General features: G+C 36.3%; 1 long non-coding RNA gene across 2 annotated transcripts; it reads left to right on the forward strand.

Moving 5' to 3' along the window:
• The first annotated feature begins 17,515 nt into the window (after positions 1–17,515).
• Positions 17,516–47,927, forward strand: LOC121035149 (uncharacterized). Of its 2 annotated transcripts, XR_005792773.1 has the most exons (4): positions 17,516–17,586; positions 29,010–29,237; positions 40,203–40,448; positions 47,676–47,927. It is a non-coding gene; the product is annotated as an uncharacterized LOC121035149 (long non-coding RNA). The 2 variants fall into 2 exon arrangements; XR_005792772.1 differs by lacking the exon at positions 47,676–47,927 and having other exon boundaries at positions 40,203–40,701.
• Positions 47,928–72,089: the final 24,162 nt, after the last annotated feature.

The raw sequence follows: 72,089 nt of genomic DNA on the forward strand, positions 1-72,089 counted from the left end.
ATTTTAATATGGTAGATACACACATATTATAGACATGTATACATACATACTACAGAGGTACTGCATTATCATGGTGCCCCTGAAAAGAGGCGTTTATGTGTATGAACCATTTTTAACAAAATGAAATAAAAAGCACCAAAAGAATAAATGTTGAAAATAATTCCATCTTGAAAAGAAACCTTCTACCTCAGTGATCCAGCTTAAAAGAGTTCTGATAATCTGTAACCATTAGTTACAAAACAATTGTGCTAGTTGACTGTGGCTCTGGGGACTTCTCACTGAAACACCAGTACAAGCTTGTCTTTGATCAGAATGCTGGGTCACACCAAGGGGCGCCTGGGTGGCTCAGTCAGTTGAGGGTCAGGCTTCACATTAGGTCATGATCTCAAGGTTTGTGAGTTCCAGCCCCGCATCGGGCTCTGTGCTGACAGCTCAGAGCCTGAAGCCAGTTTCAGATTCTGTGTCTCCCTCTCTTTCTGCTCCTCCCCTGCTTGTGCTCTGTCTCTCTCTCTCTCTCTCAAAAATAAATAAACATTAAAAAAAATTTTTTTTTAAGAATGCTGGGTTACTCCAAAAAGTAAGGTAATATCCAGGGGTGCCTGGGTGGCTCAGTCGGTTAAGCATCCAACTTCAGCTCAGGTCATGATCTCTTTGAGCCCTGCATTAGGCTCTGTGCTGACAGCTGGGAGTCTGGAGATTGCTTCAGAATCTCTCTCCCTCTCTCTCTGTTCCTCCCCTGCTCATGCTCTTTCTTTCTCTGTCTCTCAAAAATAAATAAGCGTTAAAAAAAAATTTAAGTAAGGTAATAATCATTTTTATGTAACTGGTTTATTTCCTTTGCCATAATATTTTTGTTAAACCCTTGGGGCGCCTGGGTGGCGCAGTCGGTTAAGCATCCGACTTCAGCCAGGTCACGATCTCGCGGTCAGTCTGTGAGTTCGAGCCCCGCGTCAGGCTCTGGGCTGATGGCTCAGAGCCTGGAGCCTGTTTCCGATTCTGTGTCTTCCTCTCTCTCTGCCCCTCCCCCGTTCATGCTCTGTCTCTCTCTGTCCCAAAAATAAATAAACGTTGAAAAAAAAAATTAAAAAAAAAAAATATTTTTGTTAAACCCTGAACTCAATGTTCACCTTTCAGAAATCACTACCTCATCCAACCATTCTTTCAGCAAGCCTATAATGAGCTCTTTCTATGTGTAGGGCATAGTCTTGTGTGCTAGTGAAAAACAATGCAAAATTTTTCTGACCTCAGGAGTCCTAGTTTGGAAGGTTCACACACAAGAAGGAAATTACAATAGAAAGTGATGACTATTAAAAAGATCAGGTGTAAGTACCATAGGCACATCAAGGACATTGCACTTAACTAGGCTAAGAATGCTTCTGAAATAAATGGCAATTTCCATTCACATATCACCCTATCTACTATGATTTTCTAAACCATATATAATTGGAATTTCTTTACTAGGATATATTTATTCTCTCAAGTTGTTCAGAATCACACTGGTTTGTTTTGCTTTGTTTTTTGAGGGTTTTTTTCAACTTTATTCACTAGGTTCATTTTATATTGTATCGACTTATCAAAGCTGAAACCATCTTTCCCAGAATTTCTTTCACTGTATGGTTGGCTACAGGAGAAATTTGTATGAGACTCAAGTGGAGAGGAAACAACAGGCATTGTCCTCTGAAAGGTCAGTGTAGGGTACCAGGGGTTGCTGTAGCTCCCACACCTTGTTGCTGATCTGCTGGCCCATCTTGCAGGTGTGAGGCAATAGCCAAGCCTGCAACCAAATCCAGATAATATTGAATTTTACCTGCACCCTCCACTCCCCAAAACAGAGATGGTTACTAAATCTCCTCCCCCTAAAAATCGCTTGTGTTCCAGAGAAATAAGCTTACTGCAAAGAACTGTCCTTACCCTATGACCTAGGTGAGACTTCTAGCTGTTTCCCTTGTCTACCTATCACAAGGCCAGACACAGAACCTTGTTCATAAATGATTAGCTAAACTGCTTGTTTCCACTGATCATTGGGAACAAAATGCTTGCTAACCAAACTTTGATTAAACCTCTCTCCTTCCTCAGGTCCCTCAGCTGTGTTCAACATACAAATGTGCGTTAACAGCCACTTCTGAGAATAAGCTGGCCTCAGAGTGAAACAGTGTATGATCTACTATCTGCCACACTTTCATCCCACCTCCCCACATCCTTTTCTTTCTAGCCCTGTTTACTCTTCTGTATAAAAGAAAAACCTTTCTGCCTAACCTTTGAGATACCTGAGGTCTTACAGTCACAGCTTTCTCCCTAGTGCAGTTGTCCCTTCCCTCCTCCTTCCCTTCCCCCTTGCAATAATTCTTTTGTCAAATAAAAACCACACCAGACAAAGTTAAATAGGCAAGGAAGAATTTATCCAAGATATTGCAATAGGGGAAAGAGACTGAATCCAACTCTGCTAAAACAAAAGGCAGAAGAGTTTTCAGGTGCTGGAGTGAGCTAGTAGAAAAGTACTGTAGGCCATTGACAGGGAGGTTGATCAATGGAATGTGTCCAGCACATTGAGTTATTCTTGAGTTTGCTTTTTTTTTCTTTTTCTTTCTGTGTCTATGCCATCAGGGTACACTAATTGGTGCCCACTGAAGTCAGGATCCTACCCTCCCATAAAGACTGGGACAGAGAAGTGCTATCTCCTTCAATGTTTACATGTCAGAGAGATGGTCCTCCATCTTTGAGAAGGTCATTTCCAGGGTGACAAAACTGGCAAGAGATTGGGAGAAGAATAACATATATTTCTGAGAAGTAGAAAAAGAGTTTATAATTCCAAGTTTTTGAAAGTGAGGGTTTTAAGAAAAAGAGGTCGGGGACCTATCATCAGGAAGAAAACTGTCTCAAATTTAGTCCAGCTGATGGAAATGTTAAGGTCTTTTTGGTTACTTTCAAATAAAGTCTCTCCTTACTAAATCTAAACTAAATCTGTTTTTTTATTCGACCCTCCTTCCACTTCTGAGGGACCTACTCCTTCGGCTTCTGTGAATCCTGATTCAGCCAGGTGAGTAGTGCTGTGGTGAAAAGCTCCAGCGTCTCCTGAAGGTCACTCAAGGCTGGAAGCAATGAGGGTCAAATGTGGGTTCTAGCTTGTTTTCATGGATTCTGGTCTGCCCTCTTTCTCCCCATTCACAGTCAGCCTGTTGACCAACATGTAATTTCGGGCCCTCCTCCAAGAACAGAGACAACAGCCTTCCAGAGATTTTTCACCAGCTCCCACAACAGGAGAAGTCTTAATAATACAATTTATCCTTCTTATTCATTTTATTCATAGTGGTTCTGACTCTGTGACCGAATCCTCCCTGATATACTACCTCAGCAAATAAGAATGCAATGAGGTACAACTTCTAATTTCCACCTAAAATTATGTTTTTAAAACCATTAATATCCCCGATATGACAGCAACAGCTTTTTTTGCACTATAAATATATGCAAAATAAAGGAAAAATATATTAGCTCCTTATAATTAGATAATCTTTTTCTATTTCCAACTGTTTTTGCAATTCTTTTCTATAAATTCCTCAGCCAGATTAACAAGTGTTCTATTTAGAAGAAAATAAAACTCAACCTTTCATAAATATTCTTCCCCATTAGTAAATATTCCACCCCACTGCCACCCACCCCCTATTCCTCTTGAAAAGAAATCCTCTACTTCAGTCATCTGCCTTAAAAAATTCTGATAATCTGTAACTCTTGGTTACAAAATAATTGTACTTGTTGACTGTGCTTCTGGTGCCTTCTCACTGATGTACTTAAAGTGTCAGTGTTACCTAGTCTTTTGATCTGAATATTGATTTCCATCCACCACACACCCCCTAACTTGGGGTTAAGACTTCAACATATCTTTTTGGGAGGACATTATTCAACACGTAACATCAGACAAGCAGAGATGAAGAAGAGAGTATTCCATATAGAGGAAAAAGCAGGTATAAAGCACCTGATTTTGAGAATCTTATTTAAGATTATTTGAGAATCTTATTTAAAACCAGCAAACATTTTCTCATGTGACTTCAGGAGAAGAGAGATGGAGAAGGGCCTGCAAGATTGATCAGAGCAGAGCATGTAGGTCAATGAAAGCCAAAGTAAGGTGTAAGAAGGAAAGTGACATGATCTAACTTCTATTTTTAAAATATCAGAATGGATTAGAATGGATTACAAGGAGCAGGATATATAAAAACTTAAAAAAAACTGTAAAATAAAAGGTACTAGAAAGAACCAAAGGAAGATGAAGCAAATTAAGTTAAAACTCAAACAGAAGAGTAGAGGAAAATATTTATAGCATATACAGTAGACCCAGTTACTATGCTGATATACATAAAAGTCATAAAAAAGATGAATAATCTAATGGAAATAAGTAAAAAATATGAACTGACAATTCACAGATGAAATATGAACATGGTCAATTATGTGTGAAAATGGGTTTGACGCTACTAGTATTTGGAAAAAATACAAGCAAGGAGTTTGAAATTCTCATCCATCAAATTAAAATAAAAAGGTTGATAAAATTAAATATTACTGAGGGTGAAATGAAATAGTTACTATCATATACTACTATTGGGAATGTGGCTATATATAAATGCTTTAAAATTAAAAATTCACTTGCTTTGCATCTACTCTACAGAATATATTCTCAAAGAGGAATGTACACTGGTGTTTAGTATAGTGTTATTATTTATACATATTGCATATATATTTATATATAAAAGTTATATATGAAAACAAACCTATATTAAAGAATACTCAAACAATAGTATGTTGTCTCTATGGGTACACATTCATAGTAGAAACACATAGAAAAAGGTCTAAAGGTCTAAAAAAACCAAACCAAACTGGTTATAATAGCTATCTCTGCATGAACTGCAAAATTGGTGAATCAAAGAAAAATAACCTTATCTTATTGTTTCAATTTTTAAATCAGTAAATTCATTCTTCACAGGCACAATGTAACAGAATAGTTACAAGTACAGGCTCTGGAGCCAGAATGCCTGGTTTTATTTATTTATTTATTTTGAAGTTTACTTATTTATTTTGAGAGAGAAAGAGCCAGTAGAGGAGCAGCAGAGAGAGAGGGAGAGAGAAAATCCCAAGCAGGCTCCACGCTATCGGCTCAGAGCCCGATGTGGGGCTTGATCTCACAAACACAAGATCACGACTTGAGCAGAGATCAAGAGTAGGACATTCAACCAACTGAGCCACCCACGTGCCCACAGAATGCCTGGTTTTATTTTTTATTTATTTATTTATTTTTAATTTTTTTTTTCAACGTTTATTTATTTTTGGGACAGAGAGAGACAGAGCATGAACGGGGGAGGGGCAGAGAGAGAGGGAGACACAGAATCGGAAACAGGCTCCAGGCTCTGAGCCATCAGCCCAGAGCCCGACGCGGGGCTCGAACTCACAGACTGCGAGATCGTGACCTGGCTGAAGTCGGACGCTTAACCGACTGTGCCACCCAGGCGCCCCAGAATGCCTGGTTTTAAATTCCAACTTTGCCATTTACATATGTATGACCTTGGGCAAGTTTCTTAACCTCTTTGCTCCTTTGCTTTTTTATTTGTAAAATAAAGGTAAAATCTACATCTACTTATACATTTTGGATATTTGATGATTAACTGAGCTAAAATGTTATACAACCCTAGTACATAATACTTGTTGATTCTTATAACTTGCATAATCTAAAATATTTTAAAAGTTCAATGTGATCCCAAGGAAAGAGATTACTAAAAATTTTGGAAAAGTTTAGAGAAATAAATACAAGCCTACATTATCTTATTGTATTATTTCAGAGGAAGTTATTTTACTTCATTTGAATGGTAAGAGAAACTTTAAAAATGGGGAACTTTAAGTCCAGATTTAGATAAGTTCATGTGAGAAAACATGCATCAGTGAAGAAAATATCCCTGGTTGGATTAAGGAGTTCAGTTAAGGATGTTGTGGGAAAGAGCATGAAGCATGAAAGGCTTTGATTCAATGCTTAAGAGTTTGAACTTTATCTCTGTAGCAAAGAAGAGTCCTTGATGCTTTTTGAGCAGAGAAATGATATGGTATGTTAGCTATTTTAGGTTGACTTTTCTATTCTTGGTATATAGGATTGTGCAGGAAAAACCAAAGCCAAGCAGGTTTGTTATGGCTATAGCAATAGTTTGTATGATGGTGAGGATGTGAACTAAAATGGTTGGGGGGGGAAGACCTGAGAATCCCTTGGTTTCCAGAAATACTATACCTTAAACCCAGTGGAAGTTGCCAGCTTTAGAAAATAAAAACATGGGAAAACCAGTTAAATTTGCATTTTGGATAAATAACAAATCATTATTTAATGTAAATATGTCCCAAATATTGCATTTATCATTTCCCTGAAATCCAAATTTAACTGGACAACTTGTATTTTATCCAGCAATCCTATCCTCACTAGCCAATTTTATCTTTAAAATCAGGATTAATCACTCTACAAAGTACTTAAACTCTTGTTTGTTCAATGATGTGAGAAGACAGAAGGGGCTACACAGCAGTGAGAACTTCTTGTTCAATTAAGACAGGGAAAGTAAAGGGACACCATGAAAAACTGCTTTTATTTTTCTCCTTTTCCTGCTTCTATTATCACTAGGACCTACACCCTTACCTTATAGAACATAGAATGTATGTCCTCCTTGTAAAGGTCAAGGAGTTAATGATTTCTTTGGAGACTTCCAACACAATAGACAACATCTATGGATTGACTGGGCAGGGTCATCATGAATGTTTTTCATGGACACTGAGTCATCAAGACCCCTGGCTTTAGGGTATAAGTGACTTATGGAGAACACCTGAAACTCCTTTTTGTTCCTGAATACCTGAGAAGACATGTGCACCAGATCACCATTCTCAATAAAAACCTCACTTTCACCTCTCAATAAAAATGCTCATTCTTCTTTCCCTTATGAGTCTCCTAAAAACTCTGTCTATATCTATACTCTCTCTATATCTTTTATATACTCTTTTCTCATTTTCTCTTGGCTCACGTTTGATTTCTATCCTGTGTGAAGCCAAGGGCATTCTTGACTGGTCCTGTGAGAACCCCTCTAGCTCCTCAGACCCAGCTAGCCTGCATCACAATGGGAATGTCATTATGTCTTCTAGTGAAAACATTCCTCTTCATATTTAACGCATCAGAGCCCAAAGCCATGAGAACAGAACACAAAATGCTTATGAACAGGTTATTAGTGAAAGGAGATGCCTCTACTCCCATAGCACACCAGTCACTGGTTCTGAGTATATAGGGCATCTTTTGGATTGTACAACAATATTGCAATTTCTTATCATCCAACTAAGACTGTTACTGTGTCTTTAATAGGCTATTCCATTCTTCCATTAAAGCATTCTTCCATTCATTAAGCCATTCTTCTATTATAATGGATGATTTGGTTCATGGTAAACCCTGTATATCCTCTGGGCTGAAGCTCATTTATCACCACTTTTCCTATAAAAATGTTACTTTGTCAGACATGGCAGTAAACACAGCATTTAGAAAGTCAACACATGGTGGTGCTGGCAGAAGCACTGTGGATAGGAAAGGCAAATCTATATTCAGACTTAGTTCAATTCCAAAGAGAACATATGATTGCTTCCCTCAAAATGGAAGAGGTCAAATGTAATCAACTGCCATCTGGAGACTGGCTGACCTCCCAGGAAATAGTGTCATATCAAGAGCTCAGCACTGGCCTCTACCATTGGCAAGCTGGGCATTCATCAGTGGCAATAACCTTAGCTGACTTGGTGAACGGACATGCACTTTGTTTATCTATAGCTGACCCCTCTTCCTGTCATCATGAACATTATGGTAATGAGATCATTGTGCAAGCACAAAGATAGCTGAGGGAAGGGGATGCTTGACATTCACAGAATGGGGTCACCTTGTTTACTTGAATATTGCAAGCCTCTATTGAGTCAATATCGTCTGGTGGGTATTTGTACCCTTTGGAACATCTTTACACTCTGAGAATTCCATCCTTATATCTCTTCACCATACTTGTTTGGCAACAATTTTCTAATTGCATTTTTCCAGGACACTGATCACTTAGCCAAATTAGCACTTGCCCATAAACAGACCTCTGGCCACTGTTCCTTCAACATGAACTGAACATATAGGTGTTCAGCTCATTAGAAGTATTTCCATTCCATTCCATTCCATTCTTCCTATCCCCCAGTCCTTCCTGGCTATCCTTGAGTAGGACTGTAATGCCTATATTTCAGATTGTTGCCAATATAACATGTGAAACCTTCTGTAAATAAGGTCCTGATGTGCTATTTTTAGTCAGCTAATCATAGATAAACCCTCCATGAGGCCAGATGTGGAACTGGAAGAGATAGGTTGCACTGTAGCTGTAGCAAGTGCCTTGGAAATTACAGTGATTTACTCACACTTATGCCAGCAGGACACATTTCCATTTGCTGATGGAGTACTACTGTATAAGTCTGACATTAGAGCTTGGTGGATCACATAATGAATTAGTTTTCTCCTGCTATATACAAATTACCACAAATTTAGTGACTTAAACTGATGTACATTGATTAGCCCATAGTTCCAGAGGTCAGAAGTCTGGCACTGCATAAATGGATTCTCTGCTCAGGGTCTCATAATACTTAAATCAAGGCAGGGCTGTGTTTCTTTCTGGATGATCTAGGTAAGAATTTGCTTCCATGAACATTCATATGTTGGCAGAATTCAGTTTCTTAAGGTTATAAAACTGCAGTCACCATTTCTTTGACATGTGACCCTTTATCTTCAACAATAATGTATCATAATCCCTTTCATGCTTCAGAATCTTGCTACCATTTGGTAATCACATCTATTTTTTACCTGGTCGAGTACTGCCACTCCCATCAAGATTAAATTCAGTCTGCCTTGCAGTTAGATATGACCATGTGACTAAATTATGGCTCACAGAATGGGACCAAATTACCTAAGCTATTTCCTGACTTGAACCCTGTTAAGTCCCATCAAGGTCCTGTTAACCCATTTCAGTGGTGGCATATAATACTAATGGCAATCCCCAGCTTACTGAATAAACTACTACAGGGAATTTAAAGGATGCTGAGATTCCCTCAGAAATATATTTCTCAGTGCTGTTATAAAGGGAGTATCTTCAGATCTCTTGTGGGATATAATGAGGTAGTAAGTGATTGCGTTGCATATGATAAATCCAGTCCAATTTTCCTTTACCACGGAGTCTTTGGATTCCTTTCTTTGTACTTTACCAAAGAAATTTGAAATCTTGACTTAATTTAATGTAGGTCATAATTTATTCCAGACTTCAGTCAACCAACCAAGAAAGCAATATGATTCACTACTCATTCCTTCATTTAAAACATGGAATCTATTAAGTCTACGAAAAATGAACCCATATAAGTAAATTCAGCCCAGTCCAATGTTATGCTCTTTTCTCTTTGGTCAAATCCTTTTATAATTGATCCTCCACATATACTTTCTGGGATTTTATTGATAGGAATGAATAAAATTTTGCAATTATTTAGATTTGAGAATCATCTTCCCCCAGATCACCCATTACACTAATACCCCTTAGGTGTTCTGGGACCCTTTGTTATACATTTGAAGGCCAGTAGGATTGGTGGAATGCCTTCAGGGGTATTAACATCCTTTTGAAAGTTGCTTCCCTTAGGTGAGTTTATAACAGGGTACTTCTGGTGTGGAGAGAGGCTCAGTGAAATTTGAGTGGTCAAGGTTATCTGAATATATACATACATTCCTGTTCTAATTCCTAAGAGGCCCACCCTTTCTCAGCCACTTCTTTAACATGAGATCCAGGTAGCCAAGTAAATTAACTATGCTGTAATTCTGCTTCCCACAGGATAAATTTGAGACAGATTATAGGCCCCATTGGCCCTATTAAGATTATAAAAGATAAGAAATTCTTTTAGGACATTCATAAAGACTTTCTGGTTCTCCTGTTAATTGTGGCTTGAGTTGAGAATCTAAGATCTTAATTTTTTTTCTTTTGCTTCTATAGGTTCTGTGGTACATTTAAAAGCTGCCATCCCTCCCTCCTTTTTATAATGATTACATATTTTTTAATGTAACTCTAGTTGCTATACTAGAAATAACCCTAATTCTCAGGGGCTTAATGTGATAAAGTCTTTTCTTTTCACATTCCAGTCCTATAAAAGTTTATAGTTACATAGCCTTCCATGCAGTCATTCAATTGACTCAGATCTTTCACTTATTTATTCCTTGAAAGGCTCTAATAATAATAATAATAATTCAAATTGGAAAAGAAAACATAAGATTTATGCAGAGTTCCATAGGTCAAGTTAGGAAATAGCTTAGGTCATTTGGGTCCCATTCTATGAGCCAGAATTTAGTCACATGGTCACATCTAACCGCAAGGCAGACTGAATTTAATCTAGTTGTGTGTTCAAGAGGAACTTGTTTTGATAAACACACAACTTACTGCTACTCTCTACCTTCTATTCTCATAAAAATATCAAGTAAATGTTCTTTTATAAATATCACTCTTATTTTCACACATCGTACTCATTCATCTTCTCCCTGAACGCTCATCCATTTGTGCATTTAAGTTCAATGTCCAAAAACTACAAGTGATGTACGTTTCTTGCCATCCGGTTCAGATGCATCTTTCTATGACCCAGCAACCTAGGTTGACATGTTATCCTCTTAACACCCTCAAAATACTCAGTAGTGGAGTAGGAAAAGAAGTCCCCAGTAAAATCTCCCGTATGGGAAAGAGGGACTGGATTACATAAAGCAGTCACTAGTCTATAGAAAGGATAAAATCCTGTTGGGCAGGCACTGCAAAGTCCCCACACCTGGGAACAGGGGAATATTCCATTCATATTGTAAATCTTTCTTCTGGAAAGAATAGTTCTTTGAGAACTCTGTTTTGGCCTTCTTTGAAGTATTTCCTTGTTGAATGTCCATTATGTAACTAAGTATGAAAAATGTCTGCCTTCCTTGGGAGCTGAACAAATTTTGCAGTCACTCTGGATCCCAGGGCTTTTCAGTTACGTTTTTTTAAAGATCACCAAATATTAACAAATTCTGTCCTTTTAAGCTGGTGGTTCTTTTCTATTTGTTGCTCATCAAATCCTTACCCCTCTGCCGCACCCCCAAAAACTACATGCAAAATTGTTTTCTAGATTACCTCTTAAAGCTTGACTATTTCATTGCTTCCTCATCCCACCTCTCTCTTTCTCACAGTATAAATGATGTTATTGAGGCTACCTGAAACAATAGGATTAGGTAAGGGAAAAAATTCTTTTTTTATTATTATTTTTTTAATCTTTATTTTTAAGAGAGAGACAGAGTGTGAATGGGAGAGGGGCACAGAGAGAGGGAGACACAGAGTCTGAAGCAGGCTCCAGGCCCTGAACTGTCAGCAAAGAGCCTGATGCAGGGCTTGAACCCACAAACTGTGAGATCATGACCTGAGCTGAAGTCAGATGCTTAACTGACTGAGCCAACCAGGCGCCCCTCTTCTCCCTTTGAACCTGGATTATATGTTCTTTAACAGTACAATATATTACAAGTGACCCCCATATAATATCCAAATCTAGATCATAAGAATCCATAACACTTATGCCCAATTCATGTGGGATAGTTACTATGAGGGAAGCCAGATGCCATGTAAAAACTCTATACCAAGAGTACTATGCTGGAGAGGCCCGTTGGCAGCTAGCATCAACTGCAAGCCATGTAAATGAGTCTTATTGGAATTCAATCTATTTGAACTTTCATGATACCTAATTGCAACCGTAAAAGAGACCCTCAAGCAAACCTTTGTAGTCAGACCTCCTTAAATTTCTGACATATAAAACTGTGGACAAAATAAAATGGTTGTTTTAAGTGCTATATTCAGGGATAATTTTTACTGAGTAATAGTAACCAGAACAGTAAGAATTATGCATTTATGAAATTTCTGGAAAAAATTTCTTCTTCCACACATGCAAAATTAACTGCCATAGACATTTCTCTTCCACCATAAAAAAAAAGAAAAAGAAAAAAGAAAAAAGAAACTTAGAAGATCAGACAAAATACATGAAGCTTTTGTTTGTAGGCATTGGAAAACAGGCAGCAAAGTACTGTGATCACTGAGAGAAGGATAACCGATGAGGTAGACTCTACGATTGACCAAGCTTACTATATGGAGGCAGTTTCCAGCCTGCAGATCACAAAGGGCAACACAAATGTAGCCCAGTGTCCTCACAGAATTGAAGAGAGAAGAGCCAGTGAACAGAGTTCAGCATGGTTAAGGCAGCTAGCATTTGTAGAACAGAATAATGTAATGAAGGGAGCTACTTAGAGAAAGAGTCCTAGAAATCTATAGTCTTTGTTGAGTACTAATCTGGATAAGCATAGGCTGAAATTCCATGTGACCAAGGAATAAAATACTGGAAACCATTTAGTAGGTAAATAATAGCTGGGGTTCACAAAAGGACTGAAGTGGTTCATAAACCAACCATATGAAGTGGTAAAATTTATAATATTCATCAACCAATAAAATCTTGTCAGGAATTAAAAGAAGCAGAAAAATATGGCCTATAACCAGTGAAACAATTAATAAAAGCAGAACAAGAAACGACAGTGATTAAAGGCTTAAAAAAAACCATAAAATCACAAACATGCACAGGGATGGAAAAGAAACATGAATGTGACGGAAAAATAAAAAGAAGCTATAAAAAAAGAGTGGGATGGAACTTATACAAATAAAAAATACAATATTTTAACTAAATAAATATCAGATTAACATCATATTAGACACTTAAGAAAAGATCAATAAATTTGAAGGTGTAGCAATAAAATTACTCAAAATAAAGCCCATAGAGAAAAAGAAGTCTGAATAGCACACCAGTGATCTCTGTCCAACAGAAAAATATTAAGCTGCTAAACATGTGTGTAACTGGAGTTTCAGAAAAAAATAAGGATGTGAATAAAAAAAATTTTTTTTAAGGAAATAACTCCCATAATATCAAAGCCAATGAAAATTCTAACCATAGAGATTGAAGAAGCTCAGCTACCCTGAGCAGAATAAATACAATAAAACATCATAATGAAACTGCTAAAAAAAATATCAGTGACATAGAGAAAACCTTTAAAGTGGCTGCAGGACAGGAAAGACACATTGCATTAAAAAAGAAAAGCTAAGAACAAGAGCTGGCTTCTTGTAATGGTCTAGGGAAGACACAAGGAAATTTACATCTGTAAACTGTTAAAAGAAAAAAAAAACTATCAATGATAAGTTTATACCCAGAGAAAATGTGTTTTAAAGTTGAAGGCAAAAACAATTCTACACACAAAATTATCTGATAGAACTCATCACTAGCAGAAACTGTACTGAAAGAAATCATAAAAAAAAGTTATTCTAACAAAAGAAAAATAATTCCAAAGATAAATCTGAATCTACACAAAAAATGATGAATGCAAGAAATTTTAACTATGTGGGTAAATACTAAAGCCATTTTTCTCAATTTTTAATATTTTAAGATGATAATGATGTATAGCAAACGTAAGAATGTTTGTCAGGATTATAACATGAGTAGAAGTAAAGCACATGACAACATTATCAAAAAAGTCAAGAGGGGTCACACTATATGTGACCTGGTTTGGTATTATTTGACTATAGACTGTGATAAGTTAAAGATATATTACAAACCTGAGAGAAACCACTAAATAAATATATCACTAACATGCCCATAGTAGAGACAAATGAAACCAAAACAAATAATTAATCTGAAAAAAGACAGAAAAGAAGAAAAAGGAGAAGTAACAGAAGATGGAAAAATAGAAAACAAATACCTAGATTTCAGATTTATACCAAAACTACATGAACTTTAAGTGATCTAAATATGTTAATTAAAAGAGAAGAGAGTGTCAGAATAAATAAAATAGCAAGATGCAACTATATCCTATTAAAAGAATTCCACATTGAGGGGTGCCTGGGTGGTTCCATCGGTTAAGTGTCCGACTTCGGCTCAGGTCATGATCTCACAGTTCGTGAGTTCGAGCTCTGCATCGGGCTCTGTGCTGACAACTTGGAGCCTGAGGCCTGCTTCAGATTGTGTGACTCCCTCTCTCTCTGCCCCTCCCCTGCTCACACTCTGTCTCAGTCTCTCTCAAAAATAAATTTAAAAACGTTAAAAAAATTTAAAAAATAAATAAATAAATAAAAGAATTCCACATTGAATACAGAGACTCAAATTTGTTACAAGTGAAAAGATGAAAAAATATATACCACACAAACACTAATCAATAGAAAGCTAGAGCAGCTGTATTAATACCAGATAAGTAGACTTCAGAACAAAAAGATACAAAGGTACATCCTATAGTGAAAAAGATATAGTTCATTAAGAAGTCATAATAATCCTAAATGTCTATGCATCTAGTAACAAAATATCAAAATACATGAAACAAAAATGATGGAAGTTGAAGAATTAAAAGAAGACACAATTAGATCTGTGGGCTTCAATATTCCTCTCTTCATTCAATAAAACAAGTAGTGCCCCTGCCACAAATAAATTGGTAAGAACATGAATTTTAATAACATGAAAGAAATTGACATAATTGGCATTCTATTCAACAATAGCTAAATACAATTTTTTTCAAGTGTTTATAAAACATATAAAACATAAGATTGATAATCTACTTTCATTTTTAAAAGTCTCTATACATTTAGAAGAATGAAAACAAGCAGAGTTTGTTTTCTAACAAAAAAAAGATATCTGGAAAATCTCCAAATATTTGAAAATGAGAAACACGCATGTAAGTAACATACAAGTAAAAGAAAAAACTTAAAAGAGAAAACAGAAATATTTTGAAATGATGGAAAATGAAATACAATATTTAAAAACTTAGAGATGCAGCTAAAGCACTGCTTACAGGAAAATTCATAGCATTAAACATCAATATTAAAAAGGAAGAAATTTTGCAAACTAAACATCTCATCTTCCACTTTAAAAAACTACAAATGAATATTAAGCCTAAAGTAGGCAGAAGGAAAAACATAAGGATAAGAATATAAACTAATGACATAAAAAACAGATAAGCAGCAGAGAAAATCAACAAAGCCAAGCAATGTTTCTTTAAAATTCAAAATAATAAATAACCATTTATCTTAGGTCAAGATTTAAAAAAAAAAAGTCACCAATATTCAGACTGAAAAAAGTGACATCACTGTAAATACTACAGCCATGCAAAATAAAATAAACAAATAAAAGAATGTTACAAATAATTTTGTCAAAAAAATTAAGAATTCAGATAAAATGGTCAAATTCAAAGATACGAATTTTCAAAGATCAATTATTATGTGTATTAGGTCTCTACACAATATATGGGTCTATATATATTATAGAAATTGAATTTGTGATTTTAAAACTTCCCAAAAAGAAAATTCCAGGCTCATCCAGATAGGAAACAAAGTAAAACTTTCTTCATTCTCAGATGACATAATTGAGTCTGTCTTCTACAGACTAAGAAATATACAAGACAACTACAAAAAGTCATTATAAATGTGTGTCGCAAGACTGTAGAACATAAGGTCAATACACTAAAATTGACTGCGTTTCTATTTTTTAGCATCCAAAAATTGACATTTTAAATCAAGAAAATAATACCACTTACAAATGGGATAATATTAAGTAATTTTATATTTGGCTTCTTTTGCCTATCATAATGTTTTAGCACTCCATATGTGTTGCTGAATTTATCAGTAATTTGTTCCCTTTTGCTACCGAATAGTACTCTGTTATGTAGCCAAAACAACATTTGTTCATTAATTTATCAGATGATGGGCATATGGGATGTTTTGAGTTTGGGGTTTTACTTTTACAAATGTAAAACTCTTTATGTAAATATATATGATTATCACTTATAGGTAAATACCTAGAAAAGAGATCTCTGGGTCATATAGTTAAGTCTACTATAAACTCTGTAATGTATTTCTAAGTGATTTTATAATTTGTTTGTGGCATTTTACATTCCCCCTAGCAATATGTAAAAGTTACAGTTGTTCCTCAATCTCACTAAAGCTTAATATTGCCAATCCTTCTCATTTTAGTTATTCTTATGGTTACCTAGTGGTATCTCAATGTACTTTTAATTTCATTTCACCAAAGATTAATTATTTTGAGCATTTCATAATATTAAATAAAATATTAAATGACCACCAAAAAGAAAATTTAAAATATGACACAGCATTGTGTATGATTATTACAAACTATGTTAAAGGAAGCAGGGTAAAATTGTGGTCCATGCTATGATAATACTCAAGTAAAACTTTGTGACAATATGAATGGACCTAAAGGATTTTGTGCTAAGAGAAATAAGTCAGATAGAAAAAGACAACTACCACATGATTTCACTTGTTTGTGATATCTAAAAAAAAAAAAAAAACAACAAATGAACAAGCAAACAATAACAAAATAGAAAAAGATTTACAAATGCAGAGAACAAACTGTTAGTTGCCAGAGAGGGTGGGGGGAATGGACAAAATAAGTAAAGAAGACCAAGAGGAAAAAATTTCCATTTATGAAGTAAATAAGTCATAGGAATAAAAAGTACAGCACAGAGATTACAGTCACCAATATCGTTAAGAACTTTGTACAGTGGCAGATGGTAACTACACTTATTGTGGTGAGCACTGTGTGTAATACATAGAATTGTCAAATCACTATGTTGTACACCTGAAATTAATTTAACATTGTATGTCAACTATACTTCAGTAAGAAATAATAATAAAATTTTTAAAAATTGCATGTGTTTCTGCATAAGATCAGGGATGAAATTAATTTCAATTAGTTGTTTTGCCAGGACTATAGTTACATAGCTTTTTACTTTTTCATATCATTTATATTTTCAAGGGTTGTAATGTGGTCATAATGTAGGTACAAGAGAGGGTGGGAAAGGGAGAATCTGATTCATGCAGGCTAACTATTCAAGGAATGTCTCAAGAATTAGGTAGCATATTTGATCAGACCTAAAAATGATGTGTTTGTTAGAGCTTGGATGTGTACCACTATGTTTTTGTGTCTCTAATCCTTCCAAAATGAAGATGAGGAAGACCCTCTTGCCAAGTAGACTGGGGACACCCCTGGGCCCTGAGGCCTTCCACCCAGCCCATCCCAAAGATGTCACAGTAGGCTCTTGTTCTCCTCCTGTGAAAGAATTCAAGGACAGACACAACACAGCGGGTGAGCCACACAAGCCGGAAAGATTATTAAAGCGAAAGTACATGTTATGCCCAGAATTCGTGATCCCCAAAGACCACCAGGGAGCCGAGTCCGATGCAAAAGCAAAAGAGCCTTTATTCGAGCTAGCTCGAGCTCAATCCCCTACCTGCACAGACACAGCGGTGAGATACCGGGGAGAGAGAGTGAGTTTCAAAAGCACAAAGGTTTTATTGGGGTCTAGGGGCAGTTGGTGAGGTAATGGCTGTGGCCTCAGCCGATTGGCTGGGGAAGGGTCGGAATCCTGTAACTCAAGGGGTGGAAGCGTGGTCTGCCGGCGTAGGTCCGCCCCTTCATTACACTCTTGATTTGTGAGAGCAGGTAAGAGAGAGAGCTGCGTGCCCTGGGGTTTGGGTTTCTGTCTTTAATGGGCAGTTGTTAAGAAAGGGGAGGAATATTCATAACTTGAGACAGGGATTTCTTGCAAGCTGTTTCTTTCCTTACTTGGTCGCTGGTTTCCTGACATGGCAACCGCCACCCTGGGCCTGTCTGGTTGATCCAACTTCTTATGGCTTTGTTTTGGAGTGCTGCCAGGATAGGCTTCTGACTCCCAATAGCTGGCTATGACTTCCTCTTTTTTGACCTCCAGGCATCTTGTTAGAACCTAACTAACTGCCTCTAGCAACATCATTTACATTATAGCTGGCCCTAAATTAGCAGAAGCCTTAGAAAAACCTGGAGGCAGTTCACGGATGAAAAGAATGGCAAGAAATGAGTAACTCAGAGGATCTTGCTCTCTGGTTTTCATTCCCACCTAAAACTCTTCTGAAGTGTTCAGGCCATAGACAGAACAAAAAGTCCAGAAAAACTTGTACAGTATTGACTAGTTTAATGAGTCTTATAAAACAAATGGATAATTGATTCCACACATCAGTTGGTGAAGTCTAAAAGGATGAGATGTTCACCTTTTTCCTTTTTAAGTTGCCTCACTGGTCAGAAGTGTTCCAGATTCAGAAGCAATCTATGTATTGCTTCTGAAATACATAGCAATACTATGAACATGTATTCATAGTATTGAAATTTGCTACATGTTTGAAATTTGCTACATTATTTTTTTTCCTTGTTTCATCTACTAGTCATCGGCCTACGTTGCACAAACTCCTATCACTTACTTGCATCTCCTGTTCATAGTTCTGTAGGCTTTTCTGTATCTCTTGGCTTTGTTTGGACTTGCTTTGAATCTATAAACATCCTCATATACAGTCCTAGGGGAAGTGTAACTTTGTTCAGTCATACGTGATGAAGCACTTGTCATTTTCTTTTTTTTTTTTTTAATTTTTTTTCAATGTTTATTTATTTTTGGGACAGAGAGAGACAGAGCATGAATGGGGGGAGGGGCAGAGAGAGAGACACACAGAATCGGAAACAGGCTCCAGGCTCTGAGCCATCAGCCCAGAGCCTGACGCAGGGCTCGAACTCACGGACCGCGAGATCGTGACCTGGCTGAAGTCGGACGCTTAACCGACTGCGCCACCCAGGCGCCCCAGCACTTGTCATTTTCTAATGTACTCTTTTTTTAATACCTACCATTAAGCCAATCACTTTACATTGTTTTGCCATCTCTTTGCCTCCTTCCGTGCATTCTAAATCCTTTCATTTATTCTCTGTTCATTCCTCCAGCTCATTTTTTTAACTTCTCAGCTCAGTAATTGAAACTATGTGGCAAATTTCCTTAATTTTTTAATATCTCCTGTAAGTTGCACAGAAGTCCACTCGATCATGCACGTTTATTACATTTCTGTCATTTATTTCTGCCTTAATCCTATTCTTTGATTTTCTGCATTATTAATGTTGTTGTTATAGTTCTTTATCACTCTTCAAAAGAAGTTCTAATATTCCTTTCTCAATTCCTTTTCTTTCTCTCTGCCAATAATTTACCGAAACACTCATCTTGGTGTGTGTGTGTTCTTTTTTTTTTTAATATTGATTTATTTTTGAGAAAGAGAGAGAGAGAGGAGAGAGAGAGCGCACATGAATGGGGGAGGGGAAGAGAGAGAGGGAAACACAGAATCTGAAGCAGGCTCCAGGCTCAGAGCTGTCAGTGCAGAGCCCAATGCGGGGCTTGAACTCACAAATTGCGAGATCATGACCTGAGCTGAAGTAGGATGTTTAAATGACTAATCCACCCAGGCACCCCTCATCTTGGTGTTTTGAAAGCCTACTTACATCAAAGATAACAAAACTTTATATTAATTAACTTTAATTTTAAAGATATGCCAAAGAAAGAAGACATCCAAATGGCTAACAGACACATGAAAAGATGCTCAACATCACTCATCATCAGAGAAATACAAATCAAAACCAAATTGAGATACAACCTGATGCCAGTAAGAATGGCTAAAATTAACAACTCAGGAAACAACAGATGTTGGCAAGGATGTGGAGTAAGGGGAATGCAATTGGTGGGAATGCAAAATGGTGCAGCCAAACTGGAAAACAGTGTGGAGGTTTCTCAAAAAATTAAAAATAGAATTACCCTATGATCCAGCAATAGCTATACTAAGAATTTATCCAAAGGATACAAGAGTGCTGATTCATAGGGGTGCATGTACCTCAATGTTTATAGCAGTGCTATCAACAATAGCCAAATTATGTAAAGAGCCCAAATGTCCATCAACAGATGAATGGATAAAGAAGATGTGATATATATGTGTATATACACATATATACCATAGAATACTATTTGGCAATGAAAAAGAATGAAATCCTGCCATTTGCAACAACGTGGATGGAACTGGAGGGTATTTTGCTAAGTGAAATAAGTCAGTCAGAGAAAGACAGATATCATATAATTTCACTCATATGTGGAATTTGAGAAGCTTAACAGAAGACCATGGGGGAAGGGAAGGAAAAAATGTTTCAAACAGAGAGGGAGGCAAACCATAAGAAACTCTTAAATATAGAGAATAAACTGAGGGTTGATGGGGGTGGGGGGTGGAGAAAATGAGTGATGGGCATTGAGGAAGGCACTTGGGATGAGCACTGAATGTTGTATGTACGTGATGAATCACAGGAATCTACTCCCGAAGCCAAGAGCACACTGTAAACACTGTATGTTAGCTAATAACAATAAATTATATATTAAAAATAAATAAATACATAAATACATACATACATACATACATAAATAAATAAATGCCAAAGAGGAATCTTAAGTAGCATAGAAGACTGGTGGATGGGAAAGACATTTCCAAAAGTTTGGAAAGATGATTTTCATAAATTTTGCTATAACTCTATAAGATTTTCACCTGAATTAATCATTTTTAATTCATATATGTACTTTTTATTTCAAGATTACTTCAGAATCCACATGCTTCCTAATCAGATCCCTCCATTAAACCTAATGATAGCTGCTTGTCACTCATTCTTATAAATACAACACATCTACTTTATCTAGAATAAGGCTTCAAAACTTAGTTCTCTCCTCTGCATCACTGTAACTTGCTCCTATAGATTTCTCCTTTTCATATAAATTTCTTTACTTTTTATTTTTTGTGATTTGGGCATGGACATAAATTCTTGTCTTCCAGTCCTTCCAGCTAGAATACCATAAGGGCACATTTCAATACATAGTTTCTTAACTCTTCAAAGTTATCCACATTAAACCCCATAAATTCTTTAAAATTTTTAAATCCTTGTGTGTGTATGTGTGTGTGCATATGCACGCACGTTTAATAGCCATAGCTTCAAATGAACCTCTTTGTGACTAGATTTTTCTATTGAGAGTAGGATAGAGGAGAGAGTTGCCTGAGGAATTGAGCCCTATGGATCATGTTATTAAAATTTACCATTCAAATGGTAGCATAATGCAGGAAAAGAGAGGATAGTGAGGAAGGTTAAATTACTCCTCATCTTTAAGTTTGAATTAAAAGTGCTACAAAGTTCAATGACAGCTTTCATGAGAAGAAACAATAAATTTCATCCTATCGAAGTAGAGACTCAAACCTGAGATATTTGACATTCAAAAGATAAATCTTGACATTCAGAAGACAATAAATCTTGGTATCTTCATAAATGTGGAAATGGGACTACAGACTCAGTTTTTTTCAAACCTCACTTCCAAGGAAAAAGCACATTTTTCCTATATGTAGATTTCAAATTAATTACCTCTTCCACGTGTACAAAATTGGTTTTTATCTACTTTTTCATGAAGTGTAAAGTGTTTGGGACCTCAAGTCATTTATTTTAGTAGTGACAATGAACAGAAGCCCAAAGAGCACCTGAGTTCCACTTGGCTAAGTGTCTATATCAGAGAGAGGCTCTAGTGTCTCAACACATGGAGTTCAAACCTGTGCTTAATCCAAATAATAAATTTTTGCATGACACAACCTTAGGGTCACTGGAGAATTGTTGAAATCTCAAATGTTAAATCCACCATTGTCAAAGGACTATTTGAAATACTGATTCAAACCTCCCTAATGTATGTGCTTTGTGCTGTAATTATGTGACAAATCAAACTGCTGGAACAGTGTTTGGAAACTAAAAACTAAACTGTTTTTCCAATTAAAGTGAAAACTGGAAAATATTAAGGAAGTATCCTCTTTCCTGGTTCTCAAAACTATCATGAATTTCCTAATATTGTACAGTATAAAACTTGAAAAACTAAGAAATGAGTATGCACACTCATCCCCCCACCCCCAACTTCCAAAGTAAATCAAACCTATCCATTCTAGATTTTTAGGAGAGAAAATTCAGTCATGAAGATATTTAGAAATTAACCCAACTTGGCAGACAAAGATGAGCCATCAGATTTTCTGATTTCTGTTCAAGAGAAGAACCATCTGTCCTCAAGCCAACTATAATATGTGATCTGCATGTAGCTTCATCCTGACTAGCTATGTCTGTAATGTCACCCTATCATGGTAAACACCACTCTAAACTGCCTTTTCTGTCATTGTTAACACTTCTATCAGACACTTTGAAGACTGCTGTAGAAAAACATTTGTTGAACTTCTAGCTCACACAAATACTGTTGGGACCTGGAAAATGGTTTCACAGTTAAATATAGCATTTCAAAAAGAAAAAAAAAAGTCATTCATAAGAAATAAAAGCACGCTCTCTCTCTCACTCTCCTATTCCACCTCCATCTCTTTGTAGACCAATTCTGTGAAGTTTGGCTAAGGTAGTCTTTGTATTCATGCATAATGGCTCTAAGTAAAGTTCTCCTACAGTTTTTTTCCCAAAACTTGGCTTCTTAAACGAAGCATTATATAATACAGGAGTAATGGAGGCTTTTGAAAGTAATTTGGGATTTAGGTTAAGAAATAGCAAAATTAAGATTTGAAAATTACATACTCATCATACCTGTTTTTAGCTCAGTTTTCTGGTCATGAATCTTTATTCTGCTTTTAAAAGAAAACCACATGTTGAGGAAAGATATGTATAAGACGCAAATTGAGTTTTATGTGGCCTCCTACTGTACTTTGAAATATAGTTTCAGTGTATAAAATATGGCACTTGTGTGCCATTATTTTAAATTCACCCCCAAGATTACTGCCTACCCTTATGTCCAATTTTATTTAAATTAAGGATGATGAAAGTTCCCAACACCTATATTTTGTTTGGAAAAAGAATGGTAAAAGTTTGAGTGACTGCTGTTTGAAATAATTCATCTTCCCAAGTTACTAATGTATTATTAAGAAGTGGCTTATTCAGGGGGCACCTGGGTGGCTCAGTCGGTTGAGCATCCAACTTCAGCTCAGGTCATGATCACGCAGTTTGTGAATTCGAGCCCCGCATCAGGCTCTGTGCTGACAGCTCAGAGCCTGGAGCCTGCTTCAGATTCTGTGTCTCCCTCTCTCTGCTCCTTCCCCACTCATGCTCTGTCTCTGTCTCTCAAAAATGAATAAACATTAAAAAATTAAAAAAAAAAAAAGAAGTGGCTTATCCAGGAAATAAAGTAATATTTGCATTGTTGTTACTGAAGATTTTGGTTGTTTCCAAACCCATGTGAAAATCTCAATCACTGGAGAATTCCTCAAAATGTAGATTTCAGGGCTTCAATTTCAGACATATGAAGAATCTCCAGAAATGGAGTGCTATCATTTGTGTTAAGATGGCCACCCAAATAATTCTGAAGTTCAGAAGGTGGGAGAACCACTTGACTACAATTTATTGGACAAAAATTTGAGGAGCTAATACTTACGGGTTTTCCATAGTAATAAGTATCAATAAGTATCAGTAATAAGTATGCATTCTACTATGAAGAAATAATTTGATATGCTTAAATGAAAACCATTTTATATCTTTTTTTCTGATTCACGCTTGCATTAAAACCTTAATAAGGTGAATTTTAAATATGTCTAATCTAGTAAATAAACTATGATCTCTAAAATGGAAGATGTAAAGCATAGGTTCAATGTTTGTAAGAACATATGCTGTGAACAATAAAAATTCCAATTAAAATTGAAAATATTACCCCAAGCTAGTATCTTTTGGCACTAATTCTTATTTTAATCAAATGCATCAATTTTTTATAGCTTAGTAGAAAAGCATATCATGTTTTATATATGTATATGTGTTTTTATAGCATTTCATGAGTCTAAATGGCCTCTAAAGTACACATTATGCTATTATCTCCTGTATAAATTTTCAGAATATTTGAGAAGAAAGAGGTGCTTCCTTTACAAATCCTAATTGTTTTTCTCTGAATTGTTTTTGAGACTTATTGTGCATAAAACTTGCAGGACTGTATCTTTGTCTTCTGGGCTCTGTGCAAGACAAACATAGTGACATATGTGTTCTCATTTGTCTGTGTATCAAGGAACACATATGGTTCCCACTCAGGAAGAGAACTTTGTGCTGAAGATTTGGTGGTAAAGAAATCAGAGACACTCCCTACCCTAAGAGAGTTTACCTCCTTATGAGGAAGATAGACATAAAACCTTGGGAAATTATGAATGAAATAAATTTCACCAAGGAGAAATGACAAGTATGAACAAGGCAGGTATTACTGCATAATGGATGTGAAAGAAGAATCCCAAAGGATGAGTAGGAGTTACCTAGTTATCTGGGCAAAGAGAGTTCAAGGCAGAAAAATAAGATGTGGTTAGAGGAGGGCCCAGCATGCTACTTTGTTGAATTGATCTTGAACAGTAGGTGATGGTAGAAATGATGGTGGGCTCTGAAGGAACACAGCTGTAGTTCTAATCCTAACTCTCCTACCACTACTGAGTCATGCCTTCATGCAGATTGACTAATTTCTAAAAAGTTCCTCATCTATTAAATGAAGTTTATAATAGGGCTGTAGTGAAGATGAAAGGATCAAATAACAGCTAAATGACTACAGAAAACAAAATTAATACTTGCTTAGGCATAGTGATATATAACCTTACCTTGTTTAATACGTAAATTCCTAATACAATTCCTAACTCAGGAACTGGGCTCCAATTCCAGGGCTCTCTACACAGCACTGCTCTGTCAGGTACTATGGGTGGGCTCCTGCAGAAAGGCTTTATAAACACATTATTGCTATTCAAGATTTGGCAGAGGAGAAAATTAGAGGAGGAAATTGAAAATATCATAGTCTTTTTTTCCATGTTCAAAAATGTTGGACAGTGTTTAATGGGGAAAAAAGTTTCCTATAAATTTTAGATGTTGGAAAAGAAAAAGCGGCTCATAGATTTTAGAAAGTAAAGATGGATTTAAGAGTAGGAAGTAGCAGGATGGCAAATGAAATTAACTTGGGTAAATGACTCAGAGGGTGGTTGGCAAAAATGATCTTAATTGTTCTTATGCACAGATTATCACTGGGAAAAATATAAAAATTAGATTTGAAAGTGATTGGATTGTTTTATGAGCTTCAAGCAATAATTTTTTAATCAAACCTCATGATGCAGGAAGTAAACTGATCATTCAGAGATCAGAATGACATTTATGGGCTTGAGAGATTTCTATCTGTCTCTGAAACTGGCTGAGTGGGCACTACCATAGGTGGAACTTAGTAAAATGATTTATTACCCAATGTAGTACGTATCTCTTATTATTGCTAATTAATCATTAGGGGCAAATAGAAGACGCTATTTTCTGATACTAATTCAAATTTCTTAAATTAATAGTTTTGAAGAGAATCAGATGTAGAATTAATGTATAAGGTGTAAGATTTAACACTCCCCAAATTTTTAAAAATAGATAAATAGGGTTTCATAGGTTTCCAGGCCATACATTGTATTAGGCATTAAGATCTATTATGGGTTGAATTGCATTCCCAAAAATTCATATGTTGAAATCCTAACCTTAGAATGTGACTTTATTTGGAAATAGGGTCATTGTAGATATAATCAGTTAAGATGAAGTCACACTGGAGTAGGGTGGGCCCAATCCAATATAAAAAAAGTATTCTTGCGGCTCCTGGGTGGCTCAGTTGGTTAAGCGTCCGACTTGGACTAAGGTCATCATCTCGTGGTTTGTGAGTTCAAGCCCCGCGTGGGACTCCGCGCTGACCGCTCTGAGCCTGGAGCCTGCTTTGGATTCTGTGTCTCCTCTACTCTCTGCCCCTCCCCTGCTCACGCTCTATCTCGCTCTGTCTCTCAATAATAAATAAACGTTAAAAAAAATTTTTTTAAAGGTATTCTTATAAAAAGGAGAAATTTGGACACACACACACACACACACACACAACACAGAGAACTTTGTGAAGATAAAGGAAGAGATTGGTGTGATGTTTCTACAAGCCAAAGAACACCAAAGAGTCCCAGCAAACCACCAGAAGCAGGGGGAGAGGCATGGAAAGGAATTCTTCCTCACAGCTCTCAAAAGGAACTGACACTGCCAACACCTTAATCTTAGATTTGTGGCCTCCAGAACTGTGAGGCAACAAGTTCCTGTTATTTAAGCTACCCAGTTTGTGCTTCTTTGTTATAGTAGCCCTAGTAAGCTAACACAGGATTGGAGCAGGGAATTCCCCACCCTCATGGTGCCTATGTTCCAGTTGTGGGCAATAAAGCAGCAAACTTTTCTGTGTCTCAACCTCAAAAGAACTTGTAGGGCTGTTTTCTAATGAACAAAATTATATATTTGTAGCTAAAAGAACAAAATGAAAGTAAGTGAATCCAAAAGAATTCATTTATTAGTCAAAAACATAAGTAGTCTGTGCTTTGTGCTGGGTTTTCTCCACTTACTCTTCCAGAACTATGCCTAACCCTTCTCTGTGTTTTGCTTGCTAAACTTTATGGTCTGCATCAGTCAAGATCTCTTCCACTCTATTTTCCAGGTGCATTCAACCAATGGGAGTCACTGAAAGAAGAGCAGGGTTCAGGAGAGAGTCCATTAACTTCTCACTATTGGTCTGCAGTGTTGTCAATGGCTAAAATCCTCTCCACCTAATCATTAGTCAGGTGCCTCCTCTCAGTGAGTTCCAGTAATGTTATTCCCTTCTTTCCCCCTTAAAACTAGCTCATGGTAACCATTTCATAATAATTGTTGCTAATTCCCAGGAGTTTTATCCTTTCTCATTGTTACCCTTAACTTCTCCCTTAGAAATAATCCCATTTTCATACTCTCTTTCATCACCTCTTTAACTATCAGTGATTTCTTGCTAACACCATGGCTGATAACAAGAAATTTTCCTGGAATATTCCCAGGAAATAGACTCTAAAATTTGGGTTTTAGGACTGATGTCTCACATATTTGATGAGCATGCAGATTATCTCTTTGCTAAGGGACAATAAGATCTCATGATTGTAGTAGCACCACAGTTACTCAAATTATCACAGGTGGCATGAGATGAGGTGCACTGGAAAAAGGCTTTGAGAGCTCAATTTTCTATGGCATTTAGTTGCTATGTTGACATTGCTAATGTAAAAATCTGGAATATACTTGTTATTTCTAACCAAGCACACACACACAAATTAACTCAAAGCCTGACATTCCTTTTCAAAGTGCAGAAAGCCTCTATGAAGCTTTTTCACACATGACTGTGGATCAGATACAAAGCCTGATTGTTAGTGCTATAGAGATGCAACACCAGTTAAACGTACAATTTCCTCAGATTTTTGATGCTAACTTCAAGGTTCCTAGTAGAACCTTGAAAATTGAGATGGGGAGTTTTGGTCAGTGTATCTGCTTGTCCACTCGCTGTGAACATCTGAAAGGAGAGATAGATGACTCAATGTAAAAATCTACATTAATTCATAGTCCATAGATAACAGGTTAGTTGTTGGTCATGGTACTGGAAAAAAAGATTGGAAAATAAGTGACAAGTATGAATCTACAAGACAGGATAGTGAATACACATTTCAGAGTATGAAAATATTCATGGGCCACATAAAATCTCTGCATTGAGGTGAAGGCACTCACCAATCAAGTGAACAGAATTACCTGTTGTGTGGATATAAGTTAGCTTTCTATCCTTGGTTGCTAAATTGCTTGTTTAATGGGCCCATTTACAAAGTGGCCACAGTGGCTGGGATGGAGGCTATGCATTGGGCTCAATAACATAGATAACATAGATTTCCCTTCACTAAGACTGAACTGCTCACAACTACTTGTTGAGTATTCAACATGCCAACAGCAGAAGTCCATGCTAGGCCACCAGTACAACCACTTCCTGGAGAGCTAGCCATTCACTGGGTGAAAGTTGACCACTTTCGAGCCCTTTTGTCACAAAGACTGTTCTCATGGGAATATACTCATATGCCAGAAACAGATTTCCTTTTGTGCTGGCAAAACTCTATCAATATTGTTGGGCAGGGACTAACAAAATGCCTTATTCGTTTTTAGGGTACTTCAGTATCCTTAAAAAAATCACTTTTGCTGAGAGGAAACATTTTACAGTGAAAGAAATATAGCAAGCAGTGTGAAATTCTCAAGGTACTCTCTGATCTTATCATATTCCCCCAAAGAGCAGCTGGTTGACAAAGTGATAAATTAGCCACCAAAGGCTCAGAAATGACACTATGTAAGTGAAGACATCCTGTGAGCTTATAGTTCTCTTCTATAGGATGCATAATAAACTTTAGGCCAGTAAACAATAAATAGCGCCATCTTCTCTATAGATAGACTGCATGAGCCTGGGAAACAAGGTGTGGATGTGGGAAAAGCTCTTCTCACTACTGAACCTAATAGTATGCTAGAAGGGACCTCAGTGTAGTTCAAAAGTCAATGCTTCCACCAGGGAACACAGTCATGATTCTATTGAAATAGAAACTGAGATTAACCTCAGGCTATCTTGGGCTCCTTATTTTAACAGGTAAAGACAGAGGTCAATGTTGTGGCTTGAATAATTAATTTGATTAACAAGGAGAAATTAGATTTCTTCCAACTAGTGGGGGCAACTTACTGTGGCACCTATTAATACAGCCATTCTTCTATCATTTGCCAGTGGGAAATTGGGGCAACACATCAAGACAAGACCATTAGAGATATGGCTTCTATAGAAGTGAAGATTTGGGTCACCCCATCAGAAAAAAACTCGTCAACTAATGATGGCAGAGAATAAAGGAAACATGAAACTGGTGATCAAAGAATGAAACTATAATTTCAACAAACCTTGTAACCTAAGCCTTATAGTCAGCTATAGAAGTGGACACTATGGTCAGCTATGTTCTCCATTAATCATTATTTTTCTCCCTTCCATCCACTATGGACATCTATACTATATATGAAGGGCACTGGTGCTCAATAATATCACAGTTAAAGCTCCTGGTGAGATTCTAGCTACACTGACATCTCCCCAAGGTGATATGATAGTTAGTAAGACTTTTTGTTTCCTTTATGTTTGGGGATTTTTTTCCTTTGTGTTTCAGATTTGTCTATCTAAAATGAAGAACTGGAATGAATGCCAACTAGAAAAAAAGGGATGGACTGTGCTGATTATTCTGCATTTACTATTACCTTTATGGATCTGTTCTTTGCACTGATCTTTACCCCAGAACTACATCATTTGGTATCTCTTGCCCTCTGACATTTTGCTGTTTTCAATCAATAAGAGGCATTACTATGGGAGAAAAGGAGTAAGAGGGCAAAGTTATCAGGTACTTATTTCTACCACACCTCAGCTCCCTCCTCCCAACCCATGATTTTGACAGTGGCCCTCCTCCTCTGTGTAAGTCCACTAATGCTGGGCAGGCCAGTTTTCACAGCAATAGTCATCACTTAGTTTTGCTCTTACCACTCTGTACCATTTCACATGAGACTTTGGAGTAGTAATGGCTCTCATTGTTGGGGGCCCTTGAATGCTTCACCAACCCTTTTTTGTTCTCTTAATTTTGCCTACATTTCCATAATTATTCTCTTTTATTAACTCATCCATTAACTTTCTAGTGTGCCTTCTGTTTTCTACTAGCACCCTAACAGACTAAACTCATGGTTGATAAATGTCTTTTGTTATTCCCTACTGTCTCTGTCCCAGGAATAGAAATTATCTTTAAAAAAAAATCAAGATTCCACCAGACACTACTGTGAAACATGTCTGACCAGCAGTGTGGACTGCACAGCCAAAAGAGAAGATATAGTCCCTGGAACAGATTCTTTAAGGGTAGTGATATATTGGGATTGTGTTCTATAATCAAGATACTAAATATTTGGAAAGTTGCTATATTTATATCAACAAATTGGATCAAAACTCTATCTGCAATATGCCAAAGTAAGAAGAATTGATGAGAATAACATAATTACAAAGGTCACAAAATCCAGCATATGAGAATGAATAACAGAGAATCTTCTCACTTATATCTTTGAAAAGCTATTAGACTTTTTAGACCAGCATAATAGCTATCAGTTACTTGGCCAATTGATATATATATATATAGATAGATAGATAGATAGATAGATAGATATTTTGGGGGGGTTTGTTCCTATGCTACTTTAGAATAATGATAATGACCTATTTTATGAAGACTGAACTATTATCTTGAGTGTTGCTCTTTAAGAACCTACAGAACTTATTCAAAATACTAACTAAAATCCTGTATATTTCTTTTCTTTTTTGGAACTGAAAGCGTGAAAAAGAAACCTTCAGAATATTACATGGAATCAATGACTACCACATATCAACTCTTATTGGCCATTGCCTTTGCCACCTACCCAATCCTTTTATTGAGAAACAGAGTTTTATGATTCACATTTAACCTCCCAGTTTTGCTCTTTAGGGGCTAAATGCAATATTGTTGAAACATACTCTTTGAATTTAATAAGAAAATGATCGATTTTAATGCTATCTCAGGAGAAAAAAGTGTAATGCTCAACACACTATAGTAAAAAGGAAGAGACAGGCTTCCGTAGCTGTTCATTGCAATTGAAAAAGCCTCCTATTTCTTCCTACATTCCAGACTAAGTCATCGCAGCAAACTTGTCGGCTTTAGCCAACTCGTGTTTTTATGTCTCAGCAGAGATGTGCTTCAAAGAAATCTCCCTTTGAAACCTGTGATAAAAAACTACTCAAAGCAAACTGAATTCATAATCAAATAACCTGTATTTTCTTTAAAAAAAAAAAAAAGGAAAACAGAGCTCTTACTTGCAATACATTTTTAATAGTATTTTGAGTAGCTTTACTATTTTTTTCCCTTGTGGGAATATATCAGATTCAGACATGCTCTGAAAGAACAATCTTCTCTCTAAATAATACATAGCTAATAACTGAATTTAAATAGAATAACATGGGAGCATTTGTCTGTATCAAGGGGTCTCTCCCCCCCAAAAAAAGAAAAGAAAAAAAGAAAAATTCTCTAAAATAAAAAATCGATAGCTATTATTTTTAAGCATTTCTAATGGCCAGGAAGGACTCATAATGCAAATTTTAGTTGCTAGTGTGGGCCACAGACCCTACCCCCCAAACTCATTCCCCACTCCTCAATCTAACCCTTTGCTACCTCTACCTATATGGTCCACATACCTCAAATTCTGGTTCAATTTGGACTAAATAAACAGCATATGCAGATACATGCCATGTGCTAGTATCTGAGTTGATATGTGGGAAATACTAGCACTAATGTTGAGAACAAAGTAGCATGTCCCTAACAGTGAATGAATGCATGAATGAATAAACAAATAATACACTACAGATTGAACTTGAATTTAAACCCTATAAAGAATAATGTTGAAAAATCAATACTTGAAACAATACAGAAAAGTCTTTTTTTATTATTCTGAATTTGTGATCATTTATAGAAAATTAAGGAGGGGGCCTGGGTGGCTCAGTCAGTTGGGTGTCCAACTTCAGCTCAGGTCATGATCTCACGGCTCCTGGGTTTTGGCCTTGCATCAGGCTCTGTGCTGACACCTTGGAGCCTGGAGCCTGCTTTCAATTCTGTGTCTCCTCTCTCTCTGCCCCTCTCCGGCTCATGCTCTGTCTCTCTCTGTCTCTCAACAATAAACATTAAAAAAAAGTTTTAAATAAAAACAAAAAAAGAAAATTAAGGAGGATTTGACAGCAAACAACTCATGTGTACTTCAGAGAAAGAACAATTTTACCACTCATTGGTTTCAAAATTATAAAGTTTTGTTTTATTTTAATGAAGAACACAAAATCACAAATACTGCAACTGATACCAAAGATGAACAAAATTATAACAAAAATAACAGAAATTTGTGTGCAAGGAAGCTAATGGAACAGAAATAGAATCCCGAAAAAGACCCAAACACATATGATCACTTGATTTATGTAGTGCATGACTGTAATTCAAACTAAAAGGGCAGTCTTTTCAATAAATTGTGCTGATCCATTAAGATATCTCTGGAGGAAAAGAAAATGAAATTGACCCTTACCTCACAACATACACAAAAGTAATTTGATACAGATCATAGTCCTAATTGTGAAAAGAAAAACAAAAGGCTTCTAGATGAAAACAGAAGACAGTATCTTTTTCATCTCAAATAGGCAAAATTTCTTAAACAGGACACAAGAGCACTAGCTATTAAAAAATTGTTGAATTAAAAAGTTCTGCCATCAGTCAAAATACATCAAAAATACAAGAGAAAAAAAATGCCAAGCTATAGACTGGGAGAAGATATTCCCAATATTTAGGTGCAGCCAAGGACTTGGAGTCAGAATCCTATAAGTCAATAAAATACTAACAACCTATTTTATAAATAAATAAAACTTGAAAGAGAACATTACCAAAAGTGATGTGCAAAAGGACAATAAGCATATGAAAAGATACTCAGTATCATTTGTCATCACAGAAATGCAAATTGAAATCACAATAAGACATTACATCCCACAGGAATGGCTAAAATTATACATTATATAAATATATATATATATGTATATATTATTCACAAAACCAACGTTTACTGTTATCAAGTGTTGGTGGATATGGAGCAATGAAACTCATATATTTTTGATGGGATTGTAAACTGGCACATACATTTTGGAAAAAGGTTACAATAACATATGCACACACATACACACACACATACGATATTACTGAAAATTTAAATAAGTTTCAAGAGGAAATGCCTGCTTTTGACCATAAAATGGCATGTATAGGACTGTTATGAATATTCATGTCAGTGTTGTTTACAAAAATCAAAAGCTGGACAAAATCCAAATGCCCAACAACTGTAGAACGAACAAATGAAAATCACCAACACGATGAAAAAAAAGTAACTGTATCTACAGACAAAACATGAATACATCTCACACACATCAAATTGAGCTAAAGAAGCCAGAAAAAAACATATATACTATATTTAATTAATACAAAGTTGGCAAAACTAATCTATGATGATAGAGATTAATACAGCAGTTATCCTTTGCAAAAATCCTCAACAAGATACTAGCAAACTGGATCCAACAATATATTAAGACAATTATTCACCACAAACAAGTGGGATTTATACCTAGGATGCAGGGCTGGTTCAATATCTACAAAACCATCAATGTGATACATCACATTAGTAAAAGAAAGGACAAGAACCACATGATCTTCTGAAAAGGTGCAGAGAAAGCATTTGACAAAATACAGCACCCTTTCTTGATAAAAAAGCCTTCAAGAAAGAAGGGATAGAAGGAACATACCTCAAGACCATAAAGGCCATATACAAAAGACCCACTGCTAATATCATCCTCAATGGGGAAAAACTGAGAGCTTTCCCCCATGGTCAGGAACATGATAGGGATGTCCATTCCCACCACTGTTATTTAACCTAGTATTGGAAGTTCTAGCCTCAGCACTCAGACAATACAAAGAAATAAAAGGCATCCAAATTGGCAAGGAGGAAGTCAAACTTTCACTCTTCACAGACAACATGACACTCTATATGGAAAACCCAAAAGATTCCACCAAAAATTTTCTAGAGCTCATCCATGAATTCAGCAAAGTCACACAATATAATATCAATGCACAGAAATTGGTTGCATTTCTATACACCAATAATGAAGCAGCAGAAAGAGAAATCAAGGAATCAATCCCATTTAAAATTGCACCAAAACCCATAAAATACTTAGGCATAAACCTAACCAAACAGATGAAAAATCTATACACTGAAAACTATAGAAAGCTTATGAAAGAAATTGAAAAAGACACACACACACAAAAATGGAAAAATATACCATGCTCCATATTGTTAAAATGTTGATACTATCCAAAGCAATCTACATATTCAATGCAATCCATATCAAAATAACACCAACATTCTTCACAGAGCTAGAACAAACAATCCTAAAATTTGTATGGAACCACAAAAGACCCCGAATAGCCAAAGCAATCCTGAAAAAGAAAACCAAGGCTGGAGGCAGCACAATTCTTGACCTCAAGATGTATGACAAAGCTGTATTCATCAGGAGAGTATGGTACTGGCACATAAAACAGACACATAGATCAATGGAACAGAGTAGAGAACCCAGAAATGGACCCACGAACATATGGCCAACTAATCTTTGACAAGGCAGGAAAGAATATCCAGTGGAATAAAGACAGTCTCTTCATCAAATGGTGTTGGGAAAACTGGACAGCAATGTGCAGTAGAATGAAACTGGATCACTTTCTTATACCATACACAAATATAAACCCAAAATGGATGAAAGACCTAAACATAAGACAGGAGGCCATCAAAATCCTACATGAGAAAACAGGCAAAAACCTCTCTGACCTCAGCAACAGCAACTTCTTACTCAACATGTCTCTGGAGGCAAAGGAAGCAAAAGCAAAAATGAACTATTGGGACCTCATCAAGATAAAAAGCTTCTTCACAGTTAAGGAAACAATCAGCAAAACTAAAACACAAATGATGCAATGGGAGAAGAAATTTGCAAATGACATATCAGATAAAGGGTTAGTATCCAAAATCTATAAAGAACTTATCAAACTCAACTCCCAAAATACAAATAATCCAGTGAAGAAATGGACAAAAGACACGAATAGACACTTCTCCAAAGAAGACATCCAGATGGCTAACAGACACATGAAAAAATGCTCAGCATCATTCATCATCAGGGAAATACAAATCAAAACCACAATGAGATACCACCTCACACGTGTCAGAATGGCTAAAATTAACCATTCAGGCAACAACAGATGTTGGTGAGGATGCAGAGAAAGAGGAACCCTTTTGCACTACTGATGGGGATGTAAACTGGTGCAGCCACTCTTGAAAACAGTGTGGAGGTTCCTCAAAAAATTAAAAATAGAACTATTCCATGGCCCAGCAATTGCACTACTAGGTGTTTATACAAAGAATACAGGTTTCGAGGGGCACATGCACCCCAATGTTTGTAACAGGAGTATCAACAATAGCCATTGTATGGAAAGAGCCCAAATGTCCATCAACAGTTGAATGGATAAAGAAGAGGTGGCATATATATATATATATATATATATATATATATATATATATATATAAAATTGAGTATTACTTGGCAATCAAAAAGAATGAAATCTTGCCATTTGCAACAAGGTGGATGGAACTATAGGGCATTATGCTAAATGAAATTAGTCAGAGAATAACAAATATCATATAACTTCACTCATATGTGGAATTTAAAATACAAAACAGATGAACAAAAGGGAAGGGAAGCAAAAAGAATATAAACACAGGGTGGGGGACAAAACATAAGAGACTCTAAAATACAGAGAACAAACTGAGGGTTGCTGGTGAGGTTGTGGGTGGGGGGTGCACTAAATAGGGAAGGGGAATTAAGGAAAACACTTGGGATGAGCAATGGGTGTTTTATGTAGGGGATGAATCACTGGATTCTACTTCTGAAATCATTATTGCACTATATTCTAACTAACCTGGATGTAAATTAAAAATAAATAACATAAAATAGAAACAAAAATAGCTGTTATCCTTGAGTGTATACGAACAGAGAGGAAGGATGAGGTAGCATGCTGGGTGTTGGAAATACTCACTTTGATGCAAGTGATTATTTACCTGTGTGTATACATGTATAGAAAAGCAAGCGTTCACTGTTTGATAATATAGCAGATTTGATTAGCAGGTGATATAGCAGAATGGACATGTATTGATTTCTAACTATGCATATGTTATTTCATTCAATTCTCCCAATCATTTTTTGAAGGATATATTATTTCTCCTCCACAGATGATGAGTTGGCTATTTAAAGAGGTTAAATAATATAGCTAAGTCACTCAACAAATTAGTGTAGTTAGCATTCAAGTCCAGATCTCTGGGATTCCTAGATCCATAGTCTTAAAAAAATGAAAAAGAAATAACAACAACAACAACCATTCTACCTTATCCATACATCTTTTTAAGGCACATTAATGATGTGTTTATGAACAGCCTAATCTTTATAGTTCCAAATGTACTTGAGAAGGGCTTAAGTGAGGCCTCTGACATATGGTAATTTGTAAACTTACTGAGACATGAATGTAAATCTCCAATCATTTAGTTATTAAATAAATATTTAGTTATTAAATAAATATTTACAATTCATTGTAAATCTTCAATTTTCCAGGCACTGTTTTAGGTCCCAAAAAATTTATGCTACACATATAACAGGCTAACAATAATAGTATTTAAGAATTTGTTGAAGTAGTCCTAGTAAATATCAAATTATCTATGAAAAGTATTTTTTCTTCCTTGTCTTTTACTATGAAATTATAGATGTGTTAAGAAAGAAAAAAATAAAGTCTCATTAGATTGTCTTTAAATAAACTTATTAAAATGTAAGCCATCACCGATATCATACTGGATGCTGTAATTCTGCTGTAGGACCCAAATCTTCTGGTATGTTCTATTTTCCTTTTTTTGTACCTTACCAGCTGTAAGAACTTACCTTTTCTATACCTTCCTTCAAATAAAAAACTTCTATCATATGTAAATAACCCCAACTCCTTTCCTAAGACCTTGAAACTCTGTTTCTTTTTGATGAAATAGCTATTAAAATGATCATACCTTATCAATTGGTGCCTTCATTTAGCTTGAAAAAATACACTGAAAATGTGTTTCTCAGTATTGCAATTCAAAATTTTACGTAAGTAAGCTGAGATTGAAGGACATGTAGATGAAGAAACTATGATGAAAATCCAAAACAGCTCTTTTTGGAGACAAATAGTGTTATTTTACAAGGTGATAAAATCATTATTTTTTCCATGTCTAAAAAAACACTCTATTTGAAAGCAATAAATAAAAATAAAAATAAAAATATACTATTTATGAAAATTAATCCAGATGTTTCAGATATAAATTTGAAATATAATAAAAAATCCTATAGTTTTGTTATTATTAAATCAGTAAAATTGTGAAATCCTTAAAAAAAATTTTTTAACTAAATTTTAAGAATAAATTTAGATAACTTATTCTGATATCTTACCATAGCTGCATCTTGACTCCATTTCTTTTTTTTTTAATTTTTTTTAATGTTTATTTTTGAGAGAGAAAGAGAGCATGAGCAGGGGAGGGGCAGAGAGAGAGGGAGACACAGAATCCAAAGCAATCTCCAGGCTCTAGCTGTCAGCACAGAGTCCAATGCAGGGTTCAAACTCATGAGCCCTGAGATCATGACCTGAGCTGAAGTCGTACGCTTAACCCACTGAACCACCCAGGTGCCCGTATTAACCCCATTTCTACTACAGGAACTGACATCCTTATATTTTAACAGTCTTCAGAATACATAATTTTATGGTAAATGCTTATAACCCCGGAAATGGATGGGCATCAGAAAAAAATATTTTCAAAGGTTTGATGATTTAAATCATCAGAGGTTTAACTACTCAAGTAGCCATAATGAAAAATATTACTAATTAACTCAGCATTACTATACTTATTTTACATTTTAATATTATTTTAATTATGTAATACCTATGCAATAGGTACCATAATATAATAGGCTCATAATACTATATAACAGACATACAAACCCTGTACTCTTTTTCTATAGTTTTTCTTAGACTTAAATTAAGTTTGGGCTTCAAACTACCTTCTAGGTTCTCATAACTCCTAACAAAGCTACCTCATGTTTTGTCCAAGATAAGACATTACGCATATAATTACTAACAATGTGTCTTATAATCCATCCAAACAAGATTATTTGCTATTCCCTAATATTGCATGGTATTGTGATAGAAGCATGGCCTTTGGAGTTAAAACATCCAACTCAAATCCAACTTCATCTTATTCCTGCTCTGTTACCTTGGCCAAGTTATTGAGCCACTCCATTTTTTTCCCCTTATTCCAAAAAAAAAAAAAAGGGGGGGGCACGAAAAAAATATCTTTCACATTTTCGTGTAGCAGGATTAAAATTTAATACATACAACTCAGATTCATAAAGAAAATGCAACTTCTTTATTTTTGCAACTTCTTTATTTTTGTCTACCAATAATATAATAATTCTCTGAAACCTGAACCTATTGTAATGTGGAAAATAACTGTAATTGCTAAAGATTTCTTTAGGATTAAACTCAGACTTCTATCCCCCTTCTCAGGTCCTTTTCACAGTAGCTTCCAGGAATATAGAGGGAGAGATGTGGCTTAAGAAACCTTATGTTAAAGGATTGATTCAGGATGGCTCCCTTGATCTCTAGGATCATGGTTCTCATCCACTGGCTGGCATCCAAGACTGATACAGCTCAGAATCTGACAATGAGCTGGTAGAGACTTTGGTGGTGCAATCTGGCTGATTAAACCTCATCTCCAACCTTCCTAGTATTTTCAATCCCCCTGAGAACTCAGTATGATTCATATGGATATGGATCCCTGGAGAGTAAAATTTAGAAGAGCTGCTTTGTCCCTGCTTTGATTATTTCCTCTGGAAATTTACCTGTAAGCATCTTGGTCACTTCTCATTTGGTCTATGGCATTCAAGAACCCAGGGCAGCACAGTGTACAGGGTCATCTGCAAGGAGTTTTCTTTCCAGAGGTCCCAATGTGGACCATTGGCAAAAATCCCGTCCCACCCTTATTCAGTGGTATTTTATTTACTAAAATACCTTTGCCTTCCCCCAACTCTTGTTCTCTTCCTTCTTCCAGACACCCAATGAGTCAGCATTGAAAGATTGTTTTCTTTCCTCCATATCAGATGTTCCTTTCTCTAGAGCAGGAAGTCTTACAGTTTGGTTATTCTAGGAGAAAGAGCACCTCCACTACCTTATGGAAAAAACTCAATGATTTAAGTCCTTCTTAGTTCTTGAGATGTTCACTAAATGATAAATAAATTTGGAAATTCCTGTTTTCAAAAACACTTACTTGACTACAAAATCTTTTTTTTTTTTTTTTCACATTTAGAAGTCAAAACTGGCCTCATTTCTCCACTTTTCATTCCGTGTTAAATCTCACTACTACTCCAGGCATCTGAAACCCTGGGACTAGCCAGAGCTAAAAGCATGTGTTTAAAAAGACAAAAGAAATGAGCAATAAGAATTTCCCAAATTATCACCTTATTTCTATCCATAAATGTTCTGCTAGTTAAAATAGATTTCCCTCTATTGGTGCATTTTTATATTACCAACTCCTTTAAGGGTCCTTCTCAAATATTAGTTCTTTCATGATCCTTATAAGTAGAGGTAATCTCAGTTATAACCAATATTTCTTGTATTTTGCTTTTATGGTGTTTGTCACTATCTCTCTTCATGTAACAGTTATATCTACCTTTTTCTCACTTGCTAGATCCTATGCTCCTTGTAAACGTGGACTATATATTGGATATAGTCTGACATAATAGGGAGACATGTCTAGCTCTTTTATGAGATCAGACAAGTGACTTAAATTCTCTAATAATAATAATATCTACCTTATAGCCTTGTATAATTATTATTAAAAATATCAATACTATATGTGAAAAATCCCTGTATAGTATCAATTAGCAATTTACTCTCAAAAGATAATAATAAAGTCAATAATTAGAATACAGCACAGTTTTAAGAATAGTCTAGTCCACAGAGTAGACACTCCACTTCTATTCTATTAATATCCAGGAATGACTTTAATCTTTGAAACAAAGCTTCTAAAATTGAGAATGCAAATATAATGAAGTACGGTGAATGATGAAATTAATATTATTATTTATATTAAAAACAATTTAAATAATCCAGTGAACTGCAATCAAAATACTATGTACTTTTGTATAGGACCTCATAAAGTATGCAGTTTATTCCTTCTTTCAACAGTGGAATTTTTATTATGAGAGTAGTGACAAAAATAGAACCTTATCCTATATAATATTTTTCATAGAGATTTCTTTATACAAAATATTGTCTTGCTTGTTGCTTTTTGCATTATAGTTAGGACAAGTTAGTTAGATTGGAAAATCTAAAATTCAGAGGTTGGGACATTTCCCCAAGGTCAATTACTGACTAGTTAGTAATGTGAATGGGTTAAGAGTCAGCGCCTCTCCATTTCTTGCTTCAATTCTTCCTTTATCAATCAGAAGCAATAAACTTGTGAAGCTGATATTTTGCTAATGAGAATGCCATTCAGTTTTAGAATATTTTAAAGAATGTTTTTCTATTTATGTCACTTATTAGTAATAATGAGAGTAGCAACAGTGTTTGTTTATTATGTGGGATTTGTGAGAAATAAATTTCCTGCTGTTCTAGGAATCTGGATGTACGCCTGCACCATCAATAACTGCTGATCAACCGTTTCTTTTGCTACCTTCATAGAAGAGATGAAGTTCCTGTCATCTGAGGACAGACCTTGGCATCAGGAATGCCAAAAGTCCCATCCCACCCCTATTCAGTGGTATCTTCTCCTGCCCAAAGATATACCTCTGCAACATAACTTAAGGCTAATAGTCACATCCTGTTCTGAAAAAGAGGAAACACTTGAAATACCATTCAGAGGTGATTAAATACCTGGCTGAATAAGGGAAAAAGTGTTTTCTCTTTCTCTGTTTTCCCCCTTCCTTCCTTCCTGTCCTTTTTCCCTCCTTCCCCCCTTCCTTCCTACCTTCCTTCCTTCTCTTTTTCTCTTCACAAAAATTACAGAATTGTAAGCAAACAACAGGTATTATAATAACAGGATCAGAACAACCACAAGCCTTTAAAATGAGATCTTTCAATTATTTTGCATTAAAATTTTTTCAGCTTACCAAGATTTTCTCTCTGTATCTCTTTTCTTCTTTTTTTCCCCCACAAACTAAGCGTTGAAAACATAAAAGATTTGAAAAACAATACCTACACATATAATGCTTTAAAACATGATAAAATTGTGCTCACTTAGGCTTAAAGACTGCCTTCGAGACAAATTCTTTCTGCAAACACATCAGTTAGAATTCGACCCAACAAAAGTAAATTCTGTTCCTTTATGTACCATTTGGGAGCAGTCTCTCACTAAAGAGGGTGCTTGATATATTCTGCTTGTATTGTAAAATTCTAGCTCCCTTCACATAAAGTTTCCAAGGGAAAAATACCTTGCTCTAAAATGTAGTAGTAACTACTGCAGATCAACCAGAGATTTGTGCATTACAGTTGACCCTTGAACAATATAGGGAGAGAATAGAGGCACCAAAATCCTGCACAGTAAAAAATCCATGTATAACTTTGGACTCCCCAAAAAACTTAACTACTAATAGCCTACATTAACCAGAAGCCTTACCAATAGCATGAAAGTCAACACATATTTTGTATACGAATTATATACTGTATTCTTAAAGTAAACCATAGAAAAGAAAATGTTATTGAAAAAATCATAAGGAAGAGAAAATACATTTGCAGTCTTGTATTTATCAGAAAAAATCTGGTTGTAAGTTGTGAGAAGTAAGTGAGATGATTCATTTTCAGAAATACCAAATAAAAGTTGTGCTATCTAGTTAAGAATAGGTTTACAACCTATTGGAAATATGTACAAAGCCTGTCCCCCCAACAATGGAGTCCCAAACCCTTAGACACTTCACTTCCTGGTTCTTCCCCTCTCCATTTCACGGGCTTATTTTTCATGGGTTTTGCAATGAGCATTCACCAAAGAACTGAAGTCTCTGCGTCACCTCAAGGAATGTACATTTGTTCCAATCAGACTACTTTTTTGCTTTACATGGGCATAGGCAACTTCTGAGTAAAGTGTAATCTCTGTAGTATTCAGCCAATGAGAAATCAGTCAAGGAGGTTGCACACTAGAAGGTAAGTTGCCTGCTGGAACCAGCCTACCTGTGCCTGTCCATCAGACACCCTGTCTTGCAAGAAGGTTGATTAAAGCTTGACTTCACTGTGCTCTGAGTCTCCACCATCCCTCCTTTCATTCGGTCAGTGGGCTCATTTCTCACAAAGTGGACCCATGCAGTTCAAGAGCCAGCTATAGTCAGAAAAGTGATAAAAACAGGCAGAAATCATTTTTCAATCCATTTTTTCTCATCATTTAAAATAAAGCTTTCATCCTTATCAGGGAAATACAAATCAAAACCACACTCAGATATCACCTCACGCCAGTCAGAGTGGCCAAAATGAACAAATCAGGAGACTATAGATGCTGGAGAGGATGTGGAGAAACGGGAACCCTCTTGCACTATTGGTGGGAATGCAAATTGGTGCAGCCGTTCTGGAAAGCAGTGTGGAGGTTCCTCAGAAAATTAAAAATAGACCTACCCTATGACCCAGCAATAGCACTGCTAGGAATTTATCCAAGGGATACAGGAGTGCTGATGCATAGGGGCACTTGTACCCCAATGTTTATAGCAGCATTCTCAACAATAGCCAAATTATGGAAAGAGCCTAAATGTCCATCAACTGATGAATGGATAAAGAAATTGTGGTTTATATACACAATGGAGTAATATGTGGCAATGAGAAAGAATGAAATATGGCCCTTTGTAGCAACATGGACGGAACTGGACAGTGTGATGTTAAATGAAATAAGCCATACAGAGAAAGAGAGATACCATATGTTTTCACTCTTATGTGGATCCTAAGAAACTTAACAGAAACCCATGGGGGAAGGGAAGGAAAAAAAAAAAAAAAAAGAGGTTAGAGTGGGAGAGAGCCAAAACATAAGAGACTGTTAAAAACAGAACAAACTGAGGGTTGATGGGGGGTGGGAGGGAGGGGAGGGTGGGTGATGGGTATTGAGGAGAGCACCTTTTGGGATGAGCACTGGGTGTTGTATGGAAACCAATTTGACAATAAATTTCATATATTAAAAAATAAATAAATAAAAAATAAAAAATAAAAAAAAATAAAATAAAGCTTTCATGACATTGAGTAGATTTGTTCTAGGTCAGAGCAGCTTCTTAAAGGGCGCTACTTTTCTGCCTTCCCCAAAGAAAAACCACTGATGGGTTCAAAAATAAGAATTACTGGGGATGCAGGGGTGGTTCAGTGGGTTAAGCCTCTGACTCTTGACTTTGGCTCAGGTCACGGTCTCACAGTTTGTGAGATGGAGTCCCACATCTGCTTCTGCACTGATAGCATGGAGCCTGCTTGGGATTCTCTCTCTCCTTCTCTCTCAGCTCCTCCCCAAATCAACATTAAAAAAATAAGAATAACTGGTCTTAGCTCCAATACACACTTAATTCACAAAAGAAAACTCACTTTCGAGAAACAAAATGTTATCTACAATTATCCAGAACAAGGGTTCACATGACATTCTATGGCCATAGATTCTTCAATAAACTTTTCATTATCATGAGAATCTGTGCATTCAGTGAATACTGATTTACCATCTAGTGTGCCAGGGCACAACACTGATCCCTTATCACACCAATTACACACATACACATCCCTACACATACACAAAAACTCCTCTGAGGATCTATTTTATCATACCCTGTATAAGTTATTTATAGGCACTATAATGATGTATAGCAAAATAACAGAAAACTCAGTGGCTTAAAACTATTTCTTATTGCTCATGAATCTTGAGGTCAATTGGGTAATTTTGAGATATTCACTGAGTTCAAGAAGTGAGAAAAATGAACTTTTTGATTTCCCAGTGCATATAAAAGTTATGTTTATACTATATTGTAGTCTATTAAGTATGCAGTAGCATATCTCTAAAAAATGTACATTGGGTTTTTTTTTTAATTTTTTAATGTTTATTTATTTTTAAGAGAGAGAGGAGAACATGAGAGGGGGAGAGGTAGAGAGAGGGAGACACAGAATTTAAAGCAGGCTCCAGGCTCTGAGCTGTCAGTACAGAACCCGACATAGGGCTCAAACTCATAAACTGAGAGATTATGACCTAGCCAAAGTCAGAAGCTTAACTGACTAAGCCACCCAGGCGCCCCTGTACATTGTTTTTTTTTTTAACAATTTTTTTAGCAACCAAATATCTTAATTAAAAGGTATTTGGTTGGTAAAAAATTTCTAACCATCATCTGAGCTTTCAGCGGGTAGAAATAATTTTGCTTGTGGAGGGTTTTGCCTCAATGATGGCGGCTGCTGACATCAGGGTGGTGGTTCCTGAAGGTTGAGATGGCTGTGACAACTTCTCAAAATAAAACAATAATGAAGTTTGATGCATCAGTTGACTCTTCCTTTCATGAAAGATTTCTCTGTAGCACATGATGCTGCTAATAGTATTTTACCCAAAGTAGAACTTCATTAAAACCTGGAGTCAATTCTTTCAAACCCTGCTGCTGCTTTATCAACTGAGTTACAGAATATCCTAAATCCTTTGTGGTCATTTCAATAGGTTTCCATCTCAAGAAATCACATTATTTGCTCATCCAGAAGAAGCAACTTCTCATCTGTTAAAGTTTTAATATGAGATTGCAGTAGTTCAATTTATATCTTCAAGCTCCACTTCTAATTCTAGTTCTCTTGTTATTTCCACCATATCTGAAGTTACTTCTTCTACTGAAAAACTGAACCCCTAAAGTCCTCCATGAGCGTTGGACTCAACTTCTTCCAAATTCCTGTTAATATTGATATTTTGACCTGTTCTTAATAGCATCTAATATAGTGAATCCTTTCCAGAAGATTTTCAATTTACTTTCACAAGATTCATCAGGGAAATCGCTACATATGGCAGCTATAAGTTATGAAATGTATTTCTTAAAAACATAACTTGAAAGTTGAAATGACTCCTTGATCCATGGGCTGCAGAATGGATGTTGCATTATCAGACATAAAAACAATAATTTCATTGTACATCTCCATCAGAGATCTTGGGTGACCAGGTGCATTGTCAGTGAACAGTCTTATTTTTAAAGGAATCTTTTTTTCTGAGCTAGTGGGTCTCAAAATATTTGGTAAACAATGTTGCATACGTGTGTTGTCTTGTAAGCTTTGTTTTCCCATTTCTAGGGCACAGAGGAGATTTAGCATAATTCTTAAGGGCCTTAGAATTTTCAGAATGGCCAATGAGCATTGACTTCAACTTAAAGTCACCAGCTGCATTAGCCCCTAACAAGAGAGTCAGTCTGTCCTTTGAAACTTTGAAGCCAAGTATTGACTTCTTTTCTCTAGCTATGGAAGTTCCAGATGACATCTTCTTCCAATAGAAGGTTGTTTCATCCACAATTGAAAATCTGTTATTTAACATAGCCACCTTCATTAGATCTTCTGGATTGCTGTTGGTTTACAACCCTCTCAGGAGCTTCCCAGGGGTAATCTGGAACTGGCCCCCATACTCAGGAGGCAAGGAGAGACCAAAGAAAGAGGGAGCCACTCTAGATTGGTGGGGGTGTGAGAAGTTTTAAAAAGCAAACGGAACTTACATATGAGGCTTGTCTTGGTCAGCAGCAAAATGAATGGATCCCTGCACCTGCCTGCCAAATCTTAAAAGTTTACAAAAAGGCCTTAGCCGGGTTCAGTCATGTATTCTGTGCACCTGTTCTCAACACCACATCATTATCTAAAGGTTATATCCTTAGAGCAGCCTCTGGGAGCTAAAAAGGCAAGAAGAACTCACATTCCAAGGACAGGGGAAGGGATAAGAAGCCTCCAAGGGCCAGAGTCCAACTCACAGGTCAATGGATGGTCATGTCTTTTTGATGATGTTCCTCAACAGTAACTTGCTGCATCTCCTGTATCAGCACTTGCTGCTCACTTTGCACTTTTATGTGAGGGAGATGGCTTCTTCCCCTAAATCTTATGGAGCAGCCTCCGCTAGCTTCCAACTTTTCTTTTGCAGTTTCTTCACCTCTCTCAGCCTTCACAAAATTAAAGGGAGTTAGAGCCCTCCTCTGGATTAGGTTTTTGGCTTAAGGGAATGTTGTGGCTAGTTGGATCCTCTATCCTGATCACACTTTCTCCACATCAGCAATAAGGCTGATTCACTTTCTTATCATTTGTGTGTTCACTGGAGTAGCACTTTTCATTTCCTTTAAGAACTTTTCTTTTGCATTCACAGCTTGGCTGTTTGGCACAAGAAGTCTAGCTTTAGGCCTGTCTTGGCCTTCCAGATGCCTTTCTCATTAAGCTTAATCATTTCTAGCTTTTGATTTCGAGTGGAAGACATGTGACTCTTCCTTTCACTTGAACACTCAGAGGCCACTGTAAGGCTATTAGCTGCCCTAATTTCAAGATTGTTGTAATAACTCAGAAAATAGGGAGCCTAAGGAGAAGAAAAGAGATGGGGGAATGGCTTATTGGTAGAGCAGTCAGAACACATGCAACATTTATTGATTAAGTTTTCCATCTTATGTGGCTGCAGTTTGAGGTCATCCAAAACAATTACAATAGAAATATCAAGGGGTTGCCTGGATGGCTCAGTCAGTTAAGCGTCCAACTTGGGCTCAGGTCATGATCTCATAGTTCATGGGTTCAAGCCCCACATTGTGTTCTGTGCTGACAGCTCAGAGCCTGGAGCCTCCTTCAGATTCTGTGTCTCCCTCTCTCTCTGCCCCTCCGCTGCTCATGTTCTCTCTCTCTTTCTCAAAAATAAATAAACATTAAAAAAAATTAAAGACATATCAAAGATCACTGATCACAGGTCACTACAACAAAATAATAATACTGACAAAGTTTTAAATATTTTGAGAATCACAAAAATGTGACACAGAGAGCAAATGCTGTTGGAAACATTGTGTAGGTTTGTCACAAATTTGTACAAATGCACTATGTAGGAAGCATAATAAAGCAAAGCAATAAAACAAGGTATGCCTGCTGTTGAACTTGATCGGGCTCACTCACATCTGGGGGTTAGCTGATGAAGACTGGTCTGGCCCAAGAAGGATGGTGGGTGGTGTAGCTCAAATCCATATATCTCATCTTCCAGAGAGAGCTGGGGGGTTTGAGAGCAGATAAGCAAGTCTCAATATGCAAGTGCTTTTTATGCTTTTTTATGTCCAATTGCCTACAAAGAAGGCCACAATGATTCCTCCTCTCCTTTTACACACTCTTTTTTGCAGTGTGTCTGTTTACCCACCTCTTGAATCTGGGGTGGTCTTGTGACTTGTTTTGACTGTTGGAATGTGTCAATGTGACATTGCTCAACTTCTGACTTGAGGCTTGAAGAGACGTCCAGCTTCTCCTATATTTTCTTAGAAAGTCTTGTTACCACATAAGGAAACTGTACAGCCTGCTTGAGGATGATAAAACTACATAGAGCAGAGATCAGTCACCTAGCTGATAACTCCAATGAAAACCAGCCCCTAAATCAAGCCACCCCAGGAAAGACCAGCAGAAAATCACCCTGCAGAACTAAGCCCAAATTGCTGACTGATGGAACTAAAATAAAATGATTTTTGCCTTAAGTCACTATGTTTGGGGGTGGTTTCTTATACAGCAATAGATAACTGAGATACTCTACATGCATCATATTTGGAAATAATACACCATCTGTCAAATCAAATCATGTAGTTATTTCCAGAGTCAAGAAGTGGGGCAGAATGTTGTACCCACAATGAGAAGAATGAAAATTAAAACCATCAATGCAAATGACCTACTATGTACACATTAAATATGAGAGAACTAATGATAAGAAGCTCAAATGATTCATACAACAGCACTCATTTAGTAACAAAAAGTGTTAATCCTAGCTCCTTCAAGTATAAAGCCTAAAATCCTTTTCCTTTACCACTGAAGCCAATCTACAATAGGGGAAATATAGGAGTTCAGCGAGGAGGCTAGGGATTCCAACTTCTGTTAAGACCCATGCTCAAATTTTCCCTTTGCATTTTGTCTTTTCCATAGCTGAAATTAAATTTTCACCAGAAGGCTCAGGGCATTCAAAAGCCAACACCAAATATGAACTAAAGTGGGTAATCTCTAAGGACCTTTATAGAAACAGCATTTTTTACCAAGCATCAGACTGCCCTTGCTATTAATGGGACCCCAACAAAGTGCTGTATTTCTGCTGAATGGACTCTGACCTTACTCCAAATGTCTGACTTCCCACAGCATGTACTTCAATTCTTCTAAATAAAGTTCTGTTCAGAAATTCTACTTCTGGTAATTGGTCTATTTCTTTATTGTCCTCTTTGCTTTCTTTAGTCTCAGAGACGGGACATTTTTTTTTCCTGGTTCAAATAACGATGACCAAAGCCCTATTGCCATTTTCAGATCTTCTTAGAGTTGCTTGCCTAGACTTCTAAGAATTATCCAAAACTTCTGCCCATCATCTCATTCTTCACACTGGATATGATGCCCTGATATTTCAGTGTTAAATCCTACTGCTAGCTGTTTTCTTGCATTTCTATCCTGCTAACTCTTAAGACAAAAAATATCTTATTTATCTTTATGTTTGTATACATTATGTTTACTACAGTGCTTTGCAGTATCTTCAATTTAGCCAGCATTTCATTAAAGTGTGTTGAATAAGTGACACAAGTAAATATTAAATGAATACAACTTGTTATATAGAAAAGCAGTTTCATATTGTTGCTTATTAGAGGAGAAAGAAAGGCCATTACCTCTTCTCTGATACTATTTTTACACTAATACGTTAGTAAGGAAATTACCACTATGACTCTAATTTAATAATACAAAAACAGCTTCTATTACTTTCTGATGTGTCTATAGTTATCTATGGATTGTCTAAAGCTACTGGGTACCATGGTGACCTGTATTTATATGGAGGCTAAGTGGAGAAATGGAAATCTGATTCAGTGGTATCAGAAAAATGAAATTGGGTAAAAAGGAGCACATACTATACTGTAGCACACTCATTTTTCTCTGAGTCACTTTCAGAAGAAAGTACAGTTCTTTCTGTACTTTGGTGGACATAAAACTGGTGGGGAAAAAAAACAACAGAAAGACAGCTGTCTGGAGTCCTTCAATAAAAAGAAACTACAGTAATTTTGATTCTCTCTCCTTTCTACCATTTTCTATATTCCATTTGTAGCAAAAACTATACCCGGTGACCATTGTAGAATAGGTCTGTAATGGTTAATTTTATGGGTCAACTTCACTGGGCCATGAGGTGCCTAGGTATTTGGTTAAACTTTATTGCTGAGTGTGTCTGTGAGAGTGCTTCTGAATGAGATTAACACTTGAGTCTGTAGATTGAGGAAACCAGATTGCTCTGATCAGGGTGGATGGGCCTCGTTCAATCCAGGCCTGAATAGAATAAAAGGATGAGTAAGATTTTTTTTTCCTCTCTGCCTGACTGACTTTGAGGTGGGACATAGGTCTTCTGCATTTGGACTTGAACTTGACTGGAATTTACACCACCAGCTCTCCTGGTTTTCAGGCCTTCAGACTCAGAACTATACCACTGGCTCTCTTGGATCTGGACTTTTCAGCCTCCCTAATTGTGTGAACCAATTTCATATAATGAATATTGGTTCAACTTCTCTAGAAAACCCTGACTAGTACAAAGTCCTTCCTCCCAGTAACGCAAGAACCACTGAACAAGCCAAACATCCAGTGATCGCAGATCCCAGAAAGATTAAAAGTAATAGCCCTTTATTATTTTGAAGCATCTGCCTTTTGAAAACACATAAACTATTCAGCAAATGTATATAAAAAAAAGTTTTTACCACAAAAGACCATGGAAAGGTGAATTCCATATTTTCCTATGTCCATCAGCAAGGCTTGAACAAGTAATGAAAATGAATAATACATATCCTTAAAGGTCTGATGTTTGTCACAGTGCAAAGCAAGGCATATATATAATGCTCACTCAGCATTAATAAAGAAAGGATGCCATAATTCCCCACACTATGTCAGAGCAAGCTTTTGTTTTTATATCATATCTGCTATCAGAACATGGAATGAAGACTAGAAAAGATGGAGAATTAGCACCCTCCTTCCTCCATTCTCTTCCTTTGCCACTCAAGACACACTTGACAGTATTTTATGTAATTTGTGTGTGTGTGAGTGTGTATGTGTACTTTTAGTTTTAAAAAAACCATTAAAGAAATACATCAAGAGGGGAAACTTAGTCAAAGCAATATAATAAAATACAAGAGTGCTGGGGCGCCTGGGTGGCGCAGTCGGTTGTCCGACTTCAGCCAGGTCATGATCTCGCGTCCGTGAGTTCGAGCCCCGCGTCAGGTTCTGGGCTGACGGCTCAGAGCCTGGAGCCTGTTTCCGATTCTGTGTCTCCCTCTCTCTCTGCCCCTCCCCCATTCATGCTCTGTCTCTCTCTGTCCCAAAAATAAATAAACGTTGAAAAAAAAATTAAAAAAAAAATACAAGAGTGCTTCAAAATCACACACTTGATGGAAAAGATAAAAGAAAATCAGTGGTAGGACATTTTATGAGAACAAAGACTTTCATGGAAAGATTTCAGCTTTTTTTACTGCTAGGAGTTCAAGAAAGCGGTTCATGCGATGGCTGTCATAACGATCATCACAGATCTAATATATAAATGTCATATTGCTGAGAACATCAGAATTGTTGAGAATTTAAAACAGGAAGAATTCCAGTATGGAAACATACTGTGAATAAAGACATTTCCTATTTTCATATGAGCCTTTGGTCCAACATGTTATTTCTAAAAAGGGATAGGGATGTCCCTTTAGAAAGGAAAAAAGGATAAAAATAATGTTTTTAAAAAACTCAGTAAAGAACAAGCAGGTTAATTTCAATAAATAATCAAAACTTTGTAAATATAAATTTCCTTTTGTGGTTTTATTATATTTTAACCTTTTGTTTAGCACCAACCTATCACACCAGCAGTGACTTTTTATTTAAAACAAAAAATAAAACTGAATAATTGACATCATTGCAACCTCATCTACATGGGATAGATTCTAGAAAGTAGAAAGTATTTTATATAAACAAATCAATATTTGTTCCCTACATCGAATATTATAGAAGATTTTTCTCAATACATTCTAGTGATTATTCAAAGATTCTCATCATTCTAGTTATTTTAGAAAGAAAGTCTCAGCTGAATGCTAATATGTCTGTAATTATACATTCTTTACCTTTTCATTTTGAAATAATAGAGTGACAAAAAAAACAGGTACAGAGAGGTCCCATGTATCCTTCACCCAGTTTCCCCTGAGGTTTACATTTTACATAACTATAGAACAATATCAAAACCAGGAAAGTCACATTATTACAAAGTGTGTTAATAGTTCTAAGCCATTTGATCACATGGGTAGATTTCTGTAACCACTCCCTCAATCAAGATATAGAACCACAAAGATTTCCCTTATACTACCCACTTACAGTCACACTCATCCCTCTGATCCTTAACCCTTGGTAACCACTAGTTTATTAATATATCCACATCTCTGTCTATATATATGTTTATAGTCATATCTAGAATATTATATAATAGGGGACAACTGGATGGCTCAGTCAGTTGAGCATCCACCTTCGGCTCAGGTCATTCATGATCTCACAGTTCATGAGTTTGAACACTTCATTGAGTTCGGGTTTGCTGCTGTCAGCCTGTCAGAGCAGAGCTGACTTTGGATCATCTGTCCCCCTTACTCTCTGCCTTTCCCCTCTCTCCACCTCTTCCCTCAAAAAATAAAAAATAAAAAATAAAAAATAAAAAAAATAAATAAGAATATTACATACTGGAATTGCACATTATGTGACTTTTGTGATTGGCCTTTTGTACTCAACATAATATGCTTGATATCCATCCAAGCTGTTCCTTTTTATTTCTGAATATTATTCCATGGTATGGATGTACACTATTTACCCATTCACTTGTTTTTTAGTTAATTCATTTATTTTTTTAATTTATATCCAAGTTAGTTAGCATGTAGTACATTAATGATTTCAGGAGTAGAATCCAGTGATTCATCCCCTACTATAACACCTAGTGCTCATCCCAACAAGTGTCTTCCTTAATGACCATTTAGCCTATCCCCCAACCCACAATCCCTCCAGTAACACTCAGTTTGTTCTCTATATTTAAGAATCTCTTCTGTTTTGTCCCACTCTCTGTTGTTGCATTATTTGTGCTCCCTTCCCTTATGTTCACATGTTTTGTATCTTAAATTCCACATATGATATTTGTCTTTCTCTGACTGACTTATTTCACTTAGCATAATACCCTCTAGTTCCATCCACATTGTTGTAAATGGCAAGATGTCTTTCTTTTTGATTGCCGAGTAATACTCCATTGTATATAAATACCACATCTTCTTTATCCATTCATCTGTCGATGGACATTTGGGCGCTTTCCATACTTTGGCTATTGTTGACAGAGCTGCTATAAACATGGGGTGCATCTGTGCTTTTGAAACATCACACCAGTACCCTTTAGATAAATACATAGCAGTGCCATTGCTGGGTCGTAGGGTAGTTCTATTTTTAATTTTTTGAGGAACCTCCATACCATTTCCCATAGTGGATGCACCAGTCTGCATTCCCACCAGCAGTGCAAAAGGAGTCCTCTTTCTCCACATCCTTGCCAACATCTGTTGTTGCCTGAGTGGTTAACTGTAGCCATTCTGACAGGTGTGAGGTGGTATCTCATGGTGGTTTAGATTTATATTTCCCTGATGATGAATGATGTTGAGCATTTTTTCATGGTTTTGTTAGCCATCTGGATGTCTTCTTTGGAAAAGTGTCCATTCATGTCTTTTGCCCATTTCTTCACTGGATTATTTGTTTTTTGGGTGTTGAGTTTGATAAGTTTTTTATAGATTTTGGATACTAACCCATTATCCAATATATCATTGGCAAATATTTTCTCCCATTCGTCAGTTGTCTTTTAATTTTTCTGATTGTTTCCTTCACCATGCAGAAGCTTTTTTATCTTGATGAGGTCCCAAAATTCATTTTTGCTTTTGCTTCCCTTGCCTCCAGAGACATGTTGAGTAAGAAGTTGCTATGGCTGAGGTCAAAGAGGTTTCTGCCTGCTTTCTCATCTAGGATGTTGATGGCTTCCTGTCTTACATTTAGATCTTTCATCCATTTTGAGTTTATTTTTGTGAATGATGTAAGAAAGTGGTCCAGGTTCGTTTTTCTGCATGCCGCTGTCCAGTTTTCCCAGCACCATTTGCTGAAGAGACTGTCTTTATTCCATTGGATATTCTTTCCTGCTTTGTCAAAGAGTAGTTGGCCATACATGTATGGGTCCATTTCTGGGTTCTCTACACTGTTCCATTGATTTATGTGTCTGTTTTTGTGCCAGTACCATACTGTCTTGACGATTACAGCTTTGTCATACATCTTGAAGTCCAGAATTGTGCTGCCTCCAGCCTTGGTTTTCTTTTTCAGGATTGCTTTGGCTATTTGGGGTCTTTTGTGGTTCCATACAAATTTTAGGATTGTTTGCTCTAGATCTGTGAAGAATGTTGGTGTTATTTTGATAGGGATTGCATTGAATATATAGATTGCTTTGAGTAGTAACAACATTTTAACAATATTTGTTCTTCCAATCTAGAAGCATGGTATATTTTTCCATTTTTTTGTGTGTCTTCTTCAACTTTTTTCATAAGCTTTCTATAGTTTTCAGTGTATACATTTTTCACCTCTTTGGTTAGGTTTATGCCTAGGTATTTTATGGCTTTTTGTGCAATTGTAAATGGGATTGATTCCTTGACTTCTATTTCTGCTGCTTCATTATTGGTGTATAGAAATGCAAGCGATTTCTGTTCATTGATTTTATATCTTGTGACTTTGCTGAATTCATGGATCGGTTCTAGCAGTTTTTCGGTGGAATCCTCGGGTTTTCTATGTAGAGTATCATGTCATCTGTGAAGTGTGAAAGTTTGACTTCCTCTTTGCCAATCTGGATGACTTTTTTTCTTTGTGTTGGCTGATTGCTGTGCTTAGGACTTCTAATTCTATGTTGAGTAACAGTGGTGAGAGTAGACAACCCTGTCGTGTTCCTGACCTTAGGAGGAAAGCTCTCAGTTTTTCCACATTGAAGATGATATTACCAGTTGGAGTTTTGTATATGGTCTTTATGATCTTAAGGTATGTCCCTCTATCCCTTCTTTCTTGAGGGTTTTTATCAAAAAGGAATGCTGTATTTTGTCAAATGCTTTCTCTGTATCTATTGAGACAATCATGTGGTTCTTGTTCTTTCTTTTATTAATGTGATGTATCACACTGACTGATTTGCAGATATTGAACCAGCCCTGAATCACAGGTATAAATCCCACTTGGTCATGGTGAATAATTCTTTTAATGTATTGTTGGAACCATTTGTCTAATAATTTGTTGAGAATTTTTGCATCCATGATCATCAGGGAAATTGGTCTACACTTCTTTTTAGGGGGTCTTTGTCTGGAATCAAGGTAATGCTGTCCTGGTTGAATGAGTTTGGAAGTTCTCCTTCCATTTCTATTTTTGGAACAGCTTCAAAAGAATACTGTTAACTCTTCTTTAAATGTTTGGTAGAATTCCCCCTGGAAAGCCATCCAGCCATGGACTCTTTTTTTTTTTCTTTTCAGAAGATTTTTGATTACTAATTCAATTTCTTTACTGGTGATGGGTCTGTTCAAATTTTCTATTGCTTCCCGTGTCAGTTTTGGTAGTTTATATGTTTCTAGGAGTTTGTCTATTTCTTCCAGATTGCCCAATCTATTGGCATATAATTGCTCATAATATTCTCTTATTATTGTTCTTATTTCTGCAGTGTTGGTTGTGATCTTTCCTCTTTCATTCTTAATTTTATTTATTTGGGTCCTTTCCTTTTTCTTTTTGATCCAACTGGCTAGGGGATTATCAATTTTGTTAATTCCTTCAAAGAACCAGCTCCTGGATTCATTGATCTGTTCTACTGTTTTGTTTTTTTGAATTTTGGGGGGGGGGTTGTATGTTTTTTTGTTTTGTTTTGTTTTTTGTTTTTTGGTTCCTATAGCATTGATTTCTGCTCTAATCTTTATTATTTCCCATCTTCTGCTTGTTTGGGGTTTTATTTTCTGTTCTCTGTCCAGCTCTTTAAGGTGTAAGGTTAGGCTGTGTATCTGAGACCTTTCTTCCTTCTTTAGGAAGGCCTGGATCGCTATATACTTCCCTTTTATGATGGTCTTTGCTATACCCCAGAGGTTTGGGGTTTTGGTGTTATCATTTTCATTGACTTCCATGTATTTTCTAACTTCCTCTTTAATTTCTTGGTTAACCCATTCACTCTTTAGTAGAATGTTCTTTAATCTCCAAGTATTCATGGTCTTTCCAAATTTTTTCTTGTGGTTGATTTCAAATTACATAGTGTCATGGTCTCAAAATATGCACAGCATGATCTTGATCTTTTTGAACTAGTCGAGGGCTCATTTGTATCCCAGTATGTGATATATTCTGGAGAATGCTACATGTGCACTCAAGATGAATGTGTATTCTGCTCCTTTCAGGATGAAATGTTCTGAATAAATCTGTTAGGTCCGTCTGGTCCATTGTGTCATTCAAAGCCATTGTTTCCTTATTGATTTTCTGTTTAGATGATCTGTCAATTGTTGTAAGTGGGGTGTTGAAGTCCCCTACTATTATGGTATTATTATCAATGAGTTTCTTTATGTTTATGATTAATTGATTTATATATTCGGGTGCTATCATATTGGGGGCATAAATGTTTATAATTGTTTAATCTTGTTGGATAGACCCCTTAATTATGACATAATGTCCTTCTTCATCTCTTGTTACAGTCTTTATTTTAAATCTAGATTGTCTGATGTAAGTATGGCTACTCCAGCTTTCTTTTGGCAACCATTAGCATGATAGATGGTTCTCCATCCCCTTATTTTCAATCTGAAGGTGTCTTTAAGTCTAAAATGGGTCTCTTGCAAACAGCATATAGATGGATCTTGTTTTCTTATCCATTATGTTACCCTATTTATTTTGGTTGGAGTTTTTAGTCCATTGACATTTACAGTGAGTACTGAAATATATTAATTTATTGCCATTTTGTTGCCCGTAGAGTTGGAGTTTCTGGTGGTGTTCTCTGGTCCTTTCTACTCTTTGTTGCTTTTGGTCTTTTTTGTTTTGTTTCATCTTTTCTCCCCTGAGGGAGCCCACCCCCTTAAAATTTCTTGCATTGCTGGTTTAGTGGTCATGAACTCCTTTACTTTTTGTTTGTCTGGGAAACTCTTTATATCTCCTTCTATTTTGAATGACAGCCTTACTGGATAAAGAATTCTTGGCTGCATATTTTTCTGATTTAGCACATTGAATATATCCTGCCATGCCTTTCTGGCCTGCAAAGTTTCTGTGGATAGGTCTGCTGTGCACCTGACCTGTCTTCTCTTATAGGCCAAGGACTTTTTTTTTGCCTTGCTGCTTTCATAATTCTTTCCTTGTCTGTGGATTTTGTGAATTTGACTACTATATTCCTTGTTGACGGTGGTTTTGTTTTGTTTGTTTTGGTTTCTTTTATCCAATGAGAGTTCTCTGTGCTTCTTGGATATTGAGGTCTGTGTCTTTCCCCAGGTTAGGAAAGTTTTCTGCTGTGATTTGCACACATAAACCTTCTACCCCTTTTTCTCTCTCTTCGTCTTCTGGGACTCCTAAGATTCAGATGTTATTTCTTTTTAGTGAGTCACTGAGTTCTCTAATTCTTATATTGTGCTTTTTTCCCTTAGTTTCCCTCTTTTTTTCTGCATTATTCTCCATAATTCCATCTTCTATACTGCTGATTTTCTGTGCTGCTTCATCCATCCTTGCTGCCATGGCATCCATTTGAGATGCATCTCAGTTACAGTGTTTTTAATTTTGTCCTGACTAGATTGTCCTACTTTTATATCCACATAAAGGAATTCTAAGCTTTTTCCAACTCCAGCTAGCATTCTTATTTTCATTATTCTAAATTCTAGTCCAGACATCTTGCTAATATCTGTGTTGATTAAGTCGTTGTCTGTCATTTCTTTCTGTTCTTTCTTTTGGGGTGAATTCCTTCATTTTGCCATTTTGGAGAAAGAAAAATAATTAATAAAATAAAAAATACAAAGTAAACAAATTAAAAACAACACAAAAAATCAAATAAAGGAAGCTAGTTCCTAGGTATATTTTGGTCTGCTTGTTGAAAGAAGTTTGACTGAATAGAGAAAAAAAAAGTAAGAAACCATTTAAAATTTTTTAAAATGTATGCAATAAATAGAATAAACTGAATTGAAGAAGGTAAAATAGAAAAAAAACATAAAATAAAAAACTTACTAAAAAATTAAAACTATAGTAAAAAATTTTTAAAAACTTTTGTATAAAAACAGAAATAAAAAATAAATGCTTTCTCTTGTCTCCAAGAATAAAAAAAGAAAAAGGAAAGAAAAAAAAGAAATGAATGGATGGACCAGTGAACAGAATGAAATACGAATGAAATTATATACAGTTTCCCTTAGAAGTCAAACTATGAAGCACTTTATAGTCTGTACACTAAACAGGCAGAGAGCCTTGTGGTGGTCCACCGTTAGGGCTTGGTTGGTGCAGTTGAATGGGACTTGGTATAACAGCTTCATTGTCCACTAGGTGGCACTGCTTAGCTTACTGGGGTGGATTGTTGTGGCTCACATGCACATGTGTGTGCATGTGCAGGAGAGGTATAAATGGCATCACCCAGATTCCCAGTCTCTGACTCTGAAACTCTGCATTCTCACCAATTGGCAATCAAGCCCTCCTTTGTCTGTGGCTTCCAATCACTGCCCACTTCTACACTGTCCATGTCCAAGCTGTCAGTCTGCCAGGCAGCACCTCCCTTCCAAATTTTATTTCAGATGTGGCTGTTTCTAAACCCCTCACTTCTGAGGGCCCTGTGGCTTGGACCCACTCCAACTCTCTGGGGGAGGTTCTCACTAAGCAATGGTCAGGTGCTGGCTTGCCCCCAGGAACATCTTGGGATCACACTGCTGCAGAGGCTCAGTGGTTGTGGCCAGTGCTAGCTTGCCCCAGAATAAGATTGTGCAATTGCTGCCTGGCAGTGGTTCAAACATTATGGTAAATCACAACATACAACCAGCTCCAGGTTTCACTGCATCCTGGCATCTTTATTCCAATACCAGCAATCATGTTCTCTGTGGTCTGCTGGGACCTTCACCTGTGGGGAAGTCATACAACCTCTACCAAATGCTCTCCCGGCAGGGGAACCACTTCTCCTTGTGTGACCGGCAGACTCCTTGGACCTCACTGCCTGCTCCTGGGGATTAGCCCTTCCCACCAGAGCACCACCAGGTAATGGGCTGCGGCATTTCTGATGCTGCTCTCCCCTGTTAATAAAGTCCTAATGGTATTGAAACCCTCTTCTTTCTCTCTTTCTTGTTCAGTCATTTGTGGGTGTTTCCACTCTTTCCTTTCTCTCCAGCTACTTTTGGGGAGAATGGGTTTCCTGTACTCTCCCCCCTTTCTCTGTCCTCTCTCTGCAAATATAGCTTCCTACCCTCTGCTGCTTCTCTCTCCCCCAGTTCACCTCTCTGTGCCATGTACCTGTAGAGTTCTGTGGCTCAAGTTATGCAGATTGTTGTGTTAATCCTCAGATCAATTTTCTAGGTGTGCAAAATGGTTTGATGCTGATCTAGCTTCATTTCAGGGACGAGAGGAACAGGGAACTTCCATGCTGCTCTGCCATTTTGGCTTTTCCTCTCTATCCATTCACCTATTGTAGGACACTTTGGTTGTTTGCAGTTCGGAGCAATTATAAATAAAGCTTCTATGAACATTCCTGTATAGGGTTTTGTGCAGATACTTTGACTTCTCTGAGATAAACGTTCAGGAGTGTGATTGTTTGGTTATATAGTTAGTGTACATTCAGTTTTTTTAAGAAACTGCCAACCTATTTCACAGAGTGGCCTTATCACTTTAAATTCCCAATAATATATGATATATATGTATCAATATATACAACTATATATATGTATATAATAATGTATGAGAGTTTCTCAGCATATCTGTCAGCATTGGCATTGTCACTATTTTTAAATAGACTTTATTTTTAGAGCAGTTTAAGGTTTGTAAGAAAAATTAATCAGAAAGCACAGAATTCCCCTAAATCTCCTGACCCCATATACATACAGCCTACCCACACACTAACAGTGTCTCCACTATCAACATCCCACAGCAAAGTGGTACATTTGTAATAATCAATGAATCTACAATGACACATCATTATCACTCAAAGTTCATAGTGTTCATTAGGGTTCCCTTTTAGTTATGAACATTTTATGGATTTTGACACAAGTACACAAGTATACTGACATGTATCAACTATTATAGTATCATAGAGAATAGTTTCACTGTCATTAAAATCCTTTGTGTTCCACCTATTCATCCATTCCTCACCCAAGCTCTAGCAATCATTGATCTTTTCATTGCTTCCATAGTTTAGCCTTTTCCAGAATGTTAAATCATACAATATGTGCCCTTTTAAGATTGTAAATTATACTTAATAATAAGCATTTAAGTTTCCTCCATGTATTTCCATGATTTCAAAGCTGTTTTTTTTTTTTTATTGTTTTAGCACTGAATCATAGTCCACTACATGGATGATACACCACAGTTTACTTATCTATTAACCTACTATCATGGGTTAAATTATGCACTCCCCCTCATAAACACATGTTAAAGTCATAACCTCTCATACCTCAAAATGTGACTATACTAGGAGATAGGGCCTTTAAAGAGGCAATGAAGTTAAAATTAGGTCATCAACCTGGATCCTAATCCAATATGGCTGGTGTCCTTATGAGAAAATATTAGGACATAGACATGCACAGAGGGAAGACAATGTGAAGATACATGGAGAAGATGGTAATCTATAAACAAAGGAGAGAGGTCATCAGAAGAAACCAACCCTGCTAACATCGTGATCTTGGATTTCTGGTCTCCAAAATTATGAGGAAATGCATTTCTGTTGTTTAAGCTACCCCATTTGAGGTACTTGGTTATGGCAGCCTTATCAAACTAATAGAACTACTGAAGGACATCTTGTTTGCTTCCAAGTTTTGCAAAAATGAATTAAACTCCTAAGAGAATATGTGTGCAGATTTTTGTGTGTTAAGTTTCAATTCATTTTAGTAAATACCAAAGAATGTGATTGCTGATCATAGAGTAAGAGTACATTAAGTTTTGTAGGAAATTGCCAACTTGTCTTTCAGAGTAGCAGCACTCTGGAAGTGCTGGAAGTTTTACATTCCAGTGTATGAGTGATCCAATTACACTGCATCTACACCAACACCGATTCTTGTTTTTGTTTTTGTTTTTTTTTATTACAGTTGTCCTAGTGGTTGTAAAGTAGAATCTCATCGTGATTTTTATTTGCATTGATATCGGCATCTTTTCATGTGCTTATTTACCATTTGTATACTCTCTTCTATGAAATGTTTCTCCAGGTCTTTACCTATTTTCTAATTGGATTTTTTTTACTGTTGAGTTTTGAGAGGTCCTTATATATTTGTCATTAAGAGTCTCATCCAGATATGTGATTTGCAAATATTTTCTTCAAAGCTATAGCTTTTTATTCTTTAACAGGGTTTTTTGTTTGTTTGTTTGTGTGTTTGTTTTATTTTGTTTTTTTTGTGTGTGTGTGTGTGTGTTTTCTTTTTCAGAGCAAAGGTTTTTAATTTTGTTGAAATTTGGTTTCTTCCATGAATCATACTCTTAGTATTATGTTTAAGAACTCTTCACCAAATCTTAGTTTCTAAAGATTTTCTCCTACATTTTCTTCTAAAAGTTTTATAGTTTGAGGCACCTGGGTAGCTCAGTTGGTTAAGCTTCTGACCCTTGATTTTGGCTCATGGTTCCTGCGATTGAGCTCTATGTCTGACTCTACACTGATAGCACAGAGCCTGTTTGGGATTCTCTCTCTCCCTCTCTCTTTCTGCCCCTCCCCTGCTCACTTATGCACTAGCACTCCCTCTTTCTCTCTCTTTCCTCCAAAAAAAAAATAAATTAAAAAAATAAAATAAATAAAAGTTTTATAGTTTTACATTAAAAAAATTTTTTAATGTTTATTTTTGAGAGAGAGAGAGAGACAGAGCACAAGTAGGGGAGGAGCAAAGAGAGAGGGAGACACAGAATCTGAAGCAGGCTTCAGGCTCTAAGTTGTCAGCACAGAGCCCGACATGGGGCTTGAACTCACAAACTGTGAGATCATGACCTGAGCCAAAGTCAGGCGCTTAACTGACTGAGCCACCCAGGTGCCTCTATAGCTTTACATTTTATATTCAAGTCCATATTCCACATTAAGTTAATTTTTATGTAAGACATGAGATATAGGTTAAAGTTTATGTTTCTATTTTAGTTAAGGATATCTAATTGTTCTAGCACCATCTGTTAAAAATATTATCCTTCCCTCACTGTATTTCTTTGCTATGTTTGTTAAAAATCACTTGTCTACACTTGTATGGGGGAATGTCTCTATTCTCCTTATTGTTCCATTGATCTCTGTGATACTCCCTCTACCAATAACATACAATCTTGATTACTGTAGTTATATAATAAATCTTGCTATTGGGTAGAGTGATTCCTTCCCCTCTTCTTTTTTGACAAAATGTTTTAGCTCTGCACTTCCTTTACATTTCCATATAAACACTGCACTTTTATATATATTCATTTCTCCCTGAACAAAAAGAGTATATCAGTGAACCAGTTAGGATGCATAGCAAATATTTCAAATCTGAGATTTCAAAATATAAAGCTGGTGTGTGTGTGTGTGTGTGTGTGTGTGTGTGTGTGTGTGTGGTATAGTTGTGGTAAGAGAGTGGAAGTGTTCCTTATTATAGCATATATTGATTTGCTGTTTATAATTGGTGTACATGAATTATAGTCTACTGTTTCTTTAACCAAAGTCACTGTATAATATCAATTGTAATGTATTTTGCCAGGTCATTGGTATGCATTTAATAAGAATGAATAAATGATTTCTCAATAAATATAACCAGATGGTAAGCAACATCTTCATTGACAGAAGGATAGCATTTGCTTTACCATATATTAATAAATTAACTAGATGTCTCATATAAATGGACATATAAGTGCAGTTTTCAGTGCAGCTGAAAATGAGGAAAGAATTAGGTACTTGTATATTCGTGATTGTAGTGCAAATATTGTGACCTCTTGACCATATATAAAGGGAGGAAGGAAGAATCCACTTCTGAAAATTTTGTATTATTATTATTATTATTAAACACAGATTATAAGTATAGAATATAAGACAAAAGGGTTCTTTAGTTTCTCCTCCAGTGGCTAATCAGTTCATAACAAGTCAGACTGTTAACCATAAAAACTATGTCCTGTTTTTCTGTTTCTTCTCCCCGATCCTGGTTTTCTTAGTCTTTTACCTTACCTACTTCCTTGCGGAGTCCCATGTAGTCTCTTCTAGATCCTAGACCCAGATAAGAATCATTCCATTAGGTTGAGATTTTCTTTCCTTCCATCCTGAGAGTTAGAGACAAGATAAGAAGTAGGTGTGGTTGGAGGCTTGCTTCAGTGTAGCCTTGGGGTGACTCAATTTATTTACAAGACAGACAAACATGTTTTTCTAGTATTTTTTCACATTTTTAGTAAATTCTTGAAACCTATTACTAAAATAATTTTCTGCCACTTTATCAGGACTAAACAAACATTGTTTTTGTTTTTTTTTTTTAATGTTAGCTTAGTGTGGTCCATGAACTCTGGAAGGAAGATGGGTATGTATAATTCACCCCAACCTAGCTGAGGAATGGGGGATGTTTTTTTTTTTAATCCTGCTATAGTATTTTCCTAGGAAATTATAAGAAAATTTTCCTTTTTCCATATCTCATGTGTCTGCATTTATGCAAAGAGTCATAGTCCACAGAAGACATTCACATGTTAGTGATTAATTTTATCCTCATGAACTATTGTTGAGGTAGGGAAAGGGGGAATTAATATTGTTATTCAAATTCTAGAAATGAAGAAACTGAGGTCTTAGTGATCATGCAAGGTTAGAGAAGCAGAACTTCTGGCTCCAAGGTAACAGAAACTGTCTAAAACACTATATTGTCTTCTTGCATAATGCCAAAACTTCATGGATTAGTAACTGTAAAAATAAAACTACAGAATGTAACACTTTATGAAAGAAACAAAAACATTTTGATCAGTGAATATAGTGAATATTCAGACTTGATGTTATAGGTTTGTGCATTATATTTTCAGATTATTTAAATACTCCAGAAGCCTAATTTCTTTGAATTATGACCACATGAAACAGTTTTCAATATCTAAAAGTCTCCACACTCCAAAGAAGACTAGTTCTTGACAATGCAACAAAGAAAAAAAAAAGTAAGAGAAAGCAACAGAAAAGGGATGGGAGAGAAGGGAAAGAAGGAAGGAACGGAGGGAGGGAGTGAGGGAAAAAAAGGAAAGAAGAAAGAAAGATAACTGAAAATATTAGTCAAATATGTTGCTTATTAATGGTATTAATTTGTTTAAAGTATCATAAGTTTTAATGATTAAGCTGTTTCACCCAGATGAGAACTATTGATTAAAATAAATGTTTACTGCTCGGGGATTGTTAAGAAGGTGACTGGGGTCAGACACAAAGGATTGTTTTATAACCACTGAGACTCTAGTTTGTGTCTCACCTCTTAGACTTAATGCACAGTCTGGTACAAGCTCTCATAGGAAACAGAAGCACAGACCCAGCAAGACTTACCATTTTCATATACAGTGCTAGACTAATATAAATTGATTATACACTACTTCATTGCTGCAGAGAAAAATCTATAGCCACTAATGGATTTTGCTTTTAGTGTTGAAAGTCACAGAAATATTATATTCCTGACCTTGAATATTAGTTAATTTCCCTTTAGTGACCACTTTGGTAAATAAAAAAAAAAAACCCACAAACGGCTAAAAGGTTCCTATAAAATTCAACAACCATATGTTTAAAGAAAATAAAGTGGACTTTTATGTCAGGGGTGTGGTCTCTCATATGACAGTAACAACTAGAGATTATTATTCTAGTCACCTACACTTACCCTGATGGTGGCCCATGACACAATTCAGTTTATTCTGCAGGAAAATCCTGAATGATCAAAGCATACACAGTCATATCTTGTACATAGGGAAGTATATTCAATCCTGTTTATGGTGTTGGAAGAATATAGTCTGAATCTGTCCTCATTAGGAAAATCATTTAAAAATTCAGTGTATATATATAGTATATATATATATATAGCATATATATATCTGTAAAAAAACAGGAGGGGAAGTCCTGTCAACTGAAATAAACTTAGCTATCATTTAGTATGGTTTAATTTCAGAAACACATGTTCTAATTCACAAATGGAACCAATCTGAATGCCATTAACTATTTGTCCCTGAAAGGAAAGAAATTTAGCAAGTGTCTTAAACCCTCTACTGAGGTAACCTTACCTGTTAACTAAGACAATAAAAGGTACTTTCCTCAAAGGGAAATTTTGGATTTATTTAAGTGTTTTTAAATGTACAAAAATAAATTATAAGCACTGTCCAATCTAAAGCAAAATACATCTACAACTCCAATAAAATGGAAACTAATGTAACTGACAATGTTCCCTTGGTCTTGTGCCTAAGAATTGGATGTTTGGATTCAGAAGATCTAGAATAAGTGGATTGCAGAGATGGCCCCTATCTTTTGCCCCTCCTGTATTCACCTGTTTTGCCATAGCATAATTTTTCAATCCCTTCCCATAAGCATGAGAGTAGACATAATTACCATCCCTGGGTTCATCCATGAATAACACTGGCAATGATATGTTCATTTATATGACACAAAGAAAAGATTAAAATGGGTTTATACAATTGAGTGCATTCTTACACTTGTCCTCTAATACTGCCATGAAAGGACATACCTGGGCTAGACTGATGAAGGATGGGAGACATAGGGAGTAGAGCTAAGGTTTCCCAGTTGCCCCCAGATAAGACCATGCTAAATCATTTGATAACCAAGTAACCACCAATCATGATCATCAGAGTTGCTTCTAGAACTTTTCTATTAATGTAAGCAATAAATTCCTATGATTGTTTGTCACAGAAGTTCCATGGTTGTTTGTTATACACCATTACTAAGGCTATAGAGAGCTGATGAAAAAAATGTACTGAAAGTGGGGTGCTACAGTAATAAAAATATGATTCATTGATTTGGTGACCAAGAGACAGGTAGTGAGAAAGAAACCATTAGAGGAAGTAGAAAAAACTTCCTCTACAACAGAAAGAAGAAAACTGTAACAGGAAAAGTGAAGAATGGTGACCTGTGTTATAACATTTTGACACATTTAGTAAAACTGTCACATATAACCTAGAAGTTAGAAAATGCACCTAATGAACTTTGGGACTTCACTTAAGAAATGTCCAAGGAAAGTACTTAGAACACACTCCGCTTGCTTTTAGTTGTTCATGGTAAGGTTCTACAGGAAAAAATAAAGACTAAAAAACATGCCAGTTTTCAAGCAATATATAGTAGGAGTGTGGAGACCTTGGAAATTTTGGAAACTGTTAGTCTGGAAAATAAAACCATTCACATTCCCAGCCTCTCAAACAAGTAAAAGATTATCATATTAACACTTTGCCTCAGGAACAAGGATCTTTGAGACTTTTTGTTGAGACCTCTGGATGAATTAAATTGGTGCCTTGCAGACCTTCTCAGCTGGACAAATAAACTCCTAAGAATCTTAATTGTGTTATTGCACAGCAGCTTGACACGTCAAAATCACCAGGAATTAAATCTAGAGATAAAGGAATGTCTCAAAAACATTTGGGATGCAGCCTGTGGTGTATGTAGTGGACTCAAAATCTGCTATATAGAAAACCCACACAGTTTTCAAGGTGTTTGTACTTGCAAAAGCACTACTAGCTTTTTTAAAAAAATATAGTTTATTGTCAAATTGGCTAGCAAACACTGTGCCCAGTGTGCTTTTGGTTTTGGGGGTAGATCCCCGTGGTACAGCACTTACATACAACACCCTGTGCTCATCCCAACAAGTGCCCTTCTCAATACCCATCACCTATTTACCCTCCCTCCCACCCTCCATCAACCCTCAGTTTGTTCTCTGTATCTTAAGAGTCTCTTATGGTTTGTCTCCTTCTCTCTCTGTTTGTAACTATTTTTCCCCTTCCCTTTCCCCATGGTCTTCTGTTAAGTTTCTCAAGATCCACATATGAGTGGAAACATGATATCTGTCTTTCTCTGACTGACTTATTTCACGGAGCATAATACTTTTGAGTTCTATCCACGTTGCTGCAAATGGCATTATTTCATTTTTTCGTATTGCCAAGTAGTATTCCATTGTATATATAAACCACATCTTCTTCTATATATAAACCACATTCATCAGTTGCTGGACATTTTGGCTCTTTCCATATTTGGCTATTGTTGAAAGTGCTGCTATAAACATTGGGATACATGTGCCCTATGAATCAGCACTCTTGTATCCCTTGGATAAATTCCCAGTAGTGCTATTGCTGGGTCGTAGGGTAGTTCTATTAATTTTTTGAGGAACCTCCACACTGTTTTCCAGAGTGGTTGCACCAGTTTGCATTCCCACTAACAGTGCAAGAGGGTTCCTGTTTCTCCACATCCTCGCCAGCATCTGTTGTTTTCTGACTTGTTAATTTTAGCCACCCTGACCAGTGTGAGGTGGTATCTCAGTGTGGTTTTGATTTGTATTCATCTGATGATGAGTGACATTGAACATCTTTTCATGTGTCTGTTGGCCATCTGGATGTCTTCTTTAGAAAACTTCTATTCGTGCCTTCTGCCCATTTCTTCACTGGATTATTTGTTTTTCAGGTGTTGAGTTTGGTAAATTCTTTATAGATTTTGGATGCTAACCTTTATTCTGATATGTCATTTGCAAATGTCTTTTCCCATTCTGTTGGTTGCCTTTTAGTTTTGTTGATTCTTTCCTTTGCAGAAAAAGCATTTAACAAAATACAGCATCCTTTCTTAATAAAAACCCTCAAGAAAGTTGGGATATAAGAAACATACCTAAACATCATAAAAGCCTTGTATGAAAATCCCACAGCTAATATCATCCTCAATGGGGAAAAACTGAGAGCTTTCCCCCTGAGATCAGGAACACGACAGGGATGTCTACTCTCACCGCTGTTGTTTAACACAGTGTTGTAAATCCTAGCATCAGCAATCAGACAACAAAATGAAATAAAAGGCACCAAAATTGGCAAAGCAGAAGTCAAACTTTCACTTTTCGCAGACGAATGATACTCTACACGGAAAACCTGAAAGACTCCATCAAAAGGCTGCTAGGACTGATACATGAATTCAACAAAGTCACAGGGTACAATATCAATGTACAGAAATCAGCTGCATTTCTATACGCCAATAATGAAGTAACAGAAAGAGAAATCAAGAAATTGATCCCATTTACAATTGCACCAAGAACCATAAAATACCTAGGAATAAACCTAACCAAAGATGTAAAAGATCTGTATGCTGAAAACTATAGAAACTTATGAAGGAAACTGAAGAAGACAGAAAGAAATGGAAAAACATTCCATGCTCATGGGTTGGAAGAACAAATATTATTAAAATGTCAATACTATCCAAAGCAATCTACACATTCAATGCAATCCCAATCAAAATTGAACCAGCATTCTTCTCAAAGCTAGAACAAACAATCCTAAAATTTGTATGGAACCACAAGAGACCCTGAATAGCCAAAGTAATATTGAAAAAGAAAATTACTAGCTTGTCTTAAAGGAACTTAGCCATCCCCATATTAGAAAATCAAGGTAGAATCAAGAAACATACCCCACTCCAGCGTAGGGGAACCTGGCAATATTTTTCCTGGGTTTCAGACTTGATATGGATTGGTGACAGCTACAGTGCCCATTATTTTTCTTTATTCAAAAGAAAGTGGATTTTGTAATTATTTTCTCCCTGACTGAGTGGCACAAAACAAACCTTTATTGTGTTCATGGATTTTGTGGTTCAGAAATTTTGGCTAGAAACAGTGGAGATAGATTCTCTCTACTCAACAATCTTTGGCATCTCAGCTGGAGGACTGAAAGCTAGGGACCATAATTATCTGAAGACTTATTCACCAAGATGTCTGGTAATAATTTCTAGTGGGGACCTTAGCTCTATCTATTTGGTACATCTTAACATGGTCTTCCCATGTGGACTTGGCTTACTCACAACAGAGTGGTTGGGTTCTGCCAGAAGTATTTACTGAGACCATTTTTAAAGATATAATCTGCCATACAGTTTGCGTTGTTTAGGGCCAATTTGGTTTTGTATTTTGTAGTTTTTCTCCAAATCAAGAGAACCCACATCCAAACCTGTTTAAGATGGTAAGATTTTGGACCTTGTGAGATTAATGTTATAACTGGATGATATTAAGGGTTGGGGATAGAGTTGAACATTTTTTGTGTGTTAGACATTATTAAGTAATTGACGCTATGAGTGAAAACTATATTAACTTGTGCTAATAGATCCAATTGTTTCTCCTTCCCTGTACCCGCAACACTCTGCTGTGTAACTTTTCAAAGCTTTCCTAGTGTAGGCGTAGGAAGTATTGACATAATTCCCCTCCCTTGGGCTTGGCCACGTCTCATTTTCTGACCAGGGAATTGTTAGCCAACATGATGCAAACAGAAGCTTAGAATGGTTTAGTACAACAGTATTTGTCCTTGCTATTGCCATCAGCCATCGGCATGAGAAGGACCTGAGTAGGCCTGCCTATAAGAAGATGGCAGATGTGGAGCAGAGCCAAGCTGACTCAGTCATTCCAGATAATCTAGCCTGCTTTCACCCAGAAATGAATTGAGTCCCACCAAAACTAGCAAAGCTGATTGCTGACCACCTGGAAGCACAAATTTAGTAAACGCTTGTTGTTATGGAACAATGAGACCCTGTATTACTTGTTATGAGACTTTTGTGGCAAAAAAAATAAACTGATATCCATAGATCAGATACCAAATAACATCTAATGAAAGGTAAAAATGAATGCAACTGTTACATCAGGAAGGCACATCAGGGCTAATTAACTTTTCAGGTTTTCCCATGTACTGTATTTATTGGGCACATGCTTGAGAAGCAGAAACTTACTATTCAGGGTGAAATGCTTACAGGTACACATATCACACTCACATCCTATCAAGCTACAGAGAAGTAGTGAGCATCTGTATGAGACAGCTATTTGTACCAGTAAGCAGAGCCATCCAACAACTTATCTGTAGAATGGAGTTGATGTCAACTAGAATATCAATGATTTTTGCACATCTGCCTATGAAATCAAATTTACATCCTTAACATTTTACTGTAGGAAATTTCCCATTTAAAAATAAGAGACCAATGAAGCACTTTGCAATGAAAGGGCCTATATAGAAAAATGAGAACTACTTTACAAATCACAAATGAGCCTCAATTGTAGATGCACCTTTGGTTAGAAGACTATGAAAAATAACTATGCATATGTTAATAATAACATACACCATTGTTCCTCATAATTTAGATATATCACAGAAACTGAAGAAACAGTTTTACAATGCCAAGAAAATCTGAATGAAGAGAAAGGAAATCACTTTGTGTGTGTTATTCTCCTATTCAGAGAGATTATTAGGATAATTCAGCGCTACTCTAGGGGGACACATTATTCCTAGTTTGAAACATTCGTCTATTTCAAACAACATTGATTAAATTAGGCACTAAGTAGTAACCTAAATGATAACATTTTCAGACCATCCAAAGCATCTTCTTTAGATGTGTGTCTAAGCTCATGTACATCTTTTCAAAAATCTTTGCATATTCCTTCGGGACTAGGAGAAATCCACTGGCATTAAATTTCCAATCGCTGCTGAAAACCATAAAAAAGAGTCAAGTGGCAATTTCAGACAAATGAATGAGGAGACAGGATCTGGATTCAGAAAGCCAAGTTAGACGCTCCAACATTAACCACCTGGTAACACTGAGCAACTTAACCCCTCTGTGCCTCAATTTTTGAACCTGTAAAATGTGAGTATAATTGTGCCTACATCATATGATGTAGTGAGGAGTGAATTAATATAATGCCTCACACATGATAAGCACTAAAAAAATGCGAGCTATTGGTACATCTAAATGTAATCATACAGTTCAGTTGCTTGACCATCTTTGATTATATATTAGAATCATTATGCATATCTATGGAATTAGCAGTATTAGATATTAATCATTAATTCCCTGACATTAAACCCAACGGTATTACTTTTGTCCTGTGTCTCAGTGTAAATTATCTTCCCAAATAGTTATTGCTTTATCTCTAGAAACCCTTCTTGTATTATTAAGGAATAACATTACCAACTATGTGAAAAAAAAAGTTACTCTCACTATAAAGATAAAGGAATTCTCACCTGAGCCCTGATACTACCTTATTGTAGAACTTCTGGCACATCGCTTATCTTTTCCTCAGTGCATGGGAAATGGAGAGGCCTATACTGGAGACTACAGAGGTTTCTTCTGAATCTAAAACTATAAAACTACTTGCATGTATTTAGAAGAAGCACAGGAGTTAGCATCAGACAAATATGAATGTGAATTCTAGTTTAGTTCCTTGCTCTCTGGGACTCCATCTTTTCCACGGTTAATATGTAAGATTCTTATAATGACTGATATGTGTAAAGTGCGAGTCAATGAGTGGTACATATGAGCACTGAAACACTGATTGCTAAGTCATGTCATGGTAATAAAGGTCTGAGCTCTAGAATCAGACCTCCTGGGTTTAGATCTCAGCTCTTCCACTTGGAAGCTGACTAAAGTCTTTAAATTCAGTTTCTTAGCTCAGTTTCTTATCACTTTCTCATCTGTAAAATAAGAATAATAATGGAATTTTCTTGAGAGGACTGTTATGATGAGTAAAAGAGATAATGTGCATAGAGAATTCAGTATGATTAATTATTATTCCTCTTCCTATTATTATGATAAATATACATTTATTCCAGAGCTGTTTGTTACTTCTTATGGATTCTCTATTCACATTCTCCTACACTGCTTTTTTTTTTTTTTTTTTATCAGAGAAATGTCATTCAGTAGTAGATTAAAGGTCAGGAAAAATACAGCAGGGATTAAGAATCCAATGAACACATTTTAATTGGCAACTTGAGGAATAATAATTTTTGCATTCTGCTAGATACATTTTAGAGAAATATACATGATTTTCCCTTTTTCCCTGGCACCTATTTAGCCACATTTGCCTCCCAAATATGCCTCCCACTATGTAGATGTTTGGCATGGCATTTACCATCCAGTGGTATTTTTAGAGGTGATTTTGGCAAAATGCCCACTTAGAGAGATCATGTTCAATGTAAGCAGATGAGCACTGTAAGCATCGAGTCATTTTGTGTGGAGGTTAGAGTCCTCTGTAGAGCAGTGATTAATGCCAGGGTCTATTATAAACCTCAGTGTACCTTTTATGCCCGTAGATAAAAGAAACATCCCTTCATAAGTTTTCTATCCAAAGGCTATCCAGATGGGTGTCAAGTGATACCCTGGTTCCCAAGTCTTCACTAAATACAATTTTACTCATGTATACTTATGACTTTTCTATAAGGTGGGTTCTCTACATGTATTTTTTTCTTCATCTGAAAGGGAATTTTATTTTTCTTTCTCTTCTTTTCAATAAAAGCACATGGTTGATGTTATTTAAAGCCTAATGTCCCACAGTGGAGTAGTATATGAGGTCATAAATGGCTCTAGCAGTTATCAAAAGCCTCGGCTTCAACCCGAGCATTTAATCATCTGTAAAAGCCAGTTATAGGCTCATATACTTCCCCTCTGTGAACATTATTCCTCTTATGTGACAAGGGAAAAATATTTTTAAAAAACAGATTAAACAAACCACATCATCCAAAAATTAATAATGAACTATTTTTACCCATCTCATAAGAACTCATAAGTTTCATACTTTTGCTCACTTCTTTCAATATGCATTAATTATTTAATGTCTGTTCAGTTCTTGGAAGATGGTATGCAATATATAAGTGCTAAGTATTATTAATGGTGTTATGTGAGGTTAGTTTGGAAGCATGAATTAGATGAAGAATAGCATAAAGGAATGTATGATGGGGAAAAGAAACAAGATTTGTGATTAGGCACATGTCAGCTCAGAGAAGATTCCTTCTGAGAAGGGGGGTCTATTTACACTTTCTGAGTTTTGATTGGTCAAAATGGCTTCTTTCATAGATTTAGAAAGGATGTATTATACTGATGCTGGAAATTTGCATAAGGAAGAGTGCCATGCTACATACACAGGAGGAAGAGGTTACTAACCCACTACTGAGAAAAAAAGCATTTTAAATCATTTGTTAAAAAATAAGAATGATACA

This window comes from Herpailurus yagouaroundi, unplaced genomic scaffold, assembly GCF_014898765.1.
Source record: "Herpailurus yagouaroundi ecotype Mexico unplaced genomic scaffold, PumYag 28, whole genome shotgun sequence".
In the NCBI taxonomy this organism is placed as follows: Eukaryota; Metazoa; Chordata; class Mammalia; order Carnivora; family Felidae; genus Herpailurus; species Herpailurus yagouaroundi.